Source organism: Pseudochaenichthys georgianus, chromosome 15 (assembly GCF_902827115.2).
Source record: "Pseudochaenichthys georgianus chromosome 15, fPseGeo1.2, whole genome shotgun sequence".
Classification (NCBI taxonomy): Eukaryota; Metazoa; Chordata; class Actinopteri; order Perciformes; family Channichthyidae; genus Pseudochaenichthys; species Pseudochaenichthys georgianus.
Genome location: NC_047517.1, coordinates 33,245,654 through 33,306,601, shown reverse-complemented (window position 1 = coordinate 33,306,601; position 60,948 = coordinate 33,245,654). Strand labels below are relative to the sequence as shown.

The following is a 60,948-nucleotide window of genomic DNA, read 5'->3' as shown; positions in this document are numbered from 1 at the left end:
TCATTATGGACACACACACTCACTCACACACACACTGGTCCAGGTGGTCAGTGTTGTCTGAATGGGGGGGGGGGGGGGGGGCTTATGTTCCACTGCGTGGGAACTGATTGGCTTTCCATTAGCACTCAATGACCAGTTGTCAATGTCTGTTAAACACATGCGTACACACACCCTGTAAGAATCAGATTTATCAGCATATTAAATGTGTATATGTGTTTCATGTATTGATCTCTTACTGTTTATTTTATATTAGGTCACTTTTATAATAACTGCAGCTATTACTTTTAAGTGTTTATACCAAGAAATGTGTTGTAAACAAGTTGTTTCACACACTGTCTCTCAGAAAACACTGTGTTGATCAGCCTTACTCGTCCATTTTAACGCTTCACTCACTTCCACAACCGGGTCAGTCTGTTGTAATGAACACTCTTCTGAAGCGCAAGGGGAGGAGGGATTTCTATCTAATTGTTATACATAATCACAACAGTACAATAAGCTCGTATGTGTTTGTTGCCGTGACTGTTTTCTCAATGATGAAATATGTAAGGGGGTTGGACTGAGTGCCACTGCGTCTACAGAAACTCGATAGATTTGATGAACATAGTGCGCAGTATTGGTCACGTGTTGTCTGAATGTATCAAGCCATCATGACTCAGCTGATATATGGCCTACAGCTTATTTGCTCACTTGCACAAAATGGTAGCGTTTGCACTTCAGCCTAATTTACAGCTCTTTTTAAAACAGTGTTTAACAGTGTCTACTGTAGTCTGTAATTACCCTGCATTCCCTCAGGGCTGCTGAATGAGGCCATTAAACTCTGCCATGTTTTCATGTTCCAGCGGTTCAAGGCTCCAACAATGATTTGCATACAAATTTGCATGGGAGACACACAGGCAACCATAAACGTCTTTATAAATCCGGAAACATTTACAGTAAATGCACTTGTATGAAACCAACCAGGCAGAAAACCCCGTCTGTCTTATCTCGTCCTCTCAGTAATCAGCAGAAGTGGGAGACGATGGGAGTGATACTGTGTCCTAAAGGCATGCACGATGCATCTCTGGCACTTGATCCTGCAGGCATGCCAATTCCACTTAGCTCATCATAGGCTCCTTGCCAAAATCAAATGTGTCCCAAATGAACTCTTTCCTTAATTAAATATGATCCTCTCCTTTTTGTGAAAAGTGGTTTTATTGCAGGTGTACGAATGTAAGATTGCTCCCTGGTTTGTCAACTAAAAAGACTAGAACAAGAGAGTATAATAATAATGGCTGAGAAACAAACAGACGTGCGATCGATCACCACTAAATGCACTTTAATACAGGGGTATCTTCTCTTGCGCTTTATGTATCGATGCTGCTATATTGTATTACCATGTCCTAAATACTTGGGTATTCTACTCTTACTCTTACACTTTTCTTGCTTTTTATGTATTTGTGCTGTAATTTTCATTTTCTTAATGTTTTATGTGAGGATGGAAGGTAGCTCAAAGCTAAATCTGGCATATTTACACTTGGCACATTTCATGTTTGAAGTGTTCATTAATGTGCAATGTCCCTGCCAAATAAACGAATAAATAAATAAATATAGTCATGTCATGGCTCTTGCTGAGATTTCTATTTTCCTCAACTTACAAACGGTTAAACGCCGATGCGTATGGATATTTTATTGGGGGAAATAACCTTGATGGAGTTGATTAATGAAGTGTGGGCTCCATCCTGCTGTTATATGACTCGTTAAAGCCTTTCACTTATCTAGTTTCCTCAAGATGTCCCAACCACATTCACAGTCCAGCGCTAAGAACAGCAGTCATACAAATATCCATCTTTTTTTTTACTATCCCTTTAAAAATGTTCACGACTATTGGCAATGTCTTCAGTATCATCATCCCACTAAACATATCTGATAACCCTTAAAGTAAAACACACTCAAATGTGCAGCAATAGAAACCAATAGAAAGTGGACATTAACCAAGGCAGATATTTACAACCGTTCACACACATTTTCCCACACTCTGAGGAATTGACCGGTATTGATCACATGTAAATGCTATTGATTGTCTCGCCCTTTTGTCTGTCTGTATCGATGCAGTTGTGTGTGTGTGTGCTATGTGTATTAGTGTGTGTGTGACTCATGTTTCTCCCATGCCCTGCAGCTGTTGGAGTTTTGTAGCTCGGATGTTCACGTTCCTCCAGGCGCCCAAGTCCAGATCTTTACCTAACACTTTTCCTTTTGAAGTTATCCTAGGATCAGGAGAAAACAATAACTGGAGATGGTCCCTTAACAACTCTACTTTCTTGCCCTCTGCGCAGGACACCTCTGAATTTACGCCAACTCTACTCTTTGGCATGAATCCAGATAAGCCAAAGAGAGTTTGGACACTCCGGGTGGAGGAAAGTGAACACCGGAGCTCCAGTGTTCATGCTCCTCAGGGTCCCCTTACTATTCTACTCTCTCAAAAGCCCATCCTTTCTCCATGACTTATGTGCAGTTATTCCCAACCTGTAGGTGGAATATATATGTCCAATAACAACATGACATCTAGGGGTATTCATATTCACCAAGCCTTTAAACAATACTAGCCACTTACATGCTATTATATTATTCATTTAAAATAAATGTTGTAGATCACACCTGATAATCGTCTGTCTTTATTATGTTTTCATAAACATTTATCAATTTATCATTTTATTTCTAATCAACAGACAACAAATCTGCCACAACCTGACATTTATACAGAGACAAATTACTCGTTTTATATTTGATTCACAGTGAGGGACGCCTGCACATTGAGGCATGTGGGTCAGCCAGTAGGGGCTTGGACTGGGAGCCGTAGGGTCGCCGGTTCAAGTCCCCGTACAGACAGTGTGGACTGCTACGTCCCAGTTCACCCCCTGCCGTGGTGCCCATGAGCAAGGCACCGGACATCCCCCCGCTCCCCATTGCTCCCCGGGCGCTGTATAATAGCTGCCCACTGCTCCTAGTACTATGAATATGATCAATGCAGAACTGTGTATGATGTGCTCTGCATGTGTGACCATTAAAGAGGGTTTCATCCTCCGATTCTGAGCACTAGGGGGAGACAGAGACAGAAACAAAGTATGTGGGAGTGGATTAAACTGTGAGCAGGGCTGGATTTATGACGTTTCTGTGACGGGGTTGTTTCTTCTGTTAAAATCTGCCATACTCCGGCTCTGGAGGCAGTGCAAGAGAAGAAGGCAGGGAGAAAGCAAGGAGATGCAGACAACGATCACTCGGACCAGGAGGATTATTCAAGCATTGCTCTTCAGCCAAAACTCTGGGATCTATGTCGACTTTGAGAAGTGTAGCTCACTTTCGACCTGTGGATCCTATTTGAACTTGGAATAATAATAGTTGTTGGACATATTTACGCAGAGCTAATTTCATCGTGTTTCTTTTTTCGGAGCGAGAGATGATGTCCCAACACTGACATGCCCCATCCGTCCAGGTGAGTTTGGAAAGAGGCATCGTGTGTTCTTTTAAACAAACGATTTACAAAAAATGCAGTTTCCCTCAAACCGGCAGCTGCAGTAATACCCACTTGGGAGGGTTTAATAAAGGAAATTAATGATAGCTTTTATTTTACACAGTTTTGCTTTCTTTTGACATAAAAACATGTATTTTACGCGTTTGTCATGCGTAATAAGTAACTTTAAACAGAAGTTAATAGTCTCTTCTTCGGTTTCTTTTCATCGCAATACCCCTAATATATGTTAAAAGGACGCTTTCCTGTTGTATATCTAGAGGGATTTAGAGTAGGAGTCCGGAGTTATTATGCAAACTATACGAAATCGTACGGTGTTCCTTTTAATTAAAGTGTTTTTTTTCTTCACTATTGCTTTGCTATCTTCGAGGTCACAGAGTCCAGCCGCTCTTTAATGCACCACTCTAGTATTGGTGATGTATCTATGTTAAAGGCACGGTGTACTGCCCGGTGGGAGGCGCACAAGCACTTCTAGGCTGTGTCGGTGCCCTTGTCCTGTAAACACAGTGACGGTGCAGACGTGCTGCTGAACGGATCTCGTTAGACATTTAACACCTCAGCACCGGATCAAATTAATGTTTGTTAGTTGTTGTTGTTGTTGTTGTTGTTGTTGTTGTTGTTGTTGTTGTACCGGTGGAGCGTGTTTCCCTCTCGGCGAGGTTTGTTTGCCGGTATGGGTGCCATTCTCTACGTGCTGCCTGCCACGCTTGATATCTCCCATCTGAACTTGGGTCGGATCTGCACCGAAACCCACAGCGAAAGTTTACATTCTCATATGGCTGCAGGACAGACTTGGCGCCCACTTAAAGCCCGCGTGTGGAGGCTGTTTCTCCGTACGTAATAATGCGTAAAGGGCAAAATGACGACTTTTTTCATTTAAGGTGCGTAAAAGTCTGTGTCGGTATATAACGACTTGTGCGTAAAAATAAAACTGTCTTTTATAATTTTCGGTTATTTGGCACAGAAGTAGATCATTGCTGCTGGGAATCCCTGCGTTTAGGACGCTGCTGTTCAGTCTGGACAACAGCAAGCGCTGCGTCAAAAATATTTTTGATGAGGCGTTTTAATCAGAATGGCAAGATTTGGCGATTACACCTGAAAATAACAACGGCGTAAAATGTTGTACCCAATGCAAAGCAGTATGTGTTAACACCAAAAGAAAGATCTAAGGAATCCTGAATAAAACCGGAACTGTGCGATCAGACAAAACGCTGCTTAAAATAACATTCCCAGACTGACTGGTCTGGCTGTTATATGTGACGCAGTTCAATTTACTCCAGACACTTCCTTTATGACCCGAGCACACACATAGACATACAGTCAAATAAGTATTTGCTGCATCAGCATCTTCTTTAAACAATGGAGACGCACCGGGCGGACACTTTAGCCATCAGGAACACACTCACTGCACGTGAACCTGTCAAATACTAACTGCACAACTCTGAATGTTTCTGTGGTTATCCGCTGCAGGGGCACATGTGCTAGAATATAAAATAAGTCAACATGTTGAACATATTTTGTGTTGGCACGTCCTCATTGGCGCAGCACTCATCACGATCCCTGTAAAATAACCCGGTTTATAGTTCGGAAACAGTCCGTAGTTTGCAGCTTCACATCCAGTTGTTGTGTCAGACACGAGGCTGTTTAGGCAGAGTGATGAAAGCCCACACTGACGGTGCTGCTCTGACCATCCAACAGACCACCAAATCTCCCCGATGGCTCCACAGCAGTAACTGCACCACAGGGAGCAGATCCACTACCAGTGGGAGCCGCTGGAGCCTCAGCGCAAACCTCCTGTTCCCCCGGAGGAGTAGAGCCGGCCTCACCCTCCGTGTGCAGAACCAGAGCCGGCTCCCCAGCTGCAGACAGCCTCGACGTGTTTCGGAAGAGATCGATATTCAACTTTAATCGCCGCACATCCAGTGGATATTTCTCCTTCGAGGGAGACTCGCTGCCGGGCTCCCCGCTCTCCCCTAAGGCAGTGACGGCTGACCGAGCCACGCAGACTCCGAGCCCCACCGGACAGGTGCTGAAACACGCCCTGCAGCGCGTGGCTGAGGCGCACGGGGGTGGACCCGGGACGCGCGTGCAGCACGGTGAGGATACAAAGGCACTTTGCATATATTACATACCGACGATCATCTGCCAAACACTGAATCCAAGCAGGATTTAGAGTTATCTGGAAAGGGATTTAATGTCACAAAAGCATGTATTTTAAAGTCCGTTATATGAACACTTCCCATCATCATTACTGTGCACACGTTTTCACTTTTGAGCACGTTTCTTTGTCGTTTTGCTGCTATCCTTCCAGTCAGTGACTTTCCTCACAAAGCAACAATGACTTGTAATCATAATGCTAAATCACTACTAATTTTGTAATCTACTTTATCAGATTTAAGAAGCATGCATTCCTTCAAATTGAAGTGTTTAAAGTAAGTGTAGGTGTCCCGCCCTTTTGAAAAAACTGAACCTGTAATGTGTGAAAATGATTGACCTGAATCAGCCAGTTAGCTTTTCACTGTTTTCTCTGTGAAATAGCTGCTGTGTGGGTGTGCTGCAAAATATGAAACCAGAGCCCGGCGCAAACTCCCTGAAGCTTCCTTTATCAAACAGTTAAGGGTTAGGGCGGGTGGTGTTAAATGTTAACAATGAAAGTAAGAAGATGAACCAAAACTTGAGGTTGTTGCACTCCCCTTTTCCTCCTACTATAACTTACTCATGCATCTTTCCAAAATATTGTTTTACTCGCACATGTGTAAATCACTCAGATGGAATTCGCTCTCAGAGGGAAATACTAAGATATTCAGGCTGAAACATGCAGATCAAACACACACTACTATGACTCCTCAGTGCTGCCAAATGTCCTGTGTTTTTGTTCCATCCTAATAATCCTCTTCCTGTTGATAATTTCTGCTGCCTTTTTACGAGTGTTTAAAATCCTTCCAAAGCCCTGCGGATACAATCGAAATCTAATAGCAATGTAATGTATTTTCACAAACGTGATCGCCACTATATCAACATTTGAAAGGAATAAAGACATTAACTAGTGGACATTCACTTAAGTCACCATTTAAATCTTGAACTAACCCCTTAGTCAAGTGATTATTTTCATCTCAAACTAACACATAATGACACTTTGTATACTGTGTAAGGACAATTGTACTTTTTGTTTGTTTTGCACGGGTGAGTTTTGTGAATGAGTTTGTTAGACCTGTTGACGTTGGACTGCTGCCTTGGATTCACCGTTTTCATTGAATCCTGCTGAGTCAGATTTACAGGAAGGAAAAGGGTCTTGACGCCCAATGTTGTGTGTGTGTGTGTGTGTGTGTGTGTGCGTGTGTGTGTGTGTGTGTGTGTGTGTGTGTGTGTGTGTGTGTGTGTGTGTGTGTGTGGTGTGTGTGTGTGTGTGTGTGTGTGTGTGTGTGTGTGTGTGTGTGTGTGTGTGTGTGTGTGTGTGTGTGTGTGTGTGTGTGTGTGTGTGTGTGTGTGTGTGTGTGTGTGTGTGTGTGGGAGGGAGGGAGGTGAACAAACATAGGAAAGGTTCTGGTCTTAAAAGTGTGAAAAGGTCTGTGGTTTTCCTCACCTTGACTAGCTTCAAGAGTTTGCAAGAAAGATAAATTGCTTACATCAACGCATATCAGAAAATACAGAAGGACCTGATCCCTGCACACACACAAAGACACACTTCTAAGAAATTGCTTTTTACGGGGGTTCATTCGAAACATGAATCTCTAAATATTGTGTTTGATAATTGTACGCGTGTGACAGTTCCGAGAACATCGAGCAAATATTGTAATTTATGTTGGTTGGATACACGACAATCTTTTGTGAACAAATACTGTCCGTGTTTACAAAGGTGCAGTAAGACCAGATAAGTAAAACCCCTGGATGTGTGTGTGTGTGTGTGTGTGTGTGTGTGTGTGTGTGTGTGTGTGTGTGTGTGTGTGTGTGTGTGTGTGTGTGTGTGTGTGTGTGTGTGTGTGTGTGTGTGTGTGTGTGTGTGTGTGTGTGTGTGTGTGTGTGTGTGTGTGTGTGTGTGTGTGTGTGTGGGAGGGAGGGAGGTGAACAAACATAGGAAAGGTTCTGGTCTTAAAAGTGTGAAAAGGTCTGTGGTTTTCCTCACCTTGACTAGCTTCAAGAGTTTGCAAGAAAGATAAATTGCTTACATCAACGCATATCAGAAAATACAGAAGGACCTGATCCCTGCACACACACAAAGACACACTTCTAAGAAATTGCTTTTTACGGGGGTTCATTCGAAACATGAATCTCTAAATATTGTGTTTGATAATTGTACGCGTGTGACAGTTCCGAGAACATCGAGCAAATATTGTAATTTATGTTGGTTGGATACACGACAATCTTTTGTGAACAAATACTGTCCGTGTTTACAAAGGTGCAGTAAGACCAGATAAGTAAAACCCCTGGATGTGTGTGTGTGTGTGTGTGTGTGTGTGTGTGTGTGTGTGTGTGTGTGTGTGTGTGTGTGTGTGTGTGTGTGTGTGTGTGTGTGTGTGTGTGTGTGTGTGTGTGTGTGTGTGTGTGTGTGTGTGTGTGTGTGTGTGTGTGTGTGTGTGTGTGTGTGTGTGTGTGTGTGTGTGTGTGGGAGGGAGGGAGGTGAACAAACATAGGAAAGGTTCTGGTCTTAAAAGTGTGAAAAGGTCTGTGGTTTTCCTCACCTTGACTAGCTTCAAGAGTTTGCAAGAAAGATAAATTGCTTACATCAACGCATATCAGAAAATACAGAAGGACCTGATCCCTGCACACACACAAAGACACACTTCTAAGAAATTGCTTTTTACGGGGGTTCATTCGAAACATGAATCTCTAAATATTGTGTTTGATAATTGTACGCGTGTGACAGTTCCGAGAACATCGAGCAAATATTGTAATTTATGTTGGTTGGATACACGACAATCTTTTGTGAACAAATACTGTCCGTGTTTACAAAGGTGCAGTAAGACCAGATAAGTAAAACCCCTGGATGTGTGTGTGTGTGTGTGTGTGTGTGTGTGTGTGTGTGTGTGTGTGTGTGTGTGTGTGTGTGTGTGTGTGTGTGTGTGTGTGTGTGTGTGTGTGTGTGTGTGTGTGTGTGTGTGTGTGTGTGTGTGTGTGTGTGTGTGTGTGTGTGTGTGTGTGTGTGTGTGAAAATCAGAAATGTGGTAACTGAGACACTGGCTGTGAAGGACAGTTCAGTCTAATTTGAGAATATAATGTTTTACAGGAAGAGAAGAGATTTTAAATAAACCCAGAGTATGTTTTAAGAAATCACACGTCAAGGGATTATGCTTGAAATTGCAATAGCTATTGTCTGTTTGATAGATTGTATGGAAATAAACAACAAAGTAGATATTGTACTGCCCCACGAAATGTTTATCAGAAATATCTATTGTTAGCGTTTTGATAATAACATGTCATGTTAAAGTTCTCATAAAGAACGTACATTTGTCTGTGCGCACATCAAAGCAACATTTACTTAATGTAGTCCAATATTTTATTACACACAACTATTAAATAGTAATTTCTCTCAAGATTATAAAGTGTTTGCCGCATTTGAAGATGATGTATTTAAGGGTTAAGTAAAAGTTATTTAAGCGTATAGCCGTATACATATTTAGCATTCATAGCACCTCCAAAACATAGTTGGACTCAAAAAGGTATACAACTGGTTGCAGTAAAACCACACTTGTTATGTTTTGTCCTTGCCAAAACCAATAGCCGACATTACCCAAAATGCAAAACAACCTTCTGCCGGTTTGGTTGAAGATTTGTATGTGTTATGCTAGTTGCTAATGTAGCCTCGAGCCGCTAGCCTCAAGCAGCGTGCTACATAAGTGTGTAAGATCACTTGTTTCTAACTCCACACCTCTGAGTTTTTTTCCTTTCTCAAACTAACTCAATTGTCACAGTTCGGCTTCATAAATCTTTTTCACATACGCAGTAGTACTCTCCAAGACACACTTTCATGCGTTAAATCGGTGCACTTCCCTTTTTAAGGAGTCTAACTCGAGGCAATGAAAGTATTAGTTGAAGCTTTTGCATTTCCAGGAGTTGTGTGTTGAGGCTCTGTGGTTTTCAGCTCGTACTGATGGAGCCACCAACGTGTTTATTAGACATTAATCACTTCTCACTGCCCTGACCCTGTTTTTATGCCTGCTGTTTTTTCGGACCAGTAAACAGAAGAAGACACGCATGCTTAGAGCTATAATGCTGTCGGCTAAAGTTGCCCATCCTGTTTCTTCAAAACAAACAAAGCTGTGACATGAGGCTGAGATTTGGCACAACAAAATAAACAGCTGTGTGAATCCCCTAATTTTGACTTAAAATGCAGAAACTCACAAACTGCATGTTAGAATTGCAGTATGTGAATGTCTCTCCCCCCCCCTCCCCGACTCCTCTATTAAAACCCAAGCTTCAACCACATCTGCATTTGTAGGATAAATGGTGTTTTTCAAGTTCAAAAGTTATCTCCGGATGCTAAAATACAACTTCCTTATTGTAACCTCTCTTTATAATAGCAGTGATTAGCTTCACTGATTGCCTTGTGTCTCCTTTATTCTCTCGCTGCAGCCAGCCAGATAAGATACCAGTCAAAACAGAACAGTGTGTGTGTGTGTGTGTGTGTGTGTGTGTGTGTGTGTGTGTGTGTGTGTGTGTGTGTGTGTGTGTGTGTGTGTGTGTGTGTGTGTGTGTGTGTGTGTGTGTGTGTGTGTGTGTGTGTGTGTGTGTGTGTGTGTGTGTGTGTGTGTGTGTGTGTGTGTTATTCATTAAGTATGCAATCAAAATAGTCCTGTGTGTGTAGCAGTCAAAATAGGCTTGCAGGCCTTTTGTCAGATGCAGACTGAAACCCTTCGCCTCTCAATCAATCTGCTACGTCCATCAGATAGCACAGATAGGAGATAAACACACACACACACACACACACACACACACACACACACACACACACACACACACACACACACACACACACACACACACACACACACACACACACAAAGAAGTATTGTCCTTTGAAAGTTTGAGTTATCAGGAAAGCTGGCCTGTTTGTGTGGATGAGAGATAAAAGCCTAAAGCGGATCAGTGTATCATCTTGTTGTTCCTTACAGCCATCCCATCACAATACTTCTTCCTTGTGCAGCAGGTTCTCCAGACAACGCCAGTGGAACCGTCCCTTTTGAGGCTTTTAAGATTTATATAAACACTGTTTGATTATAACACAACCTAGAGGCTAGTTGTACAAAGATAGATTTAGCTTGAGGCTTGAGACATAACTTAGAACAAAGCTGGCTAATAAGGGCATGTCTCCATGTCTTAAGGAGAATAAGATAAGACTGTTTTCTAAATTATTTGCTTTTTATTGCTTGCCCCACAATTGTAAGCCATTTGAATAACTTTATGAGAGCGAAAAAGATGCTTATCTGTGTTTTAATTCTTTCATTTCTACAGTTATCAACAACATCACTTGACATAGTTTACCTTTTGGTTTTTTTTCTAATATTTTACAGAAAACACTTCCTGTATTTCCACATCTGTGCCTATAGTTTCCATCACATCTCACTGGGGGGTGCAGTCAGTGCTCTGGTGAACTGGTGATTACATTGCTGTTTAGTTCTCATAAATATTGGAGGATGTGAGAAATAATAAGCATGGGTTTCATAACAGCCTTAGTGAGTCATAAGTGTAGCTCGATAAGAGGTCAGGGCTTTCAGACTGTTCATACTGATTTAGTATTGACTGAAAATATCAGATTAGCCACAGAAACACACATGTGTACATGAACGTGTAATGTTCCAGTCAGCTGCACATCTTTGTCATTATGCGTGAGGGGCACACTCTTTAAATAATGGGATGCTAATGATCCGTACATACATACAGTAGTGTGTGTGTGTGTGTGTGTGTGTGTGTGTGTGTAATGCAGCTTTCTGTCCAACAATGACGCAGCTTCCACTACAGTGGGAACATCAATACCATTACCAGGATGAGTGGAGTGCAGTAGAAAATTGGATAAGAAAAAAAAAAACCGCTTCTAAAGGTCACCAAATATACTTGTGTCTTTATGTCTATCTTTTTATGCAGACTGCATGTTCAAACTATTAATCAAAAGTCGATAACCCTAACTTGCATAAGCCTAAAAAAAAGCAGCATCGCTAATACAAATGAAACATATAATACATTCATGTGTGACCTTAATTCTAAGGTGGGCATGTTTCCCCCTCTCTGTTTCAGGACGATCTCTCAGCCCCTCTAGCACCCAGCAACGAAACGCAGCAAGGGACATGCAGAGGGAGGAAGTCGGACGAGAGCTCCGACGCATTGGAGACGAATACAACAGAGATCTACTGCTCAGGGTTAGTGTGTGTGTGTGTGTGTGTGTGTGTGTGTGTGTGTGTGTGTGTGTGTGTGTGTGTGTGTGTGTGTGTGTGTGTGTGTGTGTGTGTGTGTGTGTGTGTGTGTGTGTGTGTGTGTGTGTGTGTACACTTTCCGTTTAGTGATTTAAGTCAAGTCAACTTTATTGTCAATCTTTCAGTTTGTGTGCAGACAGAGAGATCGAAATACCGTTTCCCACAATCCCATAGATTAAAATATATATATCCTATATATACACAATCAACAGACACCAGCGGCGCCGGATTCATTTCAGAAGTGGGGGGGGGCCAAAAAGTGCGTGTGTGTGACATACTTGCCAACCCTCCCGATTTTCGCGGGATCGAGACTCCCGTTTTCCTCCCGGGGTCATATTTATCCCGCATTTCTCCCGATTTCTGACTAAATCTGATTTGAACATAACGCACCAAATGTTACTGTCTCCACTCGGACTTCAATACAGCTACACCATTGTTTGGTATCCATGGTAACGGCTGACACACACAGAACAACGTAACACATAACGTAAAAAACGTAACAAATAAACACATCTAAGCTTTGTTATTGGTTGTAATGTACATGGATACATTTGAATGTTGTGACAATGTATTTGATTGGATTACAAATTACATATTCTTCCTGTTATGTCTGCCTGCTGTATTTTACCTAATGCAAAGTGACTTGCTGCTCCATCGAAATCAGTCGCATTGACCCGAAGACACATTTTGAGTTGTATACACTGCTGGAAAGAGGAGATTCCTAGCTTTCTAATGATATCAGGATTGTTTTTGTACTCCAAATATTAAGCAAAATATGTCACATTATATAATGACTGTCACCGAGTCATCATTTTGAGAAAAAGGCCTTCAAAGTTTCCTCTTCTCTGGATCGATCTGATTGATTATTAGCGGAGCAAATGATCAAAGTAGCTACGGAGGGAAGATCATTTTGTTTGGATTACTGGTCTGGGGGGAGCTCGCGAGTGTGTGTGTGTGTGTGTGTGTGTGTGTGTGTGTGTGTGTGTGTGTGTGTGTGTGTGTGTGTGTGTGTGTGTGTGTGTGTGTGTGTGTGTGTGTGTGTATTTTTGCGTTTGTGTGTATTGTGTTTGTTTCCCGGGGAAAACCCTCACGAGAAACACCGGCTGTTGTTATGCCTGCTGTGACCAGAGGTTGCGCTAGACTTTTTCGCTGCCCGTCATTTTGACGGACAGGATCGTAAAACTTCCGTCAAAATCCAGAATTACCCGTCGGCCTTTACACAACTCTGACGGGGGGGGAAAGCATGCTCGTGAACTGTCAACGGGGGGAGGGACAGTTCACATGCGCCGTGTTATGCATGGCTGCTGCACCTCGCGGGAGCGTGCACAGCGTAAAGCCAAAACTCACAGACATTTCAATGATTGTGCGGCACAGTTAGGTTTGGAAACGGTATGATTTCCTTTTTGGAGGGCATGCATAACACGGCATAACACCGGAGCCTCGCTGCGGGGACACTTTGGCGCTGTTCCGAGTTTGTTCTAATCCGTCAAAATGACGGACTGCTTTCAGATTTGTCCGTCATTGTTAAAAAAAATCCGTCATAGACGGAAAATATTCGGTTAACGCGACCTCTGGCTGTGACGTTAAATTACTCCGTTCTCTGCTTGTAATTATGCCGCTAAAAGCTTCAAAGCTGTATTTATCATCTGAATTTGCCGAAACAAGTTTAATATTCTGAAAGCCAAGACTTTGTTTAATTGAAATCAGATGAAAACAAACTGTAACGGACCCTGCCGTGTTATCTATGATTACTATGCCTTACATTCATAATTTCAGCAGAGGGAGGGGGAGCGGCGCTGTGGAAGAGCAGAGTGGCGAGGGAGAGGCGAGCTGTGTTCTTCCCTTTACAAGCTTAAAAAATGCCTGTAGCTAATGAGATTGAATATAACAAAATATACACAGCTAGATCAGATCGCGTTTTAGATGCGACTTTAGATTAGATGAGAATTATTGAAACGGGATTTGTACAGTGTTCCGCGGCATCCGCTGCTGCGAAAATGTGGGGCAGGGCTGTAAAGAGGGGGGGCCCCTGGCCCCCCTGCTTCCGGCGTCCTTGACAGACACATTTATACATGTGCACACATTAAAGGTGGGGTAGGTACTTTTTGGAGAAACCAGCTCGAGTGCGCTAGAATTTGACAATATACAGCCGGAAAAAATCTACCACTTCCTCACAGCCCCTCCTCCAACACACACAAACGCGCACATGACCAATGAGGGCACGAGATAAGTTTGTGCACAGATGGAAGGCTGACAGGCAGGTAGGCCATCCAGTTATTTTAGCCGGGCCGGCTCAGATGATTGGTCGTGCTTTTAACGGCCCGTCCACACAGCGGCGTGTGTTGACGCTTCACCATTCACTTTGAATGGGGTGATGTCACTTTTCGCCGAACTGCATTGTGGGAAGCGACGCGGAGCGTTACTGGCGTGGCTCGCTGCAAAGGTTGAGCAATGTTCAACTTTTGAAGCCTCGGCAGAAGCGTCAGCCAATCGAATCATATGCCAGTACAAGCTCTAGCCAATCAAACCGCTGCTTGTGTGTCAGGGGCGGGAGATTCATGTGAGTGGTTGTTGGTCGAGTTTCAGACACGCCCGCCGGCAAGCTTAAACCACGCCGCTGTGTGAACGGGCCGTTACAGTACTACGGCTTCCACAGATGAAAAAAAATGTATGCTTTTTTTGTCAAAGCACTTCAGATATTCATTGCTATCGGGATGTTAAGAGCATTCCATGGAATATAACAAGTGTATCTCGAGCCGGTTTCTCAAACTTACCTACCCCACCTTTAAGATAAAAAAACACAACAATAAATATATACAAAATAACAGTCACTTCAATATCTTTGGGAATGTACATTAGTGCAAGATTGTCCATAGCAGCGTAAAAAGGTGTCTGGTGCTGGATTTCTGTCCCCATCTAACAACAGTCAATAATATTGTTGGCCCCAATTGATAACCGTTTGTTTATCAAATCACAGGCTGTTTATCCATGGTTTTCTGTTTGAATGTGGTTAGCGAGATTCTCAGAAGGGCTCAAAAAAAAAATGCTGGCGGTTAAAAATACTCCGACAATGTCGCCATGGGAGATCTGAGGGAGCCTATTCCCACTGCGCCCTGGGTGAGAAGAACAAAATGATTTTGATCAGAGAATAACCGAGAAGTCCGCCTGAAGCTGCAGACGATCTATCTACCACAGAAAACACAAATGACAAAAAACGGACTTGTTGAGCGGGGAAAAGCAGTTCCATTCGCCGCCTTCAAACACTTTCCTGCAGTGCTGAAGAAACAAAAACAAAAGTTAGTGGTACCACTTGGGTTTTTTAAATATGGTGAAACCCAGAGGGACTCACTGACTGCTCACATTATAAAAGTGGAGCCTCAGTTATTTCTCTGCTGGCTGACAGAGGAACTGATGTAGTGGAAGTGTTTGTGAATGCAGGTTCTTACTTAGCATTTATCAATCTTGTGAATATTGGACGCACTTGTAAAAGGGATAATGTTATTGTTGTGTTGAATGAATTACACTGGAAATACAAATCACTTTGCGAGTCTATACTTGCAGCAAAATATGGATGTAAATGTTTGCTGGATTTCTTTTAACGTGTGACCAAATGTAAACATCTTGTGTGGTTGTTAACACGTAGGAACCTTCAATTGTCTGCTTATGTTCAATGTTTTTTTTACATTATTAATAATCATAAGATGACACTGTTATAAGACCTAAACTTAACACACACACACACACACACACACACACACACACACAACACACACACACAGCATACCAACACACAGCATACCAATACCACAGAAGAAAAACAGACTACAAACAAAACCAATCCTTTTATCTTCATCTTTCTCTGGATTATACTACTTTCACCGGGGAGGCATTTTAATTGTTTCTACTATCCACCTGGCTCTTTATTGAAACTTACCATTTTGCAGATTTAGGAAATGACATGACTATGCAGTATTTTAAAAGAGGGATGAGTAAGCTTGATTGATCAGCTGCGGTTTTGCTATAAAAATGAAAGTAGCAGTAGTCTGACTATTGCGTCACTGAAGAGTTAATTACATTATTGCAGAGACTATAAATCCTCTGAAAGGCAGGCAGACGGGTTGTGTTGTAAAGTTGCGTGGCTGCAATAAGAGTTAATTTCCTCTTGGCTTCTGTTTCCCTGGCAACATTTCTGCATGTTGCATCATCACAGTTTTATGTACTCCACTATCAAAGGGATAAATGGAGCTTTAGGAAGCCAGAGAGGAAGAGTGAAAAAACATGGGTAACTTGAATCCCATCAGATAAATGGATTAAAAATATAACTGAAGGACAGGCATGACGGGACTGTTACATCCTAATGTCGAGCTTAAAGAGGCTCTATTCTGCTTTTTTGGGTTTCCTCTTTCCTGTAGTGTGTTATTTAGTGTGCATGTGAATGGTCTGCAAAGGCTAAAATCCCAGGGAGTTTCTCTCCCACACTCCATCTGAAACGCCTCCATTGAACTCCTTTGTTTACTTTCGGAACATAATGACATCACTATGTAACACTCCCGCTTCTATTGGCTAGCACTCGAACACATTGCACGTGAGGCTAAGTGGCGGGATATCTCTAAGCGGTTGACCAATCAGAGCAGACTGGGCTCTGGTTTGAGACAGAGGGTGAAAAGAGGGGCTGCAGCACAGGCAGTATGAGAGAAATAAAGACCTTTTTGAACATTATAGCATTTCACAGTAGAGGCAAAAAATACAGATATGAACCTGAAAATGAGGAGAATCGGTCATCTTTAAATTGCTCGCTCAGTATTAAATCAAGTTTTATTTTTGGTCGAGCCAAAGTGCTGTACATGTAACAAAAACACATTACTACAATCACAATAAAAGACAATAAATTACTTAATTTTTATTAGCTTTTCTTTTTTAATGCTTAATGTCTTTCATTTTTTTTTTTTTTTTTTTTTTTTGTAAAGCACTTTGAATTGCCTTGCGTTGAAAAGTGCTGTATAAATAAACTTGGCTTGCCTTGCCTTGCCTTACAGCAGAGCAGATATATAAAAAACACAGGGAAAAGTCAGGGTGTCGTGCTCCGCTCTGACTAGAAGGCCAGGGAGAACAAGTGTGTCTTAAGAGCAGATTTAAAAACCCCAAGGGTCTGGGCCGACCTCACATGGAGGGGCAGAGTGTCAAAAGATTAGCTGTGATAAAGCTAGCGAGGCAGACTAATTACTCAAATGTGTTCTCCCCTGTGTTTAACCTTCTGGGTGTTAATGAGCATCCAACAGGGAAACGGTTGATCTTTTCTGCCATCATGCTTCTGCGCCACCCCCCAACCCACACACATCCTTAACCAAAAGGCCATGATACCCCTTAAGCGATGTTATTTGAGAGCACTTGTGGTTCCAGCAGTCAACACATTGCTCTCAAACCCCCTCATTAACACAGCTGGGCTACTCATCTATCTTTCAGGATTTGGTTTTGATCAATCACTGCATTTACCTGCCTTCTGGATAATCACATACACAGTCATCGTGCACCTTGAACATTTCACCAAGTTAAGACACATACGTCTGGGAAAATCAGGAGTTTAACGTCTGACAGCGGAATAACTCTTAAGTATTTGTCAAGAGTCATGAGAGGCGGGTTTGCTCGAACAGCTGTGAGTCGGGCTGCAGAGGAAATGTGGTTTAACATTTAGTAAAGAGAGGAAGAGAAGTGTGTGTGTTTGTTTGTGTCTTAGTAGTAAGCCATCTGTGAACCTGGGCATGGAATAATCCAGAATGTGTCAGCGTGCATGTTTGTTCACGCTGCAGAACAATGAGGAGGCACTTCAAAAGAGGAACATGGAGATTTGTTCCCTGTTGTCGTGCATGGCTACACTTGATTTCATAACCACTGCATCATAAGAAATTTTTCAGGTTTCACAAACATCAATGAAATATTCATCAGTATAAGGACAGAGCTGTTAGTGAACCACCAAAATATGACGGTAAATGCACATAATAACCACAGAAATAAGGGCAAAGCACTTGAATAACACGTCAGAGATACAGGTTTCATTCCTCGTTGCGGTTGAATAAGGCTACTGGTGGAAAGCCAGTGAGGTATCCTGTATTTGTCTTATTCCATCTATGGTTATACTTGCAGAGCTGCCTGCACTGAGTGTGTGAGGAAGTCCGTGGATTGGTCAATTTGGACCAATCAGTGGGGGCTTAACGTAACGGCTCCGCGGATTGGTCCATTTCGTTCCGGGTACGGGGACGTATCTCCAACGAGGCGTTTTGGGGAGGTATTTTCTGTGTTAGAGTTTTACTCGCTACAGGGTGCACTTTGAGGGTTTTGACTCTGCATACCGTTTACATGCATAAAAACCTTCATAACACACGAGGGGACGGGCACTAACCAGAAAAGCATAACATGGGACCTTTAAATTAATCAAAGAACGAAAATAAGAGATACACTTGAATATATATCACCAGGTTTAGGGGGATTTTTGTAACACATCGAACAAGTGTCTTACAGTATGACCAATGAATCACACATAACTGTTGACTAATTTGCACTGTGTGTTCACTCTTTTGTCGAGCTTTATTCAGTTTCATTGCCTGAAGGCATCGTAGGATAAGCAGGGCTGAATATGCTCAGCCTGTAGTAAAGGTTTTAATGTGACTCATATCCTCTGAGAACACGCTCACAAACACACCGGTGTCTCAGAAATGAGCAAAGCACTTCTTAAAATAGTTTCACATAGAAAGCACATCGAGATGATTGATTATTTGTCTGGAAAACATGTTCAGCGATGTGTCATCAGCCGTATCATATGTAATTATTTGTTTTCTGCTGCTCTCTCCTTTGTCCTCATTTAATCCAGCCTCCCCCCCCATACTCTCTCAGTTAAACATTGACACAATGTGTGCGTGAATATGTGTTTGTTTTCAAACATCTGTAACCATGTGTGTGTGTGTGTGTGTGTGTGTGTGTGTGTGTGTGTGTGTGTGTGTGTGTGTGTGTGTGTGTGTGTGTGTGTGTGTGTGTGTGTGTGTGTGTGTGTGTGTGTGTGTGTGTGTGTGTGTGTGTGTGTGTGTGTGTGTGTGTGTGTGTGTGTGTTAGCCTAGTGTCCGTGACAGTGTGGATTCATTATGGTTCAGCCCTGTGGTTACAGAGCTCTCAGGGAGCAAAGCACAAGGTCTAATTATCCTGCCAAAACACACACACATTAAAACACTGACACACTTAAACTCGCTCAAATTACACACACATACACACGCTCGAAAAAACACCAACACACACTGTCATCTTTCAGTAGGAGGTAAACAAACCTTTGTCCTGAAGACAGAAATAACTCAGAGGGACAGGCTGCTGCTGTTTCTGTTTGTGTGTGTTCAAGTCAAAGAGCGGGAGAAACACAGCATTTCTTATTCAACCAAGAGTGCATTGCTGTTTCTATCAGGAATGCAGAACTAAACACTGATTTGTTTACAGCATTGCTGTAGCAGGGGGGTATACTGCGAAGCAGGATTTTCGCTTAGCCGGCTAAATTCAGGGAAAACTCCGGCTTTCCGGTCCTACGAAGCTGGTTCTCTTTTTAGCAGGCTAGATCTCCATGGTAATATATGCTAAGCAGCTAACCTGGTCGGGACCAGGTTAGGTTGCAGGCTAAGAGCTCAACTCAGTGAAAGCACCGCCTGCTGACCAATCAGAGCTCAGTGTGCGGAGTTTAAAGCGATCAAGTCATATTACAGGAGAAAGGAAATACAGAAAAACTGCCGTCGCAGGAAAGACGGCCGGCAAAAATCACCGACTGTGTGAACGTGAACATGAATAGAATATCACCTCCATCTTCAGAGCAATCTGACTATTATAACATTAGCGTTAAGAAAGCTTACTTAAATATCTGCCACAACATAAGTAACCGGATCAGAGTACATTAAGTACAGTCCGCGGCATATCACTTCATAATGTATCATATCTCTCCTTATCTGAGTCAGCTGAGCCGTATCTGGCCGTGCAACACTCACAGTGTCACATACTGTATGCAGAAGTATTATTTTAAGCAACACATTAAGTTGACGAAACACTCGAGACAAATGTAATTGAAGTCAGATCGTGTTTTAGACGGGGCAGTGATATCATAAACCTGTTAATGTACGCATTCAAACACTTGTTCTTTTGCCAGCTGTATTCACCTTGCAGGTGCAGCTATGTGGCTTTGATCCTGGATAAAGTGTTTAAGTCATGGATGTTTAAAGTTTAACTTCTTCATTTTTGACTAGTATTAAAGTTCACTTTTCATTCAGGAAGTATGACGCTGCGCTGTCAGTGCGCTTCTCCATGTTTGTGATTGGTCGAATGCTCCAAATACCACCCCTTTCATGTGAACGCGCACCTAACTAGATAGGACACGGCTGGCTTGAGCGATCCACTTGATAACCAGCGTCGTAGTACAGTTTAGCGAGAGCGCGTATGTTTTGGATTAAGCCAACCGGCTAACTCAAACATATCCAGGTTAGGTTGAACCAGCTTCGTAGTATAGGCCCCTGAAGGATTGTTCGGTTGAATGCTTGTCTTGTTTTATTTTTCTTATATTTTCGGGGCTTTCTGATGACTCTATATTGCACAAATATTACCAATGAGCAGTTTCTAAGCTCTACTTTACTGACAACATGTGCAACAGTTAAGGCCAGACACACACACACACACACACACACACACACACACACACACACACACACACACACACACACACACACACACACACACACACACACACACACACAAAGATAAGTTTAAAACCCTGAGTCACACTCTTCAGAATCTCTTAAACAGTGGTGACATAAGTCATATGGACATGCATGGACTTAAAGCGATGTTAGTCAGCTAGACTTTGGATTAAAAACCTTGAGTTGTTCTTTTCTTGAGCAACATGTTAAGTTGTTTCAGATTCAGACATTATACATGATAAGAGCATATACATTAAGCACCTTGTTGTACATTAAAACATGAAGCTCACATTGCAGATAGAAAACTAAACGGGCAGAGTTTTAGAGTGGACATTCGGCAGAGAGTAATGACAGCTGTTGATCTGCTTGTGGGCATGTGTGTGTTGAGTTATTTTTGCAGCAGCATAGTAAGTTGTGGTGACCAAACAAAATCACATGAGCTTTTTGGAACGGGCTGACTCAATGTTTCCACTGTGAAAACAAAGCCGCCAGAAGGAGAATCAAGGCTGAGATGAAATATGTGAAACTCTGCAACAGATGTGTCTGAAGGCAGCATCAAAAGTTTCCAAACCTAAACAGAAAAGTAAAGACGTAATATTTAAAGTTGTGTTATTAAAATCACCTTTTGTATCCTATCAATGGTCTGGGATTTTGGCGCAATTTGAAAGTATTTCTGTTCAACAACTATCAATTGAATTCTGTGTTTGAGCATTTTCATATATTACAATAACTGACATCCTTTCCTTCGAACCGTGCGACAAACTTCGGCTGAGCCCGAGCACAAGTACCAAAAGCTGCAGTTCCAATAATAGCCACTTGACTCGCTGCAAAGACTACAAATGGGAGCATCTCATGGATGTATAAAGAGAACTGGATACAGCGTTGGAGGCGGGAGTCCGTTCAGTCTTATAGAAGTTGCTCAGTGGCGCATGAAGCCAAAATAGCCTGAGTCTTGAGGGAAAAAGTACCTGTATCTATAAAGCCCATTGCGAATACTTGCAGTTTGCTTAAGCCCCGCCTCCAAATGAAATAAACTCTGAATTCGGCTTTTACAACTTTAAGATCCTAACCATTTAGATAAGGGCTGTTTTTAATGTCCATACTGGGAAGTTGATCAAGTTATTTTTGGGCCCAATGACATCACAGACTGACACAGAAGCTGTAGTTCCACACCGACCTCAGTGTTAAAATGCCCAAAAGCAGAAATAAACATGGTGACAGCTAGTCTGTTGATTATTTACCGCATCACGACAACTTTAAAGGGGCTGATTTTTTTATAATACTAACCCATTTTAACAGTCTGTGTTTTGAACCTAGCTTACAGCTGCTAAATGCACTGATCCGTTCCTCAGCCTTTTTCTTGTCTGTCTTCTGGCTTTGATTTACAACATGATTTACTGCTGTAGCACATGCATGCAAATCATGGATGTTGGAGCTTCCCATCAACATTAAAGTCAGGACACTAGAGGATTTTTATAAATGGTGTCTGCTTTGCACTTGTATTAGACTGCCGTTATAAAATAACTGATGTACAATAAAGGAGAAACACTTATTGTGAAGTGTTCATATGCCCAATGTATATCAAGTGTCAACTGAAATACATGAACATAGATGGGTGCTTAAAAGAAGGGGGAAAGTATTCAAACAAAACAGGATCTATATCAATATATCTATCAATTATGTGCAGATATTTGGCACGTGATTTTTTGCTTATTGTTTTAATGGTTGGCTAAGGATTGCAATGGTTGCATTATTAGTTCAGTGACTTAAATCTGCCTGGTGGACTTCCTGCTTGACTGACTCTAGTAAGTTGGTTTACTTGAGTTATGGATATTTTGCTTTTTGCTCCTTTATTTTGTAATGCCTGTATGTCAGTTTTCTCTCATTGCATCACAATAGCATACTTGTTAGAAGCCTGCAGACGTGACGGCAGGAAAACGATGTGTGTCAGCAGGTTTTCTATTCTCAGATGATTGAAGGGGTTATTTGAGGTAAGAGTTCAAATGAAGAAACTATTCGGAGGATAGCTGTAGGGTCTGAGTGCGCCTGCACGCGCGTGTGGTTATTTTTCTGTAGTCCTGAGGTTCAAGGCTGAAACTCAAGTGTTTGGCTTGGTGTCAGACTCTCAGCCCTGACTGAAATACGACCAAATAACAGACCAGCCCAATTGTCTTCATGATGTTTTAATGCACATGTAATTATTCATTTTCCCAAAAGAACATATGATTAAATGTAACCTTTTTAACATTATTGTTTGTGTTTAAAAGAACATATAAAGATCATTTTCCGGTTCATATTCATAATTTACTACTGTGACGTGTTTACATTGTTCAAAAAGCTCTTTATTTTGTTCATACTGCCTGTGCTGCAGCACCTCTTTTCACCCTCTGTCTGAAACCAGAGCCCAGTCTGCTCTGATTGGTTAGCTGGCCGGCTCTGTTGTGATTGGTCAACCACTTAGAGATGTCCCGCCCCTTAGCCTACAATCTGTTGGAGCGCTAGCCAATAGAAGCGCGAGTGTTACGTAGTGATTTAACTAAGGGATTTTCTATTAGATTTCGGTAAACTGCAAAACAGAGCCAATAATAATAATAAGAAAGCTAATTACATATAGTCTCATTCAGCCGCTTGTTAGCAACCACTGTTTTTTGTTTTTTTTAAGCTTTGTTTATTGGGTTTTGTCAACAGCATACAGTTATTCTATCAGAGAATGTATCAAAAGTACGTAAAACAAATCTTCACTTTATAGAAAAATAGGTAGAGTAACAACGTAAATACTGCTTAACACCAAGGTAACAAAATCCCACACAGACAGAAGACAAACAGATATACAAAAACAGACAAACAAAAAATAAACAAATAAATAAATAGAAAACCAGTCAGCTAAAACAAGAATGTCAATAATAAACAATAAACTTCAGTACGGCAGCACCTCCTCCCCGCAACAACCCACCCAGTGTTGGGACCCCTCCAAAATGCAAAAGTTCAGTCAGGAATGATTGGGAACTTTATCCTTTTAACACATTTGAAAAAAGGGCCAGCAACCACTGTTTTTATGACATTTGTCAATTATGCGATTGTGTACCATTTTATTTTACGTTGTAGAAAAAACCCATTTCAGTCTCTTAGGGTGCGTTCACACCTGCCTCGTATAGTCCGGTTGAATCGAACCCTGGTGCGTTTAGCCGCTTGGTGCGGTTCATTTGGGTCGGTGTGAACGTAGTCCGAGACCTCTTAAGTGAACTAAACAACCGGACTCTGGTCCGCTAAAATAGGTGGTCTCGGAGCGCTTGCTTGCGAACTCTGGAGCGGTTCATTGCTGGTGTGAACGCAGTCCGCACCAAAACATAGGAAGCGCAGTATTTACGTGTCACAAGAACGCGGATATCTTCAAAACTCTTTAGCGAAAGACTCTTTCAAGACATCCGCGGTTGTTTAGTTAAAGAGTAAAGAAGAATTAAGTGTTGAACAGTGTCGTGTAAAGTAAACATTCTCCGTCAGCTACATAAAAGTAAGAACACCTGTCGTCAGTGAAACGCCCCTCCTCTGCAGAACGTCTCTCATGGATAATGCTGCACATTATGCCGCTTATTACACGGCCACATTCTCAACAAAGTAACGACATGACTCCCAATATTAATTGAAATGCTTTTGTGGATTTAGAAAATGATTTTATTGATTTAAAAAATAGTTGTATTTAAATTGACATGCATCCGCTAAGAAAAATAGTCCGTTGTTACCGTTTGAACTAACGTAGCAACGGCAGGAACTGCTTCAATAGCGTTTTTGAGGAGCTTTTTGATTACAGATTTGAAAAAATCGTTGCTTGCTTTAAAAGTAGCACAATTCATTATGTCAAACCTTGGGAAGTATCTAGATATCCCTGCCCTAATGCCAAAGTAACTGCACACTGAATATGTGTCGCCGTCTGATGTATATGTCTGGACCGCTGCGTAAAAAGGAGGGTTTCTGCCCGTTACTTCTCCGCTGTTCTTGTCGCTCTTGTCTTGTCAGTTTCAGCCAAACTGTATACAGTTAAATCGAACGGACTTCTTTGTGCAGATGTGAGCGTCCTTAACAACGGTCAATAAATCCTTGACAGCGGTCTGTCTGTTCTGGATTAAAAACGTGTCACGTGTTTTGAATTGACCAATCAGAATCGAGTATTCAACAAAGCCATGTAATAATGTTTTTTAACGGACGTTGTCTGATTATATAATCATATACGCGGGCCACTAGTGTCTGTTGATCTCCAGACTAACAGCAGCATGAGAATAACCTGCCGAAAGTGCCGATGCTCCATGGCGGAGGCCCCGCTAGAAATTGCCGGGATTGCGTTTGTACCCCCTTAATGTCTGACCAATGGTTGAACAGCATTTCCGAGCACATGACTTGTGTTTAAAGTTTATAGTCCGTTTGAGTTTTGCCCGTGTGAACGCAAACCGAACCTTCTGAAAAATGAAACAATGTAACAAACTGTCGTCTGGTGCGCACCAGAGAGCGGACTATTAGGTGTGAACACACCCTTAAGCTCTTGCTTATCACAAACCTTTTTCAGGCTTCTTTCTGAAAACCCATTCAAGGGAACCGGAAGTGCTTTAATGTGAACTCATTTCTAGTTTGTAGGACTTATTCCTGCAACAAAACAACATCAAACAAGCAAGACACAACATTACATTACATTACATTACATTTAGCTGACGCTTTTATCCAAAGCGACTTACAATAAGTGCGTTCGACCAACAAAATACAAACTTGAAGAAAACAGAATCATAAAGTACATCAGGCTTCATAGAGCAAAAACATTTCAAGTGCTACTCAACTGGCTTTAGATAAGCCAGTCCTTTATTAGTATATAAGTGCTTTGTTAGTAATTTTATCGCTCGAAGTGGAGTCGAAAGAGATGAGTTTTCAGTCTGCGCCGGAAGGTGTGTAAGCTATCTGCTGTCCTGATGCCAATGGGGAGCTCATTCCACCATTTTGGAGCCAGGATAGCAAACCCACGTGTTTTTGCTGTTGGGAACTTGGGTCCCCTTCGCAGCGACATGCTCATATATACGCGTTGAAGAGAGCCATGGTAAATGTTTTTCCCAGCATAGAGTCTTATCTTATCAGCCCTCTGGCTCTTTCTTTATAATTAATCCACAAGCATGATGACAGTGATATTTATCTTCTTATAACACAAAACAAGAAAGCAAATCCTCAATATACTGCTTCGCTTGTTCTTCGCATCGCTCATTTTACTACATCACTTTCAAAAACGTTGACATTCAACATATCTGTGGTTTACAGACACGTTAAATGCCATCATGTCTTCATGTCATCTGGCTGATCTGATTCGGATGTGGTTTGAGAAACATTGTATACAGATATTGGTCAGATGTAAATGCGTCAACCACATACATCGCGTCTCAGCTCCTCCCAGGTACACCACATCCTCCTGTTGTGTTGTCATTCTCGGTTTTTCCTCCACTCTTATTAGCTGCAGAACATGTCAAATGTAGTAAGTGCTAACAGCGGAGGGTATACTGCATTGTAGTTGACAACTGACAGAAGAGATCTTGCATTTGGAGTCCAAACATCTGAGTAATCTAACATGTGTTTAGGAATGACTTGCACTGCTGACTATCCCATTTCTTATAGACATGTGTAGATCAATAAATGTCTTATATTAAACCAAGCTTTATGTCTGATACATATCATGGTCGGCAAACGGCAGATCTTCTAGAGAGTTTTGAATCTTTACAGCGGTTGGTGAGGTGAGGAAAAAGCGCAGAAACTCTGCCAACCTTAAAACCACAAACTTGGCCCAGTCTGCTTCGAGGAGAGACAAGTCTCTACTTTGCAATATGATAAATGCTGCTAACATTAATAAAAAATAACAAAAACTATAGTAGTATAATTATAGATACCACCAAAAGTTGCTTTACTGCATCTTTCCTATAACAAAGGGTAAGATCTAATCTGTGATGTAAAACAAAATGGTGACGGATGAAAAGGGCACTGAACTTTTCTGTAGTTTCTACACCCACGCTTGTGATTTACTGTCATGTCAGAAGTCCAGGCAGCGGCGTTGTAACTAGATCTTAAAAAATTGTCTTGATAGTTTCCTTTGTGAAAACAGATGACGTTTAATGAAATCAAATGACTCTTCAATGACTTATCATCTCTGCTGCTCCTTCACTGGTGACTCATGTTAATTTAAAGTAACAAAGGTCAGACTGTGATGATCATATACAAGTACACTATGATATGTCAGAGTGTTTTTCCAGATGTGTTGTTTTGTCCAGATGTGGAGATGTGTTCATTTCTTTTTCTTCTTAAAAATGAGGTGGATTTTAACTAAACCTGAAACCCATGATAACACAACAAGAGTTTACAGCTGCACCGTTGTCTCTTGTTTGCATTCGGTCACACATTTAACCATTTTAAGCATGCTAATGTGAAGAAAAAGGACTTTAAACAAATTACAGCTGAGTCAGGTGGGAAGGCCATTAGTTCTGCTGGTATTTGGACATAACCCACATGTTGAACTCACACAAAGGATGACCTGCTGGTGGCCCTAAATAAAAATCGAAGTGATCACCAAAGTCTTGACAATTTGTCCTAAAGGGATCAAGAATTCCTCAACCAAATGTCAGGGCAATCTATCCAACAGTTAGGTCCTTTCAATTAAAATCTCAAATATCCATCTACTACATCCTATTGGAGGAAAAGTCAGTGAGGACCATCAATGAATAGAAATACATCCTTATTGTTAATATTGACATGTTTTACTCTGGACTTACTATAGTTCAGTAAAATAATAGACTTGCCAAAAATGTGAATCAGACTGAATCTTCAAAGGGTAAACTAGTCTTCCACTCGTCTGTTTCCTCCTCTGGTGTTAGGCTCAATGTGTTTTAGCTCGCTTTCAATAATGAAATTCACTTATTGGGGAAATCTGCTGCTGGAGTCTGGCTGGAGCTTCCTCGAGGTAGAGAGGATGGAAATATAAAATACCCAATTCAGTCAACAGCGTGCCAAGTGTTTTCAGAATGGTGCCAAAAAGAAGTGAAAAGACAGTTAAAGCTTACAAGGTGAAGGAACTATTAGAGTCATAAACTAATGATGTCCTCAGGGTTATCTCAGGTTTGGCCAAACATTTGACAGTTGAAAAATGCAGTGGATGTGCATTACTCGGTGACCCTCAATGACCCTCTTAAAAAAGTACATCACACCTGGAGACGGTGGCAGAACAGAGAGTTGTGGCAGGATGTAGAGAACTATACTTACCTGCTTCCTGTGGATGTACACATAGTGGGTGTGGGTGTGGGTGTGGGTGTGGGTGTGTGTGTGGGTGTGTGTGTGTGTGTGTGTGTGTGTGTGTGTGTGTGTGTGTGTGTGTGTGTGTGTGTGTGTGTGTGTGTGTGTGTGTGTGTGTGTGTGTGTGTGTGTGTGTGTGTGTGTGTGTGTGTGTGTGTGTGTGTGTGTGTGTGTGTGTGTGTGTGTGTGTGTGTGTGTGTGTGTGTGTGTGTGTGTGTGTGTGTGTGTGACATGAAGAACTCCCGGAACAGGACTTTTTTCATCCATTAATAACAGACACAGTTGGGAGAATTTGACTCACAAGAGCTTCAGCCAAATTCACTTTACATTTCATGCTACGTTACGTTTACCAAAACAATGTTTATCCATTATCATAAAATCTATTTTCTTTTATATTCTATCTCAAAATGAGTCAATCAAAAAAACAATGTTACCTCCTACTCCAACTGTGTCAGCTAAGCAGGCAAACACAGTTATAAATTAAATGTTTTCAGTCAAGTCACGGAGCTAGCATTAGCTTAATTAGCCGCCTAGCTACAGCTGATGACATCACAGCAGGGGTCATTTCAGCTACTTTCAGGCGAGAAACAAGACGCTGCTTTGATCTGAAATCAAAGGCCCATTGGTTTGACCATATCACTGTCATATGTGGAGTGTGGGAATGGAAACATTGACAGTTTTAGCACATTAACAAAGAGGCTAGCGAATAATCCATCAAACGTTATCGTATTCAAAGAATATTATATAATTTTGTTGTCATATATCCACTACTTAACTTTTCATCTTTCTTATTCTGTTCAGAAATCAGAAACAGGTTTATTTCCAGGTAGAATTACACGTACGAGGAATTTGACTTGGTGTAGTGGTGCATGAAAACAAGAATTAAAAACACAGGTAGAGAACTAGAAAAATATAAAAAATAATTTAAAATATAGTAAAATAAAAATTGCAATGGAATAGAAGGAATACAATATGGAATAAAAATCAGCAGTAATACAAATTATTGTTGTACATTGTGTTTGTTGTGCACTCCTTGGTGCTACCTTACTCTATAATGTATTCATACTGTTGTGGCTTCCTTCCTTGTCTTCCTATCAAGCCACTAGACGCCTTAAACAGACCGTTCTAACTAGTTTTCTTTCCTTTAAATTACTCACAGTTTGAGGAGTTGCTTGGCCTCCGATGGTTTGGATCAGGGGTGTCAAACTCAAATACACAGTGGGCCGAAATTAAAACATTGCTAGTCGAGGGCCGGACTGGTTCAATGTTTATTGCAGAACTTATTGCACATATTAAACCTGGAACTAACGAAGCTTAAATTATTGCCTATAAAAACAACATTAAACATTAAATAATCAGTTGCATTCTTTTCTCATGGCTCTATCTGCAGCTTTTCCAGAGTCATTTCTTATGATTACATTTTCCCACAAGCCAACAACAGCTTCAAAACAACTATTTCCCTCAAAGAACAAACCAAACATGCCCTGTTGTCTCAAGAAGGAAACATCCATTAAACTCAGTGTGCTGCTCTGTGATGCTAGCTCAGATACTTGGCATCTCATCTCGGGTGCAAGTTCATCAATGTTTGGGGTCAGGCTCTGAGCCGAGGAAATCCTCAGGATGGAGTGAAGGTGTGCGTGCAATATACCGGCGGGCCAGATCTAATAGTAATTAGAAATTATCCTGCGGGCCGAAATTAAATCCACCACGGGCCTGATTTGGCCTCTCTTATAAATCAAAATACTGGCTCTAACACATACCATATTTTCATTAACAGTGCAACATCTCTTCTTCTCCTCTCTGTTGCAGCGTGAGGCAGACAGACTCAGACGACGGGTAGTGATCCATCCCAACCCGCTGCCTCACATCCACCAGGAGCACGCCGCGCTGCTCTGCATGGGCCTCCTCTTCCTCCTGATTGGACGGATCATTTACCTTCAAGGAAGTGCCAACAGCTAGGACTACTCTCAGGATTAACCCCTTGGAAAATCAGCAGACGTAGCATTTTCCTTTATGATGTTTCCGTGTTGGATCCTGTTTGTCTTTGGAGACCTGATTCCTACCCTCTTCCCTCCGATTTTACAGAGGAAGAAGGAAACTTTTGACTGTCGTTATTTAAAAGGAGACGATTGGTTTGTACCTTTAATGCACTCTAATATGCCCGGACTTTCGTTTTTTGTCGAGTGTTTGCGATGCCACCAAAGAGCCACGATGTTTTCACTCCTTTCCAGCGCAGATGTCGTCATGTCATGTCAACATATGCCTCTCTGCGAGATTACGCCTGTGGAAATTCAAATGTGCCTTTTTAAAGTTTCCCGTTTACTCTTTTAGCTTCTTTTAAGTTTTTTTTTTTAATGGACAGATTATGAATTCCTCAAGTGATTAATTCTGCAGAAGTTTTTAAAGTTTGTGGGTCCAATCTGCAGACTTTTCCCAATCATTCCCCCTGGTTTCAGTCCGGGAAAAATGGTCTTGCACTCCTGTCCCGTCAGGAACCAACATGCAACATACCAACAATCTCTGTGGAAAAACCAATTGGGCCAAAATGATTGTTTTTATCCAACATTTTATACAAACGTCATTTTTACGTTTTTTGTTACCTTGAATTACATGTCTGCTTATGTCGTATTTCAACAGAAATTAATAGTGTCCTGATAATTTGAGTATCGAATGATGAAGGTGTTGACAATTGTTGAGATCTCATGACATGTGTTTTAAACCCCATTCGGACAGGGCTGAGGTTAGCTGGGTAATACAGCATTCTTGATTGTAAAAAAATTGAACAAAACGATATTTTCTAGCAAAAATACACATTTGGGACTGAACAATATATTAAAATTACCCATGGTTCCTGTTGGGTCCATTTTATTTTGTGTGTCATATTTCAACACCCTGGGTCTGAGTTTTTTGGCTAGCTAATCTGTAATCAGGAATATTATCCCTTCAATGGTGCTTTAAAACGATGCAACATCCTAACGCTCTTTTAAAGAAAGATGAAAACACATTTCTTTGCATTTCAGACATTTCCCATCTTGGAACGGCATGTTCTTTTTTTTGTGTTTCATGACTACTTAAACATTTTACAATTTACTGTACCTGCCAAAAAAAGTTTTTTCCTGAGTTTTGTTCAGCTTAAACAAACAAAGACATTGGTTTTAGAAAGATAATAACCTTGGCAATAAGCCTTCCTCTCTCTCTGTAACCACTATCGGTCCCTCCCTCCCTCATTTCAGAATCATTTTTATCACCAAATGTAGTCAGTGTGGATGAATTCTTAACAAGTGTCAAAAGCATTACTTTCCAAAATGATTTCCTTCTGTGCTCTGGTTGTTTTCAGCATTAAAGCACAGGATTTGCACGGGAATAAACAAAAGCAGAATGCTTGTTATTACAGTCAATTTATTAAGTATTTGTTACTTCGCTGCCCAGTTGGAGTGAGACTCAAAGAGTTGGTTAAAGAACAAAATCGTTAATGAAATTAATTGAATCATTTAGATCTTCCAACAGTGTAATTCTTGTTTACTTATTGTATACGTTTTTCCAATTGCAATCCATATTTAGAATTAGTTTTGATACTCTTGCTAATTTTCTATAATATATTTAGTGATCAAACACTGTCTTTCTTTGTTTGAGCCTCTGGATTGAACATCAGCCTGACTGAGTGCAGGTGAACGTCTTGGTTTCTTTATCAGGTCATGTGATCCATTTATAAGCCCAGAGATTCAGACCTGGAAGAAAACCAAAACTTTAATCCTGCTTAATCAAGAGGTTTGTCAGTTAATAGTTATCTAATAGTAACATATTAAATATACAGATTTTGGATTGAATACAAGTGTTCTTATATTTTATAGGTTCTGTTGTCCTGTGAAAAGTTGGCCATTGTTTGTTTTTTTGAGTTCTTTGCTTTCTAAAATGGTTACCACTTCAGCTGAACCAGAACAATAATTAACAAATGAATTGCCGAGTAGCTTGTGAAATGTGCTTATGCAAAAATATGAAATGTCTGCTCTTTTGTTTGCACACAGCTCTGGATTTCCTCTCATTGGAGGATCATTACATGATTTTTCGGTAAATCTGAACAATATTAAGTATTTTTGTGCGAGAAAAATACATTCTTAAGCACCTTAAAATAGCATCAGTGCTTTAATTCAGCTTGATGATTGGGAAGCAGCGGCCCCGCTCTTTTTGGAGAGAAGTAAACTAGATGTCCAGTAGCCAATTAATCCACATCCTCATCAATGAAGCTACATTTTTTAAAACCAAAACACATAGTCTGAAAACATTTCTGATGGTTACAGTGGTTATTCCCTGCTTTCCATCCTCTGGAGACAGTAGCTTTAACATATTGGTGCAACAGAATCAGACAAAATATGAGATTAATACTCATTAAGAAGATTTGCAAACAATATTTTAAGGTTTTTACGAGGGTAAACACTTCCAAAATGAAGACTAGCTGATTAGTTTTAGCAATATTTCCCACTTCAGTCTAAGATCAGTGCACGGCTGCTTCCCTTAGCTCTTCAATTGACACATCTTGGATTTTTCCACATGAGGCGACCCAGAACCCCCTCTGGTTTTGATCTTCCCATTGAGCTGCACTGTGCATGGATGTAGTGTGAATGTTGACCAAAGAGATTTGTGCAAACCTATTGTTTTCTCTGTCATTTTAGATGGTACAAATGAACTGTCACCTTATTCTCTGACATACTGTTTGTTGTTTTATTACATAAATAACATCTGCTGCAGCGGGGGCTCCAGTCTGAAAATTGAAATGTAGTTTGCTGTTTTGTCAAAGAAGCCGTTTCAAAGATAACTGAGCCAATTAAGCCAATATTAATTAAATATTAACCCCACTTAAGTGTTTAAAGCTTCAAATGAGTGTTAGCCGCACTAAAGATACTTTGTTACATGAGTTGGATTAAATCTTCCTAAACAAATTAGATGTTGCCCGTCCCTGCGAGGTTATCTAACAGCAAATCAGAGCCAAACACAATCGATAACCAAATTCCTCTCAGTCCCTGTTTGAGTCGTGTTTGCACAGTTGTCAACACGAAAGGCATGAAGTGTGATCCTGGCTTTCATCGTCTTCAAACTCTCATTTCAACAACTCTCTAATCCATTTAATCTCATGTTTTAACAGTGTTAAATTAGCGGTTCAGCCACAACGTTTCATTTTCAATCAGTCAGGCTTTCTGCTCTGTAGCTGAAGCATGTCGCATTTGTTATTGCACACATAATATAAGTGTTAAGAAGTGGATAACCTCAACTGAGAAAACTGCTTTGTACGGATTCTTAAAAGTCATCCACTCATGACAGTCTCGCCCTAATTGTGTGTTAAGGTGATTAAACTTTAGTGATCATTCCTATTTGGATGGAACAACTACAAAAAGATGCAAGAAAGTGACCCACATGGCCACAAAAAGATAGACACAATAAAGACTCAAATGGATCCCAAAGAGAGAAAAATGTGAACATAAAAAGTCAAAATGACCAGTTTTATGTCCGTGCCATCTCATAATCTGTCTACATCAGTCTTTTAAAATAGTTCAATAATAGCAGCTCTTTTATTGCTATCATTTAATATCAGAATACATACAATTGTTTATTTGACATTCATTCAATCAAAGCCACTTCCGTCCATTGGTTACCGTTTAAAGCGTGAATCTTAAGCCAAATAACGAAAATGTATTGTGTTATGTGATTATTTACTCTTCCCCACACTGTATGAGACTTGTTTCTGTTTTATTTCCTTCTTATCATGATGCTTTTATTGCTGTAAATGCGTCTCAGGCTCGTCTTCCTATGCATCAAATGTAGCCGCTTTGCTTTTCCTCCGCTGTGACTGCACTTTGAATTCTGATATCGGGCCATGTGAAACCTAAGACCTCATTTTGAATCACTGTATTACAGCGGGAGTGTGAGAGGAGAGAATGGCAGGGAGGAAACCAAAAGATGAATTACCGTCTTCTGAAACTGATATGGAAACCTGGTGATGTGTTGAATCACTGCCTGTTGTTTGAAGGTATTACAGCTCAGAGACGCTTTTCAGGGTTTTACTGACTGACATCGACACTGGCCGCTTCTGCAAATCACACTTTGAGCTTTTAGGATTTATAGACCAGCAGAAGTCTTTTATCTATAGACATTTATATGCACCAGTTGTTTGTTTAGAATTAGAATTAAATGTATGAAAAATAGGGAATCCAGGGGTACTGTGGTGTGAAACGCTTCGCTGAAAATGCTGTACATAAATGCATCTGTTGGAGTGTTTATGCAGAAATGTAAAAATCTGAATGACTCCAAATGACCCAGTACATCTGTAGCAACGTGTGTTTTTCATAGTGTTATTTACGCTGAAAATATTGTAATAATGTTTTTTTTAATTGCTTCCAATGTATTGAACTGTAAATAAAGGACTTTGTAAAGCCGGAGTGATGAAGGAAATGCTTTTTTTTCAACCTAAATATTAACGATTCAGTAGCTGCATGGAAGTAAGACGTTTTACTGAAGTTTTGAAATACAATACAATTTACTTATATACAATGTATACTTGATATACTACACTTTATTGAGTATGCCACTTTGTACTGTATTCCACTATATTGTTACTCACTACAAGATCCATCACAAACAGCTAGTTTTTCATTGTTAATAATAATTAAATGGTTTAACTTTAAAATGCGGGTTCACCTGGCTTACAATAAAGGTTAGCTGAACGGGAGAAAACTAAAGGCACTTAAAATAGTACGTTTAGTCAACTACTAAGATAAATATTACAATTTGAGGGGACTTTAAGATGTTTGCCTTTGCAGACCATTGACATGCACCAACAACAATATAACACACTACAGGTAGGGGAAAACCCCCCAAAACATAATTAGGCCTAAAAAATATGTTGAAACAAAAATGTATTTATGCGTTTAAAGAAGAAAATGATGCATTTAAAGCTTATTTATTAAATCTGTGCATGGCCAACCAGCTTCCTCACAGCTCAGTTGAACTTTGTTGGCATAAAAGTTAATTTAGGTGAAATGAGGACAGTTTTTTTTCATTTGAGTAACACTGTCTGAGGCGGATCCTTGTTTTGTGTGTGTGTGTGTGTGTGTGTGTGTGTGTGTGTGTGTGTGTGTGTGTGTGTGTGTGTGTGTGTGTGTGTGTGTGTGTGTGTGTGTGTGTGTGTGTGTGTGTGTGTGTGTGTGTGTGTGTGTGTGTGTGTGCGCGTGTGCGCGTGTGTGTGTGTGTGTGTGTGTGTGTGTGTGTGTGTGTGTGTGTGTGTGTGTGTGTGTGTGTGTGTGTGTGTGTGTGTGTGTGTGTGTGTGTGTGTGTGTGTGTGTGTGTGCGTGTGTGCGTGTGTGTGTGTGCAGGACACGGAAAGTACGGTGCCTTCCACAGCTAGGCAAGAACACATGCTCAGATAATTATATGTCTTGTGCGTACACACACACACACACACACACACACACACACACACACACACACCTACACATTCAATCACATGTGTATGAGTCAGCAGTAGTCTGGCAGGGTTTTGCTTCCTGAGACAGAGGTAGCAGATCAACCCTTTGTGAGAGTGAGAAAACATTATTTCCAAATGAAATAAAATTGCATTCTTATTTTCTGGCACAGCAAACAGATCTGATTTGTAAAAGTTACGCTGTGTGTACTTCAACTGTAAAATCAACCCTCCATTAAGCATGTATAATTAGTATATGAACATGTTAATAATGTTTATAATACACTATAATGTAGTTGTAAGCAGCTATGAGGCTATTTTAAGTGTTCTCTAATGTATGTATCAACAATTATGCTTCTCACATTCTTTAATGCTTTTATATGCTTTAGCAAAATGACTGTGTGGCTGGCCTTAGTTTTGAGTTCATAAAAGTGGCATGACGTTTTTAAGAGCCACAGTAGCACAATAAGGAGAAAGTTAAACCTATGACTTAATTTAATCATATACCTTTTGATGAAGTGAAGTTAATATCTACTAGCCAATATCCACTGTACTCATAGTAGGAACGTAATGAGCGAAATATAAGCCAGATCAATGCTTATTATTTAATGTACTGCAATATTTCACACAATGTAGCAGTATTTTATTATCCTATGACATGTTTTATATCATTACTGCTTTTCACTCATTCTCATTGATTATCTGTTCATACACCAGTGTCTTTTTATTAACCATGGATCACAGGAAGTGTTTTATGTGCTTACAACTACATTAAAGTGGATTGTAAACATTTTACAACATGATTATTAACAAATTATTAAAGCTTAATCAAGCGGTTAGAGTACAGTGTCACTACTTCTTCTTCTCTACTTCAGTGTCACTGTGCAGTTTTTGTCATTGATGTTTATCTCCGGGAGATCAGTGAGTAACCGATTCAGTGTGAGAGCAGCTAGAAGTCCTGCCTGTAGTTTAACAGTCAAACTAAGGCCATGATTACACAGGAAACACTTGAAATCATGGCTGCACTTTGTGGTTTTCAATGGTTTGGTTGCTACCAACACCTGTCTCCTCCAAACTAGCAGTAGAACACAGCAGGAAACAGGTGTGTGCGCATTATTTCCCGACTAACTTTTTCCTCTCAACTTCTCTGTCAGTCTCACCCCCTCCCCCCCTCACACACACTCAGCCGGGTGTGTGTGTTTAGTGAGTTGGTGCCAAAAGAGAGAGAAAGAGAGAGAGGGAGCTGGCAAGTATTTAGATCACTTAAATGTCCATTTTCAGACGGATAAATCAGGAGCTAATAAGAGGTCCTTTGTTGTTATATAGGTTTTTGTGCATTTAAATGATCTGAAAAAGGCTACGTCGCAAAGTTTCCTCCAGAGGCAGTTTCTCTCCCACACTGACCCCCCCCCCCCCAATATTAAAGCATGTCTGATCTGATCAAAAGTAAAACTGTTTCATACCACTGGCGCCTCTCATAATGCGTTATAATCAGATAAGGGGGCTGTATATTCTAATACATACGAGAGGGTACACACAGTCTTTCCTTAGTGTGTAGACACACTCAATAAACCCAAATCTATGTAAACGATGCACTGAAAAGCAGATGTGGGAATTAGTGGAGTACAAATACTTTGTTACTGTCTTAAGTACATTTTCCTGGTATCAGTACTTTACTCCACTACTTATTTTTCTGACAACTTTTTACTTTTACTTCTTACATTTTGAACACAAATACCTGAACTTTCTACTTCTCACATGTTCCAAACAGGCTGGTTCCTTTAGTTTGAATGTGTGTTTGGTGGCGTGATCATTATTATTTAGAGCCATTGCGTGCCTATTGATTTGAACACGATCCGTGTATCCATCACTTCCTGGTCTTCTCTAAAGAAGAGGGACCAATGGAAACGTTGTCATGTTGCCGTTGTTCAGCATGGAAACATGCATTAGCTAACAATGACATTATTGTTCTATTGATATAAAGGGAGGTCAGGTACTCTTTAAAACAGCTGCTAGTCATGGGTACTTTTTACTTAAATACATTTCAAAGCCTCTTTACTTTTACTTGAGTAAAGAAGTTTAGTCAGTACTTCTACTTTTACCAGAGTATTTTTAAACACGAGTATCTGTACTTCTACTTGAGTAAAGGATTTGAGTACTTTTGCCATCTCTGCTGAAAAGTGGGTTTTTCATTATACTGTTTGACCCCTTTAAACACACACGCACCACATAGGTACAAATGCAAATGGACACCTCAATGTACAGCACTCATACATAAGTGTTCCTAGACTTCATAATAATATGCTAAGTAACATTCACACACGCATAGTCATCACACAATGATAGCTTTTATAAAATACCAAAGTCAGTCCAGTAAGAGCTGATGCGCCCTGATCAGGATTAGAAACCTCCCACACACTCACGCTCATTTCCCCGTCGTACAGACCGACTGTGATAACGCCTGACACAACAGATAGCATCTTCTTCTGGATATTACTCTCCACAAAGCTATCAGATATCTCCTGTGTACTCTCTGTGTGTTGACAACCAAATATTGAAAAGCGGATGTTATGAAAGGATTATAGGCGTGCAAAATAGATGTTGGGTTTTAGGCAACATTTAAATACAATGTTTTAAGTTAAAGGTGGGGATTAGACAGTCATATCTGCTGACATCCCAGGAAATTAAGGATCAACGTATTTGTAGGCAGCAGTGGTGAGGTACTGTACAATTTGTTCAGTACAATTGAATTAACTTGAATTTTAGTTTAGTTTTTCATTTTTATTTATAGTAAAGCATTGTTCAACAATTAAAAATTAGAAAGTAATGACCCCCACATCTACCACAGAAATATTCTACACAACTTGTTACCATAACTATGATACAACACAGCTACAATAGAGTGCTTTCTATTAATATACTATTTTACACTACACTATACTTTACTATGCTGTAGGAAAAAAAGGTAGAAAAGGTAAAGAAAGAGAAACAAGAGATAATGCATTACGAGGTACTGTTGTCCATAAAGTTTGAATCATTTTGTTTTCAGTCACATTCCTCTTTTTATTCCTATTTTATTTTCACTGTAATATGTTTGGAAGAGATTGATCAATACAGTTCTGAGAAGATATACACTTTATTCATAAAGAATAAATCACAATAATTTCATTAGTAGAGGCCAATGTCCCATAGTTCATTGCCATGTCATAAACTATAGTGCATACATTGATTTAAACTGGGTAGTGTTGTATTAAATCTCAAACTGCTGCAATGCCTCTCATAGGAAGTGACAGTGGCCAAATAGCAAACTCACTAGCTAGCAATGTTATTTTTTGCAGTACTAAATCAATGCAAACCACTCATGTAACACAATATAATGTGACAGTGGTATGCTCATGCGTTTATCAAGTAGGGGAAAAAACATAATGTTTAACTCTTTGCATATGATGACCTGTCCAGCGTTCCTGAGCTTTGTAAGGGCCCTCTCTGGGAACTCCTTTTACACAACATTACGCCACACTTTTGAACACACTTATGCACTCAAAATGCGTTGGTTCAAACTCAAAATAGCAAGTTTAACGTGTGTTTCAAGGAAGTTGCCGTCTGTCTAAGTCATCATCAACAGGTCTGAGTGTAAGTAGAAATTCCCCTCACTGTCAAAAGCAGATTGACCCAATGCTAACTTGTATTTGCATTTCTCCTGCAATATTTTTTATCTATGCCATGTGCACTTACATCATGTGACCTTGCTTCTTTCTTCTTAAAAATCTAGTCACATATGCTCATTAAAATGTAGAGTATACTTCCTATGATAGTGATGTCCCTTTGATGAGAGCTACACGAAAGACGGCTTCAGAGGCTGTGGCTTTCTAAGAGAATATGTGTGTGTGTGCGTGTGTGTGTGTGTGTGTGTGTGTGTGTGTGTGTGTGCGTGCGTGCGTGCGTGCGTGTGTGCGTGTGTGTGTGTGTGTGTGTGTGTGTGTGTGTGTGTGTGCGTGCGTGCGTGCGTGCGTGCGTGTGTGCGTGTGTGCGTGTGTGTGTGTGTGTGTGTGTGTGTGTGTGTGTGTGTGTGTGTGTGTGTGTGTGTGTGTGTGTGTGTGTGTGTGTGTGTGTGTGTGTGTGTGTCCATGCACTTACAGTATATGAGGCTGTTTTTGTCTTGTTTCAAAGCATCTGTATATGTGAGCAGCGCGGCAGTGTTGCAGCTCTTTGGCTCAGGGTTACATCAGCCTCAGTGAGGGAGATATGCAGCTTTAGAGCATTTCAGACCAGTGTACCACCAGAGTCATCCTCGAATAACAAGGCAGACGTTTTAGAGTCAGCCTTATCCAACCGAGGGAGGGGACACATCACAAGTCAACCAAAGAAAGGAAATTAAAAACATCTTGTGTCAAACTGCAGAAAAGAAAAGCGGAGAAAAGTCAAAACCAATTGTACTCAAACTAGTCCAATGCAAGGCGACATTCAAAGTAGATCGTGTTGCTCTTGGAGACTAATCACAACGAATACAAATGTGGCCAGGACAAAACATGTCAGAGTAAACCAAACCACAAAACACTGCCTTGGAGAACAGGATCCAATAAAAACAGTCAAATCAATTAAACCCAACCCAACCCAGGGACAATAATCATGGTAACACATGCTAACTGCAAAACAACATCCAGGCTGGTTAGAATGAATCCACACAAACCAGCCACCAATTAGTCAACCATTAAAATGAACAAACCCAGTTGATCTCAATCTAGTGCTTTTTCAGTGAGGGTTATCTTTAAAGAATAGTTTGTAAAATGATATGCTTTCTTGTTTGGAGTTAGATCGGACCAGATATATTTTGAGTTACAGTATAATTAAACTGTAATCTAGTATTTATATAATTATATTTTTTAAATGGGCACCTTTTGTGAATGTATGACATCAGGCTGCTGTGGTGGGCGGGGCTTATAATAGACAAGATAATTGTACGTTTTCGGGTTGTACGAAAGAAGGCCAACAGCTTTCCAAACACATTGTTCAGCACATTATTTGACCTATTGTTGACGTATCGTAACTGTGTTATCCTGTGTTTCCATTTTATTCCTGTTTCTACTTTAACACCTGGATTTCCCTAAGGGGATTCATCGTATCTGATTTGATCTTATCTTTTGTTATCTTAAGTGCTCATGTAAATGTAAGAGCATTGTCCCTTCTTAAATAATAATCAAAACACATCAGTTGGCCACACACAGTTGGGTCATATTTCTGCATTACAGTGAACACACTCAATGCAGTTTCACACACACTCCCTGCTACTTCATAACATGTGAATTTATCTGTGGCAAAAAATACTCCCCAACAAATGCACTATTTACTACTGTTTGAGTTATATTTTGTAAACTACATCACTTTTATAAAATACCAATGTTAATGGCTGTGTCTGTTTAAAAAAAAATGACTGAGAGACTACAAGTGAGGAAGTGTTGGAGTTACCGGTTCATACTATGTGGATAATTAACAGTTATTGGAAATACCTGTTTCCATGTTGCGGTGCCCCTGTGGCTGCATACTTACTGTAAAGTGCAACAAACTGAACCAGAGTTATTGGAAATGATAAATTGTTTTTGACTGATGAACTTCCTGCTCACATGCTCAACTTTACTTCCTGTTTACAGCTCCAACATCCCACAAACCTTTTCTCCTCTGACAGGAAATGCTACTCACTGGCCCAAAGCCTGGAGGACAGCTGAGTTTCAGAAAGTTATTTGGAAATGTCAGTCATGGCGTTTCTGCTTAACTTGCAAACCTAGTGTTGGTCTTTACACATGAGCTCACATTAGTGCGGATTAAAAAGGCCTAACATGACAGATATGTTTGTTTTATGATTAAAACGGCTGTTAACATAGGAGTAGCCTTAGCAACTGTATTTTCTTGTCATTTTAATTCTGCTTTTAAGGATAAAAAGCTTGTAAATTCCTCAGTATCATTTAGCTTTCAAGACCAGCTGGATAAAAGTGAGCATATGAAAGACTGAAGAAAACACACTTTGTTTTCTGTCATTCTCTGCCCTTCAAATTTGTTTTAGTGGCTATTTTTGACTTTTTTAAAAACATTTACAAATTTTACAGGCATTATGTTCAAACACATCCTCTCAAGACTTGTCTACTGGCTTCATTTATTTTACAACAGGAGCGAGAACATGCATGTCTGCAGAGTCCGTTACACAAGATCCTTTCTCCTCACCAGTAAACAGAACATGGGGAATTTACACAGCAGGGAATTCCTTTTACTTTCCCAACACAGCATCAAAATCAAAGACAGCCGCTGCAATTGTTTCATATCACTAGACGCTCCCGTATAATACTTGTCTGTGCAAACTGGGGTTTCAGCTGCAGAAGAGGAGACATTACAAAGATAACTAATTTAAAGATTGAAATCAATTATTCTGTTCAGGTCTCAACTCAAATTGAAAAGTTGTATTCCTTTTTAAGTTTACTTTTTTGATTTACTTTAATGATCAAATGCTTCAGAAAAGGTCCCATTTATGTTGAATTCACTTTTGCAGGCTGGACTTGTTTTATTTAGCATTTTTGACTTCTTTATCAGTTCTTTCACGCCCTTCTTGTTCATACAATGACACATGCTTAATTTCCCTCTCTTCCACTCCATATCCGTGTAGCTAGTAGAGGTCATGTGAGTCGGGGCAGAAGGGCAACCATGCATATACAGTCTTTGTGACTCAGTGTGTCAACTTTCAACTTAAAATCTTGGTCATCGCTGATTCAGTGACTTAGAGCGAAATTATTAGCGTTATATGAGAAAGGGTTATTAGTAGGGCCGGGACTTTAACGCGTTAATTAAGATTAATTAATTACACAAAAATTAACGCGTTAAAAAAATTAACGCATTTTAATCGCACTTTAATCGCACTTATTTTTGCACAGCGGAACGTTTCTCACTGGATGAGTTTCAGGCGTACCGATTATACTGGAGCACCAACTAACGTTCATGACTTCAGCATGGGACTTCAAACAACAACAAACCACGGTGAACAATAGTCAAACATGAACGAACAAGCTGATGAGACCGCTTTGGTCGGCCCCGTGGATGGGACATTTTGTTTTAAAAAACGGACGGATGGAAGCGTCGACAAGAGCACGGTTGTGTGCAAATTATGCAAAAAAGAATTTGCATATCACCGCAGCACATCAAGCCTAAAGTATCACCTAAATGCAAAGCATGTAGCAGCTAGCATGCATGTAGCAGTTAGCCCGACTCCGAGTGCAAGGAACCACACCCTGACCCAACCCACACTCAACCAGATGACTGGTTTCAGGGCCAGGATAAGTAAGTCCACGTCTGAGAAAATAACCAGCTCCCTGGCTCACTGGACTGCACTCGACTGTAGACCACTTGGAGTAAAATCCATGTGAAAATTGCTTCTCACTGTTCTCAGGTCAAATATGTATATTTGATTAAAAATGCGATTAATTTCGATTAATTAATTACAAAGCCTCTAATTAATTAGATTAATTTTTTTAATCGAGTCCCGGCTCTAGTTATTAGTAGTAATAATGATCCTGTTTCAATCACATTAGTATGCATACAAAGTGAAGATGGGCCCGCCCCCAATTATGCTAATGAGCTAAGTCCCGCCTCCCTTTGTTCGAGGTGTTATCATATAGGTGTCATCACACGTAGGTGTGAAATGCCCCCCTGTAGTAGCACCTTTGTTGTCTAATCCAGAGCCATAGAGAGATAAGAGTTACGACACTCCCATAGACCTCCGTTGTAAAAAATGGCGGCGCCTACTTCCGGGGTATGGACATCGAAATAGTTCAACATATTGTCATTTGGGCGTTGGACCTCATTCACTTACATTACGGCGCGTCGATTAGTTCCAGAGGTAAGTTGCTGAAATATCGAAATATCTTTTGAATTGTCAACTGTCTATATTGTATCAGAGGCCCTTTATGATGCTTATACTGGTCTTCATTTGTATATGCACAGCGTAATTATCTATATTTTATCTTGGTTGTCACAACCAATTTTGCTAGCATTGCCTGCTAGTTAGCTAGCGCGACTTCCTCAGCTTTGATTTGAAGGTAAGATTTCAGTAATGAATCGCTAGCAGCTTATATATCAATGATGCTGGGTAACTAACAAGCAGGATTTAGATTGATTATGTGTTTTTATTGTTATTTTGGTTTTTATCTGCTGAACCTGACCGTGTCAGCCATCCTTAGTCGGCTTTTTCTGTATGATATGACTTTTTCTGTATGATATGACTTAACTGCTAGCACTAGTGGCGTGTTTGATAAATATTTCATTGCATTTTGGGATATACTAACATTTCATTATGTGACATGTTGACTGTACTTAGTTTTTTTTTTACTGTTCCGTGTTAACTCATCTGTACTGTACAACTAGCCTAGCTCTACTTTTTAATGCTTGATGGCATGCTAGGATAGATTCCTTTGTGTTGTAATATACACACTAGTTTAATGATTGTTCTTCAAAGGTATTATTCAGTCTTAAAAATATAATAGCCTACTGAATAGGCTACTCTACAGCAGTGAATGAAGGATGAGCCTAAAACATGGTCATGCATCCAAAATGTTTATTTTTAACAAAATAAACACTGTAAAAAAAATAATTAGCACTTTTTTTTTATTCAGCCTCATATGTCAGCCTCATATGGCTGCTGCTGCTGCTGCTGCTGCTGCTGGCGGAGGCTGCTGCTGCTGAAGGAAGAGGAGGCTGGAGGCTGCTGACGGAGGACCGGGAATGGAGATGCCAAGTACATCGCCTAGATGTTATGACCTTCGGTGCAGAGGTCTGTTGGGTCTTCTTTGCCTTCTTACTCTGACTCTTGCTGCCAAGATACCCTTTATGTTTATCCTTCCTCTCAGCCCTGATGCAATCCTTAACCTCAGCCTGATGTATGTTGAGAGGATTTTTTTCTTCAGGTCATGGCATGAAGGCAGGTTGCTGTCCAGCAACATGGCTTCTTGTTCCAGCTGTGACACTGCATTTGAGGACTCCATGAGGGAATCGCTCATCCTCACACGGAACAGCTGCTCCACGTTCTGAACAAGGGTGAAAACCTCATCTGATGGACGGTAAAGTGCACCCCTTTTCAATTCTTTTAATACCAGCAGACCAGCTCTCTCATTTATATCCTGTAGTGCCACAACAGAACCTTAGTTGTATTGCTTTTTTCACGGTGTCTTTCCCCCACCGTATCCCACCTTTTTTTGATTGCCCAAGTGCTCTAATTTGGTCTGTGTTGAAGATTTTTTGAAACTTTAGATTAATCAAATTGTGTTTTTTTTTTTAATGCTGAATGAATCCTCTTCTGGTTTACCAGAGCCCTCTCGGCTCTCTTTCTTAGTAATCTCTCCCTTCTCAGTTGCCTCATTAAATCCTCCACGTGAGCCCGGTCACAACTGGCCCTTGGCAGTCTGGTCCCTGGAGCACCTGACCCTGGCAAACTGGCCTCTTCATAGCTGACCCCTGACTGACTGGCTCCTGGCACACTGATCTCTGGTAAGGTGGCCTCTTGATTGTCGGCCCCTGACATACTGGCCCCTAGCAGTCTGCTGACATCTGTCTCACTCTCTCTGTCTGTGATGTCCCTTTCATTCCCTTGGAACTCCACCTCAATATCTCCCTGAATCTCTGTAACAATAACAAGGCAATTGCTATGTGTATGCTGCCTTTACATGTGCACCTATTGTCGTTTAAGGGTACACTACACTCCTATAGTGACATTCATCTAAGTTCGTCTATTGGCAATGTTACAGTATGAAGAAATCTGTAGATGATCTACATGTGGTGTATGAGTCTTCAGAGAATCCCTGAACCCTTGTATTTTTGAAGCTGTATAATCTGAAAGTTGCATTAGGAGTGTAGTCTATCCTTGAATGATATAACATGGGAAACATTGTTAGCTTCATATATCATACCAATGTTTGATGTGCAGTAATAGGTGTGGTCATTATTCCTGACAGCTGGAGGCATACTCCTTGACGTGAATTTTCTCCTTTTCGGTTTAGGCCGATGTATAAATACTGTTGGAACAGCATCTGGCCTCAACCTCAAATTTCCTCCTGATTTGTTGCCAATATATTGGTCGTCTTCAAAGTGTACCTGTGGGTAGGTAGGTTTGATCAGTTTCCCCTGCACACTTCAAATGTCATTGAAGAGTCATAATTCTCGACACTTGGAAATATGATGCCCTTTAAAATGTTAATAAGTCATGTCACCTCTGTGAACATTACTTACATGACAGAGTTTTCTGCTGTTGTTGTCCTCTGTCAGACACAGGGATTTGTCTGTTGACCATTGGCATCCATCTCTTCCTTCGCTCTACGTCCTTAGGGAAGCCATACATCCGGAACCCCTTCTCGGATCGATTAGAGCACCCAAATGCTATGTATGACAACTGATCTATTAAAATGCAATATAAACGAAAGTGCCATAATATTTATTGTGCAAACATTTTAACATGAATATTGCTATGTCCTCTGTTCAGTCTGCTCCCAACTGTATTCTCTCCCATTATTCACCACTGTTCCTATTCTTGCTCTGCTTTTTAGGGCCCAGGAAGCAGATGAAGAGGATGTCCCTTTCACAAAGGAACCTTCTTGTTTTTTTCAAAATGATTAGGCCCCTGGATGCCCTAGACTAGAGTTCTGTATTGCTTTTTTGTAAATAGTTGCTTTTTTGCAAATAGTTGTTTGTAAATATTTGTAAAATGCCCCCACCCACAATTGTTGTTCGCACAATTATGCTTGTGCGAACAACAATTGTGGGTGGGTGCTTATTGTGCTGCAGACGTTGAAGGACCTGAGTCTCCTGAGGAAATACAGGTGAAAGGTGAGGAGAGGTCATCGCTTGGAAGGTTTTATATCCTGTGGTGTCTCAACAGAACTTAATATGAATTGCTTTATTGTCTCGTCGCTGGATCACCTCCCCCTGGCAAAGTGGCCTCGTCATTTTAATTGTTATTGTTGACAAACCTGTTTGTGTTGCTCTGTTGAACCATGGTTCAACAGGAGCTTCTGTAAATAGTTTTGTAAATAGTTTGAATATTTATCATAGTATCATTTTCAGTCTCCCACTCTCTCAATTTAATTTATCGTTTCTTTGCCCCACCATATATGTTGTTGTCCAAGGGCACTAATTTGGTCTGTGTTGAAGATTGTTTTACACTTTAGATTAATCAAAATTGTGTTTTTTGGCTGAATTAATCTTTTTTCTGTTGAACCCTAACCCTCTTTGTTCTCCTTCTCATTCATTTGACTTTGTTTTGTTCTAACACACATCACTTTTTCCATACACTGTTCTTAATAAGTAATAGGCTACCAAGCTTTCCGTTGTCACCCTGCCTCTCCAAATGCAAAACTGTCAATAAAAAGTATGCAATAATGCAATTACAGCTGAAAAAGTACTTGGGTGTGTGTGTTTTTTTAATATATATATTTACCATTCAATAACGCAATCGCTGCGGTCTGTCTGTCCCATATAAGAACATGACAGCGCAGCGTAACTATACTACGGACGTGACTGCCCTGGCAGTGACAGCAACATAGCCTGCTTGTGCTGCCACACTTTCCCCTCAAAACATCGTTAAATAACGAAACTTGTAAATATTGCCAATCCATACAAAGTGTAACCACATCATGTAAATATGAAAGCAATCTTTAAAAAATAACAGCGTTGGTTTAATCTATGACTATTTTGACCATGTTTGTGCTGTTTTTGCCATAGAGAAGCATTGCCCCGGAAGTGCGTTTTGAACTATCCCGGCATACATAAACCACGTGACCGGCTGGCGGCGACATCAAAGAGTGTCGTAACTCTTATCTCTCTATGGCTAATCTAATTAGTCTTTGATGTCTGTCCTTTGATGTGAGGGATGAGGTGTTATAACAGGCAGGTGTGATATCGCACCGACATGTTATAAGCCTCTGATGTTAATCTAGGTGTTAATTAAGGCAGTCTCTTTGAAGTTGTGCGTGAGACTGCCTCGCACCCCGTCCCCCTCTCGCCCCTGCCTATCACCCCTTCCTGTCACACCCCCATGTGAGGGGTGATGTGTTATAGCGTGTAGGTGCTATATGTCCCCATGTAGTACAGCCTTTGTTGTCTCATCTAATTAGCCTCTGATGTCTGTCCTTTGATGCACCCTGACAGTAGAGCATTTGTTGTCTAATCTAATTAGTCTTTGATGTCTGTCCTTTGATGTGAGGGTTGAGGTGTTATAACAGGCCGGTGTGATATCGCACCGGCATGTTATAAGCCTCTAATGTTAATCTAGGTGTTAATTAAGGCAGTCTCTTTGAAGTTGTGTGTGAGACTGTCTCGCACCCCGTCCCCTCACACCCCGTCCCCCTCTCGCCTCTGCCTATCACACCCCCTTCCTTTGCCTATGAGGCCAGAAGATAGTGGGGGGTGGAGTTAGGTAAAGAAAAAAAGAAATCCGTGCAGATTAGATAAAAAGCCAGTCATTTCCACTCATCAAGTCACCTTTCAAAAAAGAAAAATGGCCAAGAGACGCATCAATATGGGTTCAATCAGTGAGACGCCTGTGACAACGTGAGGACCGTCTCCATCTTAGAATTCCCCAGATTACTGGAAATATCATGATGGAGTTTTTTCACTTCAGTCAAAATATTCATGTGTATGCTGTTTTTGACACAAAGATGCATTACATCTACAAACAGAGCATACAATGAGAGCACATGATACACTTTTGATGTTTGTTTAATTTCTTCGGTAATGTTACAGAATGTTTCGGAAAATGAAGATTCCAGGACCACTTTAAATGTTTCGTTTACAATCGTTTCCCAATGACCCGGAATAGTACTGCCAGAACGAACGATATCCAAAATGTCTTCTTGTTTACAAACTTCAGCCATTCTGTTTACACGGGGGTCACTACTCATTCTGTTTTCAATCGTCCCCATCACCACACTTATTAAAGGGGTATTGACTACATTCTGATCAATATATACAGAGCGTTTTGCATAGTAGTTCCCCATTTTTATTTTACTTTAAAGAAAAAGTCAATGTATCGAAAAATAAAAAATAAATCCCTGGCTTCAATCAACTGCTGGTTGTTAGTCTTCTTCTTCTCCATCCAACTCGGCATGGATCTTTTCAAGTCTCTCCTTGAGGCGTCTGCAATTTTTGAGATTGTGCAGAAAAGCCTCTGAAGCGCCTTGGATCCTCCAATCATCCGTGAAAATGTCTTTATCAATAAGAGTCTGGTCAATCTCAGTAATGAAGTCGGTGAGCCAAAGTCTTTTCATTAACGCGTTGTAATTGTTTCTGAAGAAAAAATCGGGCATGTCATTCAGACAATCGTGTTGCCTCTGGCCGGGGTGACTGACTCGGCACCCGTTGCAGATTTCTTCTCTGTACCGATCACCCTCTCCACAATATCAACCAACACCGATTTCACTGTGTCCATAAACAAGGAGCAAAATCAGCAGCAGTAGTATTGCAAGATTCGGGTGTCCAAAATGGTGGTGATGATGGTAGTCCAGGAGTTTGTTCCTGGCTGCAACTCGCGGGGGGAGACTTGGTTTTTCTCAGATCCATGGCTAGTTTTCAGCGGTCGTCTTAGTGGGGCCCTTCGTTTTAGATGATTTGCTGAGTGGAGGGTGGGACTTAGTGCGTTGAATGGGGGGAGTCATCTGTAGAATTGAGAGTTTTTAAAAAAGTTCTTTAAGCTTTGAAGCTTTTTCATCTATCATTTCCAACCAAGCAGCAAGAGGTCAAATGTAAGAATAAGTAATAGTTTGTCATGATTTTACGGAAAAAGTCAAAAGTATAGTTCGTCAGAAAAAGAAAAAAAATATATGGAAAAGTCATTGTGTACAAATAGTATGTTGAAAATTAAAAAAAGAAAGAAACTCAATTCATTACAAATTAATGAATATTTTACCCAGTTCTAAAGTTTTGCACCCATTAAATAAAACCCCATTCCTTAAAAAGTACTTCATATTATACCCTTTGTTAAGTGTTGCATACATCAAAGTGTATCTAAAAGTATCTTGGTAGCAGAAAATAACTCAAATATGTAAGGTTATCAGAAAAAACCCACATTGTTTAACTGAGCAAGTGTTTAAAAAATGGCCATTAAAAGAAACCGAATGCCTTACAAAGTATGGCTACTTCATATTCTTCCAGTTCTTAAGTGTTGCATATGTAACCACCCACATTAAAACATAGTAAGCATAAAGTAATTCAAAAGTGATTTTATTAAAGGATACACGTTTAAAATTGGTCAATGATAACATTGACCAATCCCTTTAAAAATATAATAAATAAAAGTAGTATGACAAATTACAAGGTACTGTTCCTTTAAGGCAGTGGTCGCCAACCAGTCGATCGACCGGTCGATCGCGAGTGTGGTGCGGGTAGATCGCGGACCGTTAAAAAAAAAAGTAACAAAAGAAATACAAATATAATAAAAGTAATAATGTTTGAAAAATACGTTTTTAGATGTAAACCTATCATCCACCACCCCGTTAGCAGGTGCCACTTGATTGACGTATATTTGAGACACCTCAATAATTTAATACATTAACTGTGCTTTATGTGAACCTCATCATGACACAAGAGAGGACGGCAGGACTGCAATTTCCCGTGTTCAGTGAATGCAAGAGAGGCAAGTCACCAGACCAATCAGAGAGTTGCATGGAAATACACGTGTGCTTGTGTCATTCAAGCTCGGCTCTGTGTGTGTGTGGCAATAGCGCATTTAGTGTGATAGAGAGAGAGAGAGAGAGAGGGAGAGAGAGAGAGAGATGGAGAGAGGGAGAGAGGGAGAGAGGGAGAGAGGGACCGGTGCTAGCGGGGACCGTCATGTTAGCATCTGGTTAGCTAGCTGCACTAACGGACATAAGGAGCTGTTCCCACAACAAGCTGGAGGAGAGTCCTCCCCTGTCAGACTGAGGGGCTCAGGTGAGCTAAAGCAGGGGTTCCCAACCCCCGGTGTTACTGCCGGGCCGCGAAATAGCTGTGAGTTTATCGTAATATTTGCAGAATTATAAATATATAAAAATATTTTATCATAATAATTCTCGCACCTATACCAGTCATTTTATTTCATCCAGTAGCCTAGTTAATCTTTCACCAGAAAACCGTTGAAAATAGTTTTTATGATGTTCCGAGAGATTCGGCGGCTCAGCCTGGTCTCAGCCTCTCGTGCGTACGAGAAAGTTACCGGTGCGCCAAGTAGGAAGAGGAGCGCACAGGAGACAACCGTTTAATTGCAGACTGTTATGTTGATGTAGGGAAATGGCTGTGCATACATTATTTGAGATATATTTCAAACTCTGACTTCATTTTAAGGACATGTCAGCCAGGGGTGTAGAGCTGTTTGTTTAAGCACCGGATTGGCAAAACAGGAGAGTAAACCAGTCTGCCTTGATCTATGAATTCATGTCCGGGACTCTCACGGTATCTGCTGCCACAGCTGTTTTATTGAAGGAACCCCTCCTTCACTTCAGGAAATGGCTGCAGCATCAGGAGGCAGCGGGACATGTAACTCCGCCTCTGAGAAGTGCAGCACCAGCGGGTAAAGAGCTGTGCCTTTTTACGCACCGCCTTCGCTGTGTTTACCTTCATCAGAACAGCTTAAGAGTGACTGCAGGCTGCTACGTGTTAACCACACACACCTCTCCACACATCGAACTGCCCCATTACTCCCCCTTTTATTCGTTTTATGAAGGAGATGTCCAGTCACCAAGGCGCATGATGTGTGTGTGTGTGTGTGTGTGTGTGTGTGTGTGTGTGTGTGTGTGTGTGTGTGTGTGTGTGTGTGTGTGTGTGTGTGTGTGTGTGCGTGCGTGCGTGCGTGCGTGCGTGCGTGCGTGCGTGCGTGCGTGCGTGCGTGCGTGCGTGCGTGCGCTCTCTGCTCAGCTCTGTGTGTTCGGTGTGTTTGTGTCTGTCCGACACCGGCATTTGTTTTCAAATGACCATGAACAGTAATTTACACACATCTGGCTAACTCCATAGGTAACCTATATGTGGGTGTTCCCAAAAGAAGTTAGTTCTTAATCTTAATCTCGATGTAGTGCTAAATGCTATCGGAGTGCATCGGAACGAACGTCACTATCATAATATCTTCTGAAAACAAATGCCAGTGACACACACACACACACACACACACACACACACACACACACACACACACACACACACACACACACACACACACACACACACCCTGGCGACCGGACATCTCCTTCATAATGCGCCTTCTCCTCGTTTTCCCAGCATTCACTGGATTATCCGTAAATCATACAAACAAAACCAAAACGTTGATTTATCTGTTTTCCCAAATTGGAAGCACTGTCTGGGCCGTCTTTTTCACTCAATTCTGCAATAGGTAGATCTCGCCTTTCACCTAGGACGAGGTCGGTGATCTTGGGCTTAAAAAGGTTGATGACCACTGCTTTAAGGGATCTCTGCTCACCACCAGGCACGCGCAGCGTAGGAGGAGAAAAGAGAAAACGGAGCAAGACGCAGATGAGACGAGCGGAGTAAATTATATTAAAAGTAGGGCCGGGACTTTAACGCGTTAATTAAGATTAATTAATTACACAAAAATGCGTTAAAAAAATTAACGCATTTTAATCGCACTTTAATCGCGCTTATTTTTGCACAGCGGAACGTTTCTCACTGGATGACTTTCAGGCGTACCGATTATACTGGAGCACCAACTAACGTTCATGACTTCAGCATGGGACTTCAAACAACAACAAACCACGGTGAACAATAGTCAAACATGAACGAACAAGCTTTGGTCGGCCCGTGGATGGGAAATGTTGTTTTAAAAAACGGACGGATGGAAGCGTCGACAAGAGCACGGTTGTGTGCAAATTATGCAAAAAAGAATTTGCATATCACCGCAGCACATCAAGCCTAAAGTATCACCTAAATGCCAAGCATGTAGCAGCTAGCGTGGACGTTAGCCCGACTCCGAGTGCACGGAACCACACCCTGACCCAACCCAAACTCAACCAGATGACTGGTTTCAGGGCCAGGGTAAGTAAGTCCACGTCTGAGAAAATAACCAGCTCACTGGATTGAGGGCTCGACATTAAAGGGAAATGGAAACACTTTTCAAACTGCTTTCCATGCGACAATATTCCCATTAGGAAATGTATTTATCTAGTCTATTTCCAATGTAAACGATCGAGATACGCGAATTTATTTTTTGAAATACGTGCCTAATGACCATGGGCGCTTCCATTGCTCCGGGACTTTTCCAGTGACGTCACTGAGTGGGTACGGCTTCCTGGGCCAAAGCTCAATAACAAACAACATGGCGTGCAATGCACCAGTAGTTTACATTACAAGAAAACGGTCGTCGTCAGGAGTTTATTGTATTGCCCCAGGCTGCACAAATGGATTTTATACGAAGAAGGAAGAAGTACATTTCCATAGGCTGCCACTAAAGGATGAGAAGCTGCTCAAAGTCCAGTCTGGATGCCTGGTTCAATACAAAACATCGGATTTGAAGCCAGGATCTGTTCCCACAATATTCAATTTCTCAACGTATGCAGTCGGGAACACCGACCGTCCCAGCACGTCGGCCGCGCAAGACAATGACAGTGTCAACAAACGTGAAGTTCGAGCCACCAAACGAGTTGCTTCAGCTGCCGAGAGAGAGGTAAATATTGCAGCACTACCAGATTACTAGCTCACACATGTATTTACTGACACAGTGTGACCTTATTAATTAACGCAATCGCGTCCAAACTAAATGGTAGCTATTATTATGACGTACAATGAAGAATTGGGGGTGTTCTAAAGCTCAACTAATTAAACTGGCATACACACGCTCATCTGTCGAAACCAGGCCTAAAAAGGCTAGTATTGCTGGACTAGGTGTTCAATGGATGGTATGATGGACCCAGAGCGTACGGAGCACAGAGCGGACAGCAGATAACGGAATTGCAGTTGTATTGCTTATAGATTATCAGAATATTTCAAAGGGGACACAGCCCTATTGGATATTAACCTATGGATTAACTACATCATCGTTTTTATCGTTGTAATGCCATTGAAGACCAGTTTAGACCAGACAATGAGGAAGGTTAGCCGTTAGCCTAGCGCATGTTAGTACCTAGTGCCATTTGTTTTGATGTACGTTTTTGTTGATAACCTCGTGAGTTTGTATCTTTCAGTGTTGAGGTGAGATTCTGTGTCTTTACGATCATAAACAATGTGTTGGATGTGCAGCGAGGATAAGTAATAAGGGAGCTAGGAGTGATTTTCGGTGCAGTAATAGGTTAGCATTTTTCGCTCGGGGCTAATTCAGAGGCTCACTGTTAGCATTGTGTGTTTTTTTTGAAAAAATAAATGAAAAAGATCAGTTAAATTAGTTTTTTCCCGTTATATGGATATAAAATATTCATAGTTTATTAAATATTAAGGTTCCTTAGACGTTGTTTCCTGCAAATGACGCAATTTCGGTTCCGTGGGGCCTTAGAGGATAACAGAGTATGTTTTTTTTTTTTGTTTTTTTTTTGACATTTTCCGATGGCATCACCACACAATTGTTACATGTACACCAATCTGTGTTGTCCATTCGTCCCGGGTTTTGAGCAACATCTTCTTCCTCTGAGACCGAGTCGGTACTGGAACTGGTGGTCCCACTCAGCGAGTTCAGAACCGTCGGTACTTTCGGCGGATTCCGGATCGTATGCCACTCTATTCGACTGAATCGGTTCATAAGCATAGTCCATGGGATGCCTGGTAACTGTAGATGCTTCCACATCAATGTCATCTCCCGACGAATATTCAAATTCATCGTTCAAAACGTCCATCTCATTGAAAAATTCCTCCATCGCTGCCATATCTGCTACGTTGTGTTGACTTCCGGTATGCATGCCCGGAGCGAAGACCCATCCAGTGACGTCACCATTTAGGACGGCGGCCTGGTCCCGGAATTCCCCACCCGGCCGGCGGATAATTAATTTTCTTTTGGCAAGTAATATCATATACAATAAATATTACGATCAATATCCATTGTAAAATGAATAAACTACCGGAATATTATAGCTGTAATTGGTGTTTCCTTTCCCCTTTAAGGACTGCCCGATGGCCCGGGGCCATCTAGTATTTAGCTCGGGCAATGAAGCCTCACCTGCTGGTTGCCCGATCGGGCAATCTATTATGCCAGTATCATGCAGCTCGCGGATCCAGTAATGAGTGACCCGACAGTAAAACTAAACATATCTATAACTAGTTTAGGTAGTTTGAGAGGTAATTAAAATAGCTACGTGTGATATTCTAACCTGAAGTGTGTGTTTTGTTCCGCTCACCGCTCACCGCTCACACTGCGTGTCGAGTCTCGACTCATCAGCAGCAGCAGCTGATCTCTCTCTCCCGTCAGATTAGACTTCACTCGCGTTTATGTCCATATCGATCAGATCCAGCTAGTTCTAGCTAATGATATGACTACCTGCTTATTAAAAGACAACTACACAATAAGTGTCGCTATGCAACTGGATGAGGCCACAAAGTATAGCGCAGCATTATGCATTTGTTTACATGCCCACCGGAACCCCGAGGCATTACCAGCAGATCAACGCACAATCAACCCATACAGGACATCTCTTTCTCCACATTAAGTGTTAGACATTAGAGTTGACTATTCTTGTCTGTCACATACTCTTCTTGTCTGTCACATAAGTGGCGCAACTGAAGCGGTATTGCTCTAAAGGGAAATTATTTTGATATTTAGATTTGCCGGCTAACGGGAACTCTGACGTGTGCTTCGCGGATGCGCTCGGCTCCTCTCGACTGCTGCTCGGGTCTGCTCGGTCAGCTTCCGGATGAGGAGGCATTCGTTCGACCAACTTACAGTAGTTAACATTACAAACATTTTTAACAGGGGCCATAATAGTGTAAATAATGTTTGTGTTGGCAGTTATAACTGAATGTAATGTTTTCTACTTTTTTCCATCTGGGAAGGCATTTGCCTTCATTAGATGGAAAGTGTTTTGACCAACAACTTAAGTATTTCTTATAGCTATGCAGGGCATGCAAGCGAGCAAACACAAACAAGAACAAACAAACAAGTGAAATGACCACAGGGCCATCTAAAATCCAAAATCCAAAATCCCAAAATCCTTAATGTCATGCACTTGGACTGTAGACCACTTGGAGTAAAATCCATGTGAAAATTGCTTCTCACTGTTCTCAGGTCAAATATGTATATTTGATTAAAAATGCGATTAATTTCGATTAATTAATTACAAAGCCTCTAATTAATTAGATTAATTTTTTTAATCGAGTCCCGGCTCTAATTAAAAGTGATTCAAAGTTGATTTAAAAAAGATAAAAATACCATCCACACGGTCGGGAAACCCAGTAGACGGTATAGAACATTAACCAACGGTGTTTTGGTGAGTCAAACCTTTTCATAGAAAAGTTTTGTATGAGTGATTTAATGTTAGCTTCATTGTTAGCATTTCATGTTGTTGAACTTAAAGGGAAGCTATGAACATGACTTGCAATGTCATGTATTTGTTATTTTGTTTGGCTGAAACTGCTGGCTTTAATGTGTATTTTACAAGGGGAAATATTTGTTATTTTGTGTGAACAGGATAAATGACACGTGTAGAGGAGAGTAAAGCTGCCATTTTGAGCCCCATTATAAGCTGTAGGCCTATTGACAAAAGAGCTAAGTTTGCAGTAGTTTTGAAAATGTAATTATATAATTTATATTGTTAGTTTATATTATATTTATATTCTTTCATGACCTGTCGTACAGGTCAGGTTTGTTGGACTGGATAAGAAAGTTGATCGCGAGTGAGAGGACAACACACACGCGCTCCGATACAAGATGGCGAGCCAGACCCACGGACTGCTCTGATCTTCGCGCCAGTGAGAGGACTTGTTGGTTTATCAAGAGACAATAGCTGAACTCACTGCCAGAGTGGTAGGAGTATTGAAGAAATTATAAGGTTGGAACTGTATTTAAGTTGTACCTGGATTTAAAGAGACACTATATATTGTACTCCAGGTTTTCATTTGTCATTTGATTTCATTGATGCTACAATTGTGTTTTTTTCATTGAATTAGATATATTTTACCTGTGAAAAGGGAAAAGAAAAATAGTTAACTCAGGATATTGAAGAGATTAAAATGGGAAAATCTATAAATAATACTTAGTAGACCGGTCTAAAATAAAATAGGCTATTTTATTTTGTTCATCCTGTATGGATACCATTTACTAAGTCACAGAAATCAGAAAACAAGGGAAAGGTGAAATACTTACCTCTGATTATACTGCAGAAAATATTCATTGTCTATGTTTAATGTTTTGTCTATTTGTCTATTTCGTTAGTAAATTGCGGGCTGTTCTATTCAAACCAACTGGTCTCTGGTCTAATTACTTACCTGTCTATCCACTCTAGTAGAACCCAGAATCCTTCTAGTCAGATAGCATAGCCCAAGATAAGAAGTGTTACACATACATCAAAGTGTGTCTAAAAGTATCTTAGTAACACAAGAAAAGAGAAAAAAGCATTGATGTTAACAAAACTGGATTGTTCCACTGAAATAGCGTTAAAATCAAAAGTGCCTTTAAAGAAATATATTCAGACAAAGTATTTTATTTTCAAAAATGTTTAAGGTTTTGCATACATAAAAAGTGTATCTTACAGTTCCTTTGTGAGAAAATTACACACAAATCTGCCGAGTGTCAGTAAAAAGTGTTAAAATCAGTAAAGTCATCAAAAACAACATTGTTTAACTGGATTGTCTTACTTAAATCAAAAAGCTGCCATTAAGAGTCACATTCTTAAATAACAGCTATTTAGACCAGTGGTTATCAAAGTGGGGGGCAGAGGCATGACAGGGGGGGGCGCGAGAGACCAGGAGGAAAAATGGTTATTTAAAAAAATATGTATGATACAGTACAGTACTATTACGTCTGGCTCTCTGTGTTTCATTAAAGCTCGGCTCTGTGTGTGTGGAACGAGCCATTTTGTGTGCGTGCGCGAGAGAGAGAGAGAGAGAGAGAGAGAGAGAGAGAGAGAGAGAGAGAGAGCCTGTTTTTTTTTTTAAACGTAAAACTTCTGTCAAAATCCAGAATTACCCCGTCGGCCTTTACAGAACTGTCAATGAGGGGGGGGGGACAGTTCACATGCGCGGTGTTATGCATGGCTGCTGCACCTCGCGGGAGCGTGCACAGCGTAAAGCCAAAACTCACAGACATTTCAATGATTTGTACGGCACAGTTAGGTTTGGAAACGGTATGATTTCCTTTTTGGAGGGGGCATGCATAACACGGTATAACACCGGAGCCTCGCTGCGGGGAAACTTTGGCGCTGTTCCGAGTTTGTTCTAATCTGTCAAAATGATGGACTGCTTTCAGATTTGTCCGTCATTGTTAAAAAAAAATCCGTCATAGACGGGAAATATTCGGTTAACGCGACCTCTGGTGTTGAGAGATGTATCCATAGATCTCTTCATTTTGTTCTCAAAGTGCACCAGATTGATGCTTTTAACTTCAATATTTAAAAATCTTCCCGGGGGAGCTTGCCCCCGGACCCCCCTATGTGAGGTCCTCACACCACCTATAACAATAGCACTTTACCCCTGCTTACACCTATATGCCGTGAGCTGATTATCGAGCCTTCATTGTAACAGTCGCGACATTGTGTATATGCGTGGGGATTGTTGCAGTAGAAAATTCCACTGTAGCGCCCGGTACATTAATGGGAAACCCTAAATGTTTGAGCACCCTCTATGAAACGTCTGAAAAGTTTGAGAACCACTGATTTAGACAAAGTATTTGATTTTTCTAGTTTTAACTTTTTGCATACCTCAAAGTGTGTCTAAAAGTATCTTGGCAAGAGAAAAAAGCCAAAATCTGCTTATTGTCAGTAAAAAAGTGTTAAAATCATAAACTTGCCTTTTAGAGTCACAGTATTTAAGAAAATACATTTGTTACAAAGTAAGACATTCTACCTTTGTAAAGTTTTTAGAAAACACACTGTATCTAAAAGTATCTTGGTTGCAGAAAAAAACAAAAATCAGTAAAGTCATCTAAAAAACATATATTTAAAAAAGTAATGTTAGTCAAGTCAAGTTATCAAAACTGCGTTGTTTCATCGAAACAGTGTTAAAATCACAAACTCTCCATTTAGTGTTTGATTCTTTAAGAAACTCAATTCATTACAAATCAATGAATATTTTACCAAGTTATAAAGTTTTGCATCCAATAAAGTGTAACTATAAGTATCTTTGTAGGAGAAAAATCAAAAAATAATTTACGTTATTTCCAGAAAACTGGATTATCTTAAAATCCCAAAGTGCCTTTAAGAGTCACAGTCTTAAAGAAAATCTGTTCAGAAAAAGTACTTAACTTTCTACCAGTTGTACAGTTGTCATACATAAAACTCTATCCAAAAAGTAAGAGAAAGACAACGAGATAAAAAAGCTAAATCTGCCTAGTGTCAGTAAAAAAGTGTTAAAATCACAAACTTGCCTTTTAGAGTCACATTCTTAAATAACATCTATTTAGACAAAGTATTTCATTTTTTCTAGTTTTAACTTTTTGCATACATAAACGTGTATCTTACAGTTCCTTTGTGAGAGAATCTTCCTTATACTGTAGTTAATAACGTAATTAAACAATAAAAAATGCATGATCAAGGGGGCATTAAGATCTTTAAACTATTATTACCCTCTTCAAAGAGACTTCCTTGTAGTTAATAAAATAATTAAAAAATTAGTTCACAAGCCTTACAACTTAACCCTTTATAGGGCACTCATTGAAATACTTTGAAATTCTAAATTTCAACCCTAGAGTGTTATTGGAGGACATAACAATACTGTTTTACTTTTGTGAAATTTTCCAAAATATTTAATTTTCATATAAAAAATCAAGGTCAATGAAGTGATCATATATGGTTCCTTGCCCGTTTCTGGTAAACAAAAAAAAGTATGACAAAACTACATATAGGGTGAAAGGAATATTTATTTTAGAACATTAGAACATAACTATGCACTTAAATACAATATAAAAAGAGTGTAGAGTCGTATGAAATATAATATATATTATGTAAACGTTTTAGTGCAAGGGTATGAAATAAATATTTGTAATGTAAACGTTGTAGTGCAAGGGTATGAAATAAATATTTGTAATGTAAACGTTGTAGTGCAAGGGTATGAAATAAATATTTGTAATGTAAACGTTTTAGTGCAGGGGTATGAAATATGTTTGTATATAATGTATTTAATATGTAGTATACATGTTGACCTGCCCAGGGACTGCAGATGGGAAATTAGCAAACTGCTATATTCTGTTCCTTTTTAACATGGTCCCTGAAAACTAAGCTAACTAACAAAACATACATAACATGAGAAATTAGTCAAATTCCTCATGGTAACTGACAAAACAGTTACGCTCCGCATTCATGCAGAGGTGGACCTTGCAGACCCTGCAGACCACATTTGACCTTACAATGTTGCCTTTCCTGCTGCAGTACTTGCAGGTCAGGCGATTGGCATGTACAGGGGCATGGAAGAGGGAGGGATCAAACCGCACAGCCACATTTGGGGTGTGGCTGCGGTGTCCACGGACAGGCTGGGGGTCAGCAACGGTCATGCTCTCAACCAATGAAGATGAGCTTCTTCGGGAGCTAGACTTGACTGGCCACTGGTTGCTGGCAGCCCTGAACACCTGAATTCTGAAGCTTTTCAGAGGCACGCCATTCACACCAAGGGCCTTGCAGTCCCGCCTGTACATGATCCAGGCATTTGTGAGGCTGACATCAATGGCGTATGCAAACATACGCATGTACCACCTCTTGGACTTCATGGGGGTGCGGTAGAGGTGGACCAACATGTCACTCTTATCAATGCCCCCCATGTTGGCATTGTAGGTCCGGATGACAGCTGGACAGCTCACCGGCTCCTTTGTCTTCGTCTCACTGCAGTACCTGATGACTGAGGACATAGGCTCCACCCCCATGTCTGTTGACAGCAGAGATACCGTTCTGTTGTCCTTCCACCTGACAGCCAGGATCCCATCATCACTCATGATGTAGTCACATGTTCCACGAGGGACAGCCTTTTTCTCCATTTCCTTGATGGACTTGAGCGGGGGCTTTCCAATTCTATTGTCCCTGGCTGTCCCTGTATACCTGCAGTTCTGGTCTCGGAGGTACCGCACTAGCTCCAGGCTGGTGAAAAAGTTATCCGCAAAGATGGCTGTGGTGCTGGGGGAGGACATGGTACTTGCCAGGACAGAGACAATCTGGCTGGTGGCACCCATGGCTTGTTGTTCAGGTGTCAGGGGGACACCGTGGGCCTCCAGAGTAGTCTTCCCCTGGTAGAGCACCATGTCGTGGATGAAGCCATCCGCAGAGGCCCTGGAAAACAATTTAAAACCCCACTTGTCTGGCTTGGTCTTTATATACTGCCTCAGGTTGCCGGCTGTCTTCCCTTTGTAGGCAACCATCACCTCATCCACAGACTGTTTGGGGGTCTGCGGCTCACGCCTGAAGGCAGAATTGAGGAAAATGAACAGTGGCCGGATTTTTGAAG

The 60,948-nt window shown here is 40.8% G+C and overlaps 2 protein-coding genes across 3 annotated transcripts in view; one reads left to right on the top strand and one right to left on the bottom strand.

Annotated features, from left to right (window-relative positions):
* Nucleotides 1-2,730: 2,730 nt before the first annotated feature.
* Nucleotides 2,731-34,360, top strand: bcl2l11 (BCL2 like 11). Of its 2 annotated transcripts, none has more exons than XM_034101249.1 (4): nucleotides 2,731-3,469; nucleotides 5,204-5,601; nucleotides 11,735-11,856; nucleotides 29,739-34,360. In XM_034101249.1, the coding sequence occupies exons 1-4, from the start codon at nucleotides 3,453-3,455 to the stop codon at nucleotides 29,886-29,888; spliced, it is 687 nt and encodes a 228-aa protein (XP_033957140.1). In that variant the 5' UTR covers nucleotides 2,731-3,452; the 3' UTR covers nucleotides 29,889-34,360. The 2 variants fall into 2 exon arrangements, with proteins under 2 accessions (XP_033957140.1, XP_071061759.1); XM_071205658.1 differs by having other exon boundaries at nucleotides 29,749-29,858.
* A 25,407-nt stretch (nucleotides 34,361-59,767) lies between these two features.
* LOC117459428 (piggyBac transposable element-derived protein 3-like) overlaps nucleotides 59,768-60,948 on the bottom strand; it is a 5,561-nt gene continuing 4,380 nt past the window's right edge. The window contains exon 3 of the mRNA XM_034100208.2: nucleotides 59,768-60,902. Within this exon, the coding sequence (XP_033956099.2) occupies nucleotides 59,768-60,902 (1,135 nt within the window). The remainder of the gene's footprint in view (nucleotides 60,903-60,948) is intronic.

Coding starts and splice junctions, on each gene's coding strand:
- bcl2l11 (XM_034101249.1), top strand. Junction 5,602..11,734: donor CGGGACGCGCGTGCAGCACG/GTGAGGATACAA, acceptor TCTCTGTTTCAG/GACGATCTCTCAGCCCCTCT. Junction 11,857..29,738: donor ACAGAGATCTACTGCTCAGG/GTTAGTGTGTGT, acceptor TCTCTGTTGCAG/CGTGAGGCAGACAGACTCAG.